Source organism: Sebastes fasciatus, chromosome 21, assembly GCF_043250625.1.
Source record: "Sebastes fasciatus isolate fSebFas1 chromosome 21, fSebFas1.pri, whole genome shotgun sequence".
Classification (NCBI taxonomy): domain Eukaryota; kingdom Metazoa; phylum Chordata; class Actinopteri; order Perciformes; family Sebastidae; genus Sebastes; species Sebastes fasciatus.
Window position 1 is genome coordinate 17287053 of NC_133815.1, and position 52455 is coordinate 17339507.

The 52455-nt window shown below is 38.3% G+C and overlaps 6 protein-coding genes across 6 annotated transcripts; all 6 read left to right on the top strand.

The window, feature by feature from the left end:
* The first annotated feature begins 1302 nt into the window (after window positions 1-1302).
* LOC141759486 (sialic acid-binding Ig-like lectin 9) lies at window positions 1303-2619 on the top strand. The gene is made up of 3 exons (XM_074621598.1): window positions 1303-1375; window positions 1576-1959; window positions 2270-2619. Exons 1-3 carry the CDS (start codon window positions 1303-1305, stop codon window positions 2617-2619), a joined length of 807 nt encoding a protein of 268 aa, XP_074477699.1.
* Window positions 2620-6473: 3854 nt separating this feature from the next.
* LOC141760089 (myeloid cell surface antigen CD33-like) lies at window positions 6474-23611 on the top strand. Its single transcript, XM_074622738.1, has 7 exons — window positions 6474-6544; window positions 6745-7128; window positions 7443-7748; window positions 16583-16846; window positions 17108-17195; window positions 17301-17337; window positions 23372-23611. The coding sequence occupies exons 1-7, from the start codon at window positions 6502-6504 to the stop codon at window positions 23609-23611; spliced, it is 1362 nt and encodes a 453-aa protein (XP_074478839.1). The 5' UTR covers window positions 6474-6501.
* LOC141759485 (myelin-associated glycoprotein-like) lies at window positions 15210-16514 on the top strand. Its single transcript, XM_074621597.1, has 3 exons — window positions 15210-15282; window positions 15486-15869; window positions 16183-16514. Exons 1-3 carry the CDS (start codon window positions 15210-15212, stop codon window positions 16512-16514), a joined length of 789 nt encoding a protein of 262 aa, XP_074477698.1.
* Window positions 23612-25057: 1446 nt separating the features above from the next.
* Window positions 25058-27486, top strand: LOC141759491 (B-cell receptor CD22-like). Its single transcript, XM_074621603.1, has 7 exons — window positions 25058-25128; window positions 25329-25712; window positions 26027-26332; window positions 26423-26698; window positions 26808-26868; window positions 26992-27031; window positions 27221-27486. The coding sequence occupies exons 1-7, from the start codon at window positions 25086-25088 to the stop codon at window positions 27434-27436; spliced, it is 1326 nt and encodes a 441-aa protein (XP_074477704.1). The 5' UTR covers window positions 25058-25085; the 3' UTR covers window positions 27437-27486.
* A 3430-nt stretch (window positions 27487-30916) lies between these two features.
* On the top strand, window positions 30917-32216 carry LOC141759997 (myelin-associated glycoprotein-like). The gene is made up of 3 exons (XM_074622571.1): window positions 30917-30989; window positions 31190-31573; window positions 31885-32216. Exons 1-3 carry the CDS (start codon window positions 30917-30919, stop codon window positions 32214-32216), a joined length of 789 nt encoding a protein of 262 aa, XP_074478672.1.
* Window positions 32217-43340: 11124 nt separating this feature from the next.
* Window positions 43341-47693, top strand: LOC141760090 (myelin-associated glycoprotein-like). Its single transcript, XM_074622739.1, has 7 exons — window positions 43341-43362; window positions 44145-44528; window positions 44843-45148; window positions 45243-45503; window positions 45696-45780; window positions 46078-46108; window positions 47454-47693. The coding sequence occupies exons 1-7, from the start codon at window positions 43341-43343 to the stop codon at window positions 47691-47693; spliced, it is 1329 nt and encodes a 442-aa protein (XP_074478840.1).
* Window positions 47694-52455: the final 4762 nt, after the last annotated feature.

Here is a 52455-nt window from a genome sequence, read left to right on the forward strand (position 1 = left end):
ATTCAGCATGAGTACATCTAGATCTTTATCTAAACTAACTGGATCACTTGATAGTTGACAGTGAACGACATGCAGATCTACATTATAAATCTCTGTTGGCTAACAGTCAAGGTAACAGCAACAACACAGTATACAGCTGCTACGTATTAACTTGTATTATCTGACCTTTCCTACAGAAGAAACAGCTGTTTGTTGTATAATAAATTACTCTTTGGTTATATGATCTGATATGATGAACACTGGCTTTCTGTACTGATGGTCTCAAATCATCCTCCTCAGTAATAACAAAACAGTACCACAACAAATAAACTACTCGTAATTAAACTCCCTCTTTAGGGTGCTCCAGGGATGACGTATTTTTGTAGACAAGCCAGGAAGTTAGCATCTCCCTGGTTACCTTGACAAAAAGCCAATGGGATTTTCACATTGGGTTTTGGATTATTGCAGAAAATAAGCTCCTCGGCAAACAAACGTTTATGATACTTATACGTTTTGTTCAGCAAGATAATCTCCACAAATGAACACCACTTTTATGAAGTAAAAAGTTAACATTAGGATATAAATAAACTACACCACGGTCACATGAGCGCGAGTATAAACAACGAGGCTGTAATGGTGGACGAGTCGGCATGATGACGTTTAGTAGTCTTAGTAGTCTCCAAGAACTACAGGAGAAGATAATATCGACAAAAACAAGAGGGACCAGCAGCATAACTGTTCGGCCCCTAATAAGGCATACAGGCTTGCTGTGAGTCATGTGATAAAAATCATGTTTGAAAATAAATATGTTATTCGCACCCTGATGAGATCAAGTTGTCTCAAAAGATGACTTCCTCATTCACAGGGTGCGAACAGGAGGAGTGAAGACTTCTTCTTCTTTTTCGGCAGTATTTCAGTCATTTCATGTTTGCTTTTATATCACAACGGCTTAGCAGGGAAGTCGGGTAGCTACTGGGTCTGTTGCAGTTCTGCTGACATTCACAAATTGGTAAGATAACATGTTACTGCTTTTATGTTTAACTCAGGGAAGTTTTTTTTATTTTGCTGATTTTCATGAACTCTACTTTTATTTGTTGGGTTTTGTTTTAGCAGAAACATCATAAACTCACACTGGATCGTTTTATATTTAAACTGTTTTTAACTCTGCAGAGATTATTAATCACTATTATAACATAGTAACATCTGCTTGTACATGGAGAGTTCCTGGTTTGAATGTATTAATTTGAGGTGGCTTTAAAATAACATGAATGCTTTGTTTAAAAATATATTTTATGAAAAGTAACTTTTTGCCAAATCCAGGTGATGAGTGTCATTTCAGTCCAGTCTGTGAAAATGGTGACAGCCATCGTGTTACTGAGCTTCTTCTTTGTTTCAGGTGAGCTGTTTGTTAAGTCACTTTTATTTGGAGATGTTACTTTTTCCAACTGTTCATGCTCTGTCTGCAGTGAAATGTTTCATACTGACATTGTTAAAAAGACCAAACATGTTGCTGCTGAATTACAGTTTGTGCATCATGAACTTTCTCTTCATGCAGATTTTGCTCCACAATTTGTTCATCATGAGTCTGTTTCACAGGTGCTTTGGCTGTTTGTCCTGAAAGAACAGCCCTATTCATCACTACACCAAAGCAGATGGAAGCACTGAGTGGATCCTGTCTGCAAATCCCATGTAACTTTACAGTTAAATCAGAAGAGGAATTCAACAGCACAAGATCAACCTTCGGCGTGTGGATTAAAAGTAACCAAGATTTTGCTAAAAATCCACATAATGTGATTTTCAACAGTAGCAGGATGGATAATATCTATCCAATGAGTCTTACTGGAGACCTGAGTCAGAAAAACTGCACCACTTTATTTTCCATTGTGAACACAAGTTACACAGACTGGTACTACTTCAGAATTGAGAACGGATCATTCAGGGCAACAGCTTCTTGTGATCCTCTTCAAATAACAGTCAAAGGTAAGAGAGTTTTGTTTTTTTATCAGTCAGTCTATAACGTTATTGTTTAGAATAAAAAGTGAAAGTTGCAACTTTTTAATTTTGGAGGTTTTTCACTTTGACATGAACTTAAATTTTGATTAAACACTGATTCTGTTGTTACAGTTTGACATTAAAATGGTCACATTTTGGGGATATTAAAAAGCAAACCTTAGACACTTTATGCATTTTCAATACAAGATTGACACCTTTTGTGTCAGCTTTCACAAAAGTGTTCTAATATCATAATCTATTTTTTATTGTACAATCTGTGTTTGACTTGAAACTCCAGATTCTCCTCCGAGGCCCAGCATTGAGATCTCAGGTGATCTGAAGGAGAAGCAGTCTGTCACTATAACCTGCTCAGCTTTCACTCCCTGTCCACACTGCCCTCCTGAACTCACCTGGACTCTCCAACAAGACCCTCACAACAAAATAGAGGAAAACACAGATCGAACCTTCACAACTAAAATCCAGAAGACCTTCACTCTGTCAGACGAACATGATGGATTCAACATCACCTGTTCAGCCAGATATCCTTTAAATGAAGGAAAAGACGTCAAGACAGCAGAGGAGAGAAAAACGCTCAGTGTTTCATGTAAGATAATAAAGTGTTTGTTATTAGATCCTGTCAGCACATGATGATTCATGGAATGATTTTAATGAATAAAGTGAATCTCACGTCTTCCTCAGATGCTCCTAAAGACACCTCAGTGTCCATCAGTCCATCAGGTTTGGTGTCAGCAGGTAGCCGGGTGAACCTGACCTGCTCCAGCAGAGCCAATCCTCCCGTCATCCGCTACACCTGGATTAAGACCAGCAAAGACGGACCGGTCAGTGTATCTGAAGGAGACTTTTACAGCTTCAAGGTGACCTCTGTGACAGATATAGAAGATTATTACTGTGTGGCCACAAATGATCTCGGTAATCAGACGTCGTCACGGATTAATAATGCAGGTAAATGTAGAACTGAACTGAATCTGTTTAATTGAATCTAATCTGCTCTCCTCTCTTTTCTGTTTTTCACTTGTTTTTTTTAGTTCTCTGTGAAGCACTTTTTTTACTGCATTTTTATGAAATGACCTTATACAAATAATGGTTACACCTGTATTGTTACATATCTACATTCATCCTTTGTTTTCTTTTAGTCACCTGGTTTTGTGTTTCTATGAACAGAGAGCTCTGTCAGCTCACTACAGTGGGGTTCAGCTCTTGGAGGGATCCTTGTCATCATACTCATCTGCCTTGCTATCTGTGTTTGGTAAGTAAATTAGTTAAATTAATTCAGTTTCTGGCAATAACGTTTTAACTAAACCGATGTTGGTAACCCCGAGGGCATGGATGAGTATGTGATCTGTCAGTTTTGCTCATTTCTGCACCTGTTCTGCGACTTGACTTTGACAAAACTTAAGTATCAATCTTGATTTTCTTTCCACTGATGCACATTCAATAATGTCTGTCTCCCATCAGTCCTTACTCTCTATTGGCAGCACACTATTTATTTAACCTGAAACAGACAGTACAATAATTATTCTGACAGCTCTCTCATATCTTCCAGGTGGTTTAAGTCGAAACGTCCACAAACTCAGGTGAATATTAAACTTCGTTGTACAGTGTGCGTTGTGAATATTTTAAATCTGCTCACAGTGACTATGTCGAAAGCATCTGTCTTAATACTAAGTTGACAATCTTTGAGAGGTTAAATATTAAGAAGTACAACAAATGTGACAAAACAACCTGTTAGCAACATGCTGTGTTTGGAAACTGTAAGAAATCTAAACTGTTTTAAGTTTAGATCTGAAAATGGCTAAAGTTGGAGCACCCTGTCATGCAATGAGAATTTCAACAAATATAACAAAAAATGTATTTGAACAACACTATCAATCCTACCTTTAAGTATTATTCAATAGCTATGTAAACTGGGAAGATTCAAAATTAAATTTCACAAAAAAAACGAAATATATATCAAATTACCAAAGGTTATGCCATCAGCCTAATCAACTAAAACCAAAATAACATCAGTTTTGTTAGCATAACCTTAATTGTTATTTCCCACTCATTTTAATATGTATGAATACTCTCTGAAACACATTCTCCAAGTCTGCTAAAGTCATACATACATTTACGAAGGTCTGGTAGTTAGTACATTAGGAATGACATGCTCTTGCCTTTAGTCTATATTTTTTAAAGGAAGATGAAATGTTGAAGCGGTTAAGAAACAGGAACATTACCCGCCTCCGCCCACCCCGCCCATGTAAGTGAGAAAAAACAGACAAACCATTAGTGTAGCCTACTCTTCTTCATAGTTTTCTATGTTCATCCTTTTGTACAATTGCTTTGATAAGTATATGAATATAAAATGTTTGCCTTTAGTCTTTATAATGTAACCTGAGTGATAACTTTGAGTCTTTCCTCCTTGTTGCAAAATCAACTTTCTTATCTTGATTTAAATGAAGGAAATAAGTTTTCATCCATATTATTTACTTGGATCTGGAAGTTATTTGGATAGCTATGATAAGCAGTCTTTTTGTCTTTTATGATTTGGCCTAGTGGAAGCACACAGAGGTTGAATAATCGAGGCCCGAGAATCGAACCCTGGGGGACTCCACTCTCTGAATAATGATCACTAAGGGCGACAGCATAGCCCCTACCTTCAAGATATGGCCAGACTCTAGTGAGGGTTGTAATTTAGTATAATTTATCAGCCAGTCTAGAAGTACTTAACAACAATATTAAAGGTTGCACTGTAATCTAGCAGCAACTAATTTAACCTGAATCAGACGTATCATTTAACACCTTTTTTCTCACAGAGTCAAAGAGGTGACGAGCTGACTCTTCAAATGCCAGCCAGCAAAACAGAAGAAGACATCCATTATGGAGAGATCGACTTCTCCAAGCGGAGACCTGAACCGTCCTCGGCCTCGGAGCAGGACAGTGGACAGCAGCAGGATACGCTGTATGCACAGGTCAATGTGTCCGAGACAGTGAGCAGCTTAAGACAGGCTGCTGACGTCCCAGAGGATCTCTACGCTCAAGTGAAGAAAAAATGAGTGTTGTTTTGTGATCATGTTTGGGTCGAATTTGTAATATACCTTTATTTTTTACTTATACAATAAGTTTTATATGTCAGTTAGTGTAGGAAAATACACTTGAGAAGAAAATGCAATCTTCACTGGCCACAGTTAAATAAAGGAGAACTAGCAATCTGTACATCAGATCAGTTCAAGTATAAGTCTGAAAAGGCTCTTAATGGGGAACTATTCTAAATAGCGACATGAGAAGAAGCAGTTCACACATTAACAATGTACTACAAGATCATATTTTCTGGAAAGGTTTGTGTAATTTTGTGATATTTTACAGATCATTTTTAACGAAGCATATTTAATCTCATTTAGTTATCCATTATTTTTCTTTCATATTTTGTGTCCCGCATTTTATTTGTATTTTAATTACTTAAAAAAATAAACATGAGACATTTTCTGCATTTGAAGATATTTATTCATTGCACTGTAATAAAAACCATGAAATACAACTTCTAAAAAATACCTATTAATCTCAGTTGCATTTATTGGTCCAACATTTCACATAATTGTGTGTAAACATCACCTGAAATCAAACAAATTAATCACAAACATTACAAAAGTGGCAAGATGAATTATGCATAGTAATTCCCACTGGAAACCTACTACGGTGTTTTGGAGAAGTTAATGGACTTCTGATATATATATATATATATTTGAATATCAAGCTCAATCAAAAATAAAAGGGCATTTCATGAGACTCAGTCAATGGTGTATTAAAAGATCTGGTACTAAAATTAATTGAAAAACTTTTTATGAGTAAAAATGGTAAAACTTTATCTACTTTTTGTCAGAATTTTGCCAAAAAAAGAAAATCTTTGGGCCTCAGCCTGTAAACATTGTATTGTTTAATGTCTAAAAGGCACCACGAGGCCATGTTGATTGTGCTTTAGTATCATACAGGGTCTTGTGAGTGAATGGAGGTATCGACATTAGCTTCTCTACATAAGTTTGACGTCACAGAAATCTAACCTCCAAACATCCCTCCTACCATTAACCTCACACCAGTCTCCGTCAAGGTTACAGCATTAGTGTGAAGTCGTATCCTAAAAGAAATCTCTTCATAAAAGAGAGAAGCAAGAGTCACCGGCTGTGTTAACATGCAGTCATTTCATGTTACTGCTTTTATGTTTAACTCAGAGAGGTTTTTTTATTTTGCTGCTTTTCATAAACTCTACTTTTTTTGTTGGGTTTTGTTATAGCAGGAACATCATAAACTTACACTGGATCATTTTATATTTAAACTGTTTTTATCTCTGCAGAGATTATTAATCACTATTATAACACAGTAACATCAGGTTGTACATGGAAAGTTCCTGGTATGAATGTATTAGGTTGAGGTGGCTTAAAAATAACATGAATGTTTCGTTTAAAAGATGCTTTATGAAAAGTAACTTTTTGTCAAATCCAGGTGATGAGTGTCATTTCAGTCCAGTCTGTGAAAATGGTGACAGCCATCGTGTTACTGAGCGTCTTCTTAGTTTCAGGTGAGCTGTTTGTTCAGTCACATTTATTTGGAGACGTTACTTTTTCCAACTGTTCATGCTCTGTCTGCAGTGAAATGTTTCATACTGACATTGTTAAAAAGACCAAACATGTTGCTGCTGAATTACAGTTTGTGCATCATGAACTTTCTCTTCATGCAGATTTTGCTCCACAATTTGTTCATCATGAGTCTGTTTCACAGGTGCTTTGGCTTTTTGTCCTGAAAGAACAGCCCTATTCATTACTGCACCAAATAAGATGGAAGCACTGAGTGGATCTTGTCTGCAAATCCCATGTAACTTTAGAGTTAAACCAGAAGAGGAATTCAACAGCACAAGAACAACCTTCGGAGTGTGGCTGAAAAGTAGCCAATATTTTGCCAACAAACCACATAATGTGATTTTCAACAGCAGCAGGATGGATAATATCTATCCAATGAATCTTACTGGAGACCTGAGTCAGAATAACTGCACCACTTTATTTTCCAGTGTAAACACAAGTTACACAGACTGGTACTTCTTCAGAATTAAGAACGGACCATTCAGGGCAACAGCTGAATGTGATCCTCTTCAAATAACAGTCAAAGGTAAGTGAGTTTTGTTTTTTTATCAGTCAGTCTATAACGTTATTGTTTAGAATAAAAAGTGAAAGTTGCAACTTTTTAATTTTGGAGGTTTTTCACTTTGCCATGAATTTAAATTCTGATTAAACACTGATTCTGTTGTTACAGTTTGACATTAAAATTGTCGAATTTTGGGATATTAAAAAGCAAACTTTATATACTTTATGCATTTTCAATACAAGGTTGTCGCCTTCTGTGTCAGCTTTTGCATTTAAAAGAGTTCTATCCATCATAACCCTTTTTTTATTGTACAATTTGCGTTTGATTTGAAACTCCAGATTCTCCTCCGAGGCCCAGCATTGAGATCTCAGGTGATCTAAAGGAGAAGCAGTCTGTCACTATAACCTGCTCAGCTTTCACTCACTGTCCACACTCCCCTCCTGAACTCACCTGGACTCTCCAACAAGACCCTCACAACAAAGTAGAGGAAAACACAGATCGAACCTTCACAACTAAAATCCAGAAGACCTTCACTCTGTCAGACGAACATGATGGATTCAACATCACCTGTTCAGCCAGATATCCTGTAAATGAAGGAAAAGATGTCAAGACAGCAGAGGAGAGAACGACGCTCAATGTTTCATGTAAGACAACCAGTGTTTCCACGATTATTCTCCTTTCTCACGGCTCTGGTGCTACTCTCTTATCTCACATCTCTATCACATTTTCCTCAGATGCTCCCAAAAACACCTCAGTATCCATCAGTCCGCCAGGTTTGGTGTCAGTAGGTAGCCGGGTGAACCTGACCTGCTCCAGCAGAGCCAATCCTCCTGTCAGCCGCTTCACCTGGTTCAAGACCAGCGAGAACGGACCTGTCAATGTATCTGAAGGAGATTTTTACAGCTTTAATGTCACTGATGGAGGAGTTTATATCTGCGTGGCCACAAATGAGCTTGGTAATGGAACATCAAGAGAGATCCATCTGACTATGAAAGGTAAAAAGTGGGACTTCCGCGATGCTGCATCAATATTGTTGCACGTCAACATTCAACACTTTTTTAGTCACTTATATTGGCTTTGTTTTCTTGTCTTAAGGTGAAGTTGGCTCTCTAGAATTGGGGCCGTTTATTGGAGGAATCGTTGGGTTCATCGCACTCATCTGCCTGATTGTATGTGTTTGGTAAGTGTCACAAATCAAAGCAGATGACTCAATAATATCTGTTTCCCACCTGTGTTGACACTTTACTGGCACACTGTATGCTGAACCTAAAGTATACAGTATAATCACTCTAATGTCTTCCAGGCGTTTAAAGTCATCACATGCAACTGCACAACAGACTCAGGTGAGACCATACTAAACTTCCCTCTACAGCAGGCCTGTGTTTTGAATGTTTTACGTTTCTTCACATTGGCTGTGGAGTCTACCTGACGCAGTGTTGGTAATTATTTAACATGGAAGGATCCAGCTGAAGATTCACCTCACAACACTTCCTGTTTGGATTATTTTTTTGCAGAGTCAAACGGGTGAAGAGGCGGCTGCTGAAGAGCAAGCAAGTAAAACAGAAGAAGAAATCATCCATTATGGAGAGATCAACTTCTCCACGAGACCTGAACTGGCCTCGGTGCAGGACGGTGGACAGCAGCAGGATACGCTGTACGCACAGGTCAAAGTGTCCCAGACAGCAAACAGCTTAAGACAGACCGCCGACGGCCCAGAGGATCTCTACGCTCAAGTGAAGAGAAAATGAGTGCTCTTGTTAAAAGACAAAAAATATATTTGTGTAGAATTCATATTTAATGTGCTTTAATGTTGTCTTTGCTGCCTACAGTTCAATGGAGAGAAATTTAAAACATCCACATCCTGCAGATTTTCAATGTCAGTTATCAACATATTCTCCCAATCCTGGATTATGGTGACTTAATCTACAGACTCGCCTCCAAAAATCATCTCAATAAACTGGACGTCATCTACCATACTGCCATTCGCTTTGTCACCGGTGTCCCTTTCAACACTCATCACTGTAACCTGTATTCTCTATAGTCAACTGGCCATCCCTCTATAGCAGGCGTCAGACCAGAAGACTATCATTGGCAAAACCCCTCCATACCTCCGGTCTCTACTCAATATCTACAACAGGAACTGCAATTTACGTTCTAGCAAATTCTTCAGTATGGTCATTCCTCCTTTGGTCGTCACTCATTCCAGTTTGCTGCTCCTAGTGACTGGAATGAGTTGCAAAAGATGCTAAAACTCCACACCGTCATTCTGTTACCCTCCTTTAATGACTCATTACAAGCGATAGTTTCTGATCACTGCACCTGCTTCTGAATTAGCCTCTCTGGAACACAGCGCATATATATATATATATATATATATATATATATACAGTATATATTGTTGTATATACTGTATTTATTGTGATGTTTTAATTTTGTCTGTTTTATTGCAGTAGTCGTATTTATGTTCTATGTTCTAATGCAGGGGTCTCCAACAAGTAGCTCGCTCGCTACCAGTTTCTGAGTGGCTCGCTAACAGTTCTTTGTAAAACTGTTCAAATTACAACCCAATCAAATTCACAGACATCCCACCCCATTCTGAGACCAAATGATTATATGCCTATCGGCTGTCAATTAAACTAGTTAGGCTGCTGTCAGGTTTTTAACGCCATAACATACAGAGACCGGATTTGACAATGACCGCAGGCCAATAAAAGGCAAAAAATACATTATTTTCATGAGGAATCGGTATGTCTCACATTTGCGGTGTGAGCGTGTTAGTCAGTAAAAGATGTATCGTCGAGCGCCAAGTCCACAGCAACTTTTCATGGGACTTTCTGGCTGGTAGCAGTTTATGAACAAAGAAGGTAAAGGAGCCAAAAACAATCCTTAAAAGACGACAGTCTCTGTTTACCAAAGAAGGCCGATGAAGCAAACAGCCATCGTTTAGTGGCGCACATCCTAACGAAACAAAAAAAAACTTCACCTATGAAAGAATTGTAATAGAGGCGATGACTGCGGTGGCTGAAACGTTATTAAAGGACCATAAAAGTAAGACAGACTTGGTGCTTTGAGTAGCTCTCAGCCACTTTCATTTTGTCAAATTAGCTCTCAGAGGGAAACAGGTTGGAGACACCTGTTCTAATGTCTTGCTGCCTCTTGGCCACGTCGTCATTGTAAATGAGAATTGGTTCTCAATTGACTTATGTGGTTAAATAAAGATAAAATAAAATAAAAATAAATAAATATTTGTGTGCTGAACTCACGCAGCTGTTTATGTGTGATTTGTTATTCATATGTCCAGATGTGTGCAAATAAAAGTCTCAAAGCTTTAAATAGGGAGCTAGAGTCAAAAATGATGACATGCAAAGGATAGTGAACATGGCACCAGAAGCAGTTCTGCACACACATTAGTAATGTTATACAAGATTACATTTAGTTTTGATATGTTTATGTGTCATTTTGTTTCATGATATCTTCTGATTATTTCTGAGAAGGCATCGACCTTGTTTTGTTATGTATTGTGTATCCCGTTTTCTCCATACAGTCATTTGAATTACGACAGAAAAGAAGATGAAGATTGTTTCCACTCTGTAAGGTTGGGCTGTTTTTGCCACATTTTTATTATCATTATTTTTCATCCCCTCAATTCTTTGTATGCAAAAATAGGAGCAAAAAGGACGTAAAACTAGAAGCACTGCCTGCAGGTAATGCTAGTAGACGGAGGAGGAGCTGCTTTTTCTCAGCCAGCTGCTTAGTTTATAACCATTTTAAGATATGTGGCAAACTAAGCTAAACAGTTAGACTACATACAGACTGCTTTTGTTTTAGCTTGTGTAGCCGAGGGTTACGTTGCAACTACACTTTATGAAGGTGATAAAATAATAGCATGGAGGCTCCGTATAGTCTGCATCAAGACGGCAACAACTTATTTAACCTTGTCAACAACAGGCATCACCGCTTCACCACTTCCTTATTTGCTAACATTACTGAGAAGTTGCATGTTTAAAATGAAGAAATTCAGCATGAGTACATCTAGACCTTTATGTAAACCAACTGGATCACTTGATAGTTGACAGTGAACGACATGCAGATATACATTATAAATCTCTGTGGCTAACAGTCAGGGTTACAGCAAACCATCCTCCTTTGTAAAAACAAAACGGTACCACAACAACTAAACTACTCATAATAAAACTCCCTCTTTAGAGTGCTCCAGGGATGACATATTTTTGTAAGCCAGCCAGGAAGTTAGCGTCGCCCTGGTTCCCTCGACAAAAATCCAATGGGATTTTTAAATTGGGTTTTGGATTATTGCAGAAAATAAGCTCTTTGGCAAACAAGCGTTTATGATACTTACACATTTTGTTCAGCAAGATAATGTCCACAAATGAACACCACTTTTATGAAGTAGAAAGTTAACATTAGGCTATAAATACGCTGTACGCACAGGTCAAAGTGTCCCAGACAGCAAACAATTTAAGAAAGACCGCCGACGGCCCAGAGGATCTCTACGCTCAAGTGAAGAGAAAATGAGTGCTCTTGTTGAAAGACAAAAAATACATTTGTGTAGAATTCATATTTAATGTGCCTTAATGTTGTCTTTGCTGCCTACAGTTCAATGGAGAGAAATTTAAAACATCCACATCCTGCAGATTTTCAATATCAGTTATCAACATATTCTCCCAATCCTGGATTATGGTGCCTTGATCTATAGACTCGCCTCCAAAAATCATCTCAATAAACTGGACGTCATCTACCATACTGTCATTCGCTTTGTCACCGGTGTCCCTTTCAACACTCATCACTGTAACCTGTATTCTCTATAGTCAACTGGCCATCCCTCCATAGCAGGCGTCAGATCAGAAGACTATCATTGGCAAAATCCCTCCATACCTCCGGTCACTACTCAATATCTACAACAGGAACTGCAATTTACATTCTAGCAAATTCTTCAGTATGGTCATTCCTCCTTTGGTCGTCACTCATTCCAGTTTGCTGCTCCTAGTGACTGGAATGAGTTGCAAAAGATGCTAAAACTCCACACCGTCATTCTGTTACCCTCCTTTAATGACTCATTACAAGCGATAGTTTCTGATCACTGCACCTGCTTCCGAATTTGCCTCTCTGGAACACAGCACATATATATATATATATATATATATATTGTTGTATATACTGTATTTATTGTGATGTTTTAATTTTGTCTGTTTTATTGCAGTAGTCGTATTTATGTTCTATGTTCTAATGCAGGGGTCTCCAACAAGTAGCTCGCAAGCTACCCGTTTCTGAGTGGCTCGCTAACAATTCTTTGTAAAACTGTTTAAATTACAACCCAATCAAATTCACAGACATCCCACCCCATTCTGAGACCAAATGATTATATGCCTATCGGCTGTCAATTAAACTAGTTAGGCTGCTGTCAGGTTTGTAACGCCATAACATACAGAGACCGGATTTGACAATGACCACAGGCCAATAAAAGGCAAAAAATACATTATTTTCATGAGGAATCGGTATGTCTCACATTTGCGGTGTGAGCGTGTTAGTCAGTAAAAGATGTATCGTCGAGCGCCAAGTCCACAGCAACTTTTCATGGGACTCTCCGGCTGGTAGCAGTTTATGAACAAAGAAGGTAAAGGAGCCAAAAACAATCCTTAAAAGACGACAGTCTCTGTTTACCAAAGAAGGCCGATGAAGCAAAGAGCCATCGTTTAGTGGTGCACATCCTAACGAAACAAAAAAGCCCTTCACCTATGAAAGAATTGTAATAGAGGCGATGACTGCGGTGGCTGAAACGTTATTAAAGGACCATAAAAGTAAGAAAGACTTGGTGCTTTGAGTAGCTCTCAGCCACTTTCATTTTGTCAAATTAGCTCTCAGAGGGAAACAGGTTGGAGACCCCTGTTCTAATGTCTTGCTGCCTCTTGGCCACGTCATCATTGTAAATGAGAATTGGTTCTCAATTGACTTATGTGGTTAAATAAAGATAAAATAAAATACATATTTGTGTGCTGAACTCACGCAGCTGTTTATGTGTGATTTGTTATTCATATGTCCAGATGTGTGCAAATAAAAGTCTCAAAGCTTTAAATAGGGAGCTATAGTCAAAAATTATGACATGCAAAGGATAGTGAACATGGCACCAGAAGCAGTTCTGCACACACATTAGTAATGTTGTACGAGATTACATTTAGTTTTGACATGTTTATGTGTCATTTTGTTTCATGATATCTTCTGATTATTTCTGACAAGGCATCGACCTTGTTTTGTTATGTATTGTGTATCCCCTTTTCTCCATACAGTCATTTTAATTACGACAGAAAAGCAGATGAAGATTGTTTCCTCTCTGTAAGGTTGGGCTTTTTTTGCCACATTTTTATTATCATTATTTTTCTTCCCCTCAATTCTTTGTATGCACAAATAGGAGCAAAAAGGACATAAAACTAGAAGCACTGCCTGCAGGTAATGCTAGTAGACGGAGGAGGAGCTGCTTTTTCTCAGCCAGCTGCTTAGTTTATAACCATTTTAAGATATGTGTCAAACTGAGCTAAACAGTTAGACTACATACAGACTGCTTTTGTTTTAGCTTGTGTAGCCGAGGGTTACGTTGCAGATATACTTTATGGAGGTAATAAACTAATAGCAAAGAGGCTCAGTATAGTCTGCATCAAGACGGCAACAACTTCTTTAACCTTGTCAACAACAGGCATCACCGCTTCACCACTTCACCGCTTCCTTATTTGCTAACATTACTGAGAAGTTGCATGTTTAAAATGAAGAAATTCAGCATGAGCACATCTAGACCTTTATGTAAACTAAGTGGATCACTTGATAGTTGACAGTGAACGACATGCAGATATACATTATAAATCTCTGTTGTCTAACAGTCAGGGTAACAGCATTAACACAGTAAACAGTTGCTACATATTAACTTTTATTATCTGAGCTTTCCTACAGAAGAAACAGCTGTTTGTTGTATAATAAATTACTCTTTAGTAATGTGATCTGATATGATGAGTTTCTTGCATATTTGTCTAATTAAACACTGGCTATCTGTACTGATGGTCTCAAATCCTCCTCCTTTGTAAAAACAAAACTGTACCATAACAAAAACCACTAAACCATTCATAATAAAACTCCCTCTACAGAGTGCTCCAGTGATGACGTATTTTTGTAGGCCAGCCAGGAAGTTAGCATCGCCCTGGTTCCCTTGACAAAAAGCCAATGGGATTTTTACATTGGGTTTTGGATTATTGCAGAAAATAAGCTCCTTGGCAAACAAACACTTATGATACTTATACGTTTTGTTCAGGAAGATAATCTCCACAAATGAACACCACTTTTATGAAGTAAAAAGCTAACATTAGGCTATAAATAAACTACACCACGGTCGCATGAGCGCGAGTATAAACAACGAGGCTCTAATGGTGGACGAGTCGGCATGATGACGTTTAGTAGTCTTAGTAGTCTCCAAGAACTACAGGAGAAGATAATATCGACAAAAACAAGAGGGACCAGCAGCATAACTGTTCGGCCCCTAATAAGGCATACAGGCTTGCTGTGAGTCATGTGATAAAAAAGATGACTTCCTCACTCACAGGATGTGAGCAGGAGGAGTCAAGACTTCTTCTTCTTCTTTTTCTGCAGTATTTCAGTCATTTCATATTTGCTTTTATATCACAACGGCTTAGCAGGGAAGTCGGGTAGCTACTAGGTCTGTTGCAGTTCTGCTGACATTCACAAATTGTCTGATTTTAAAACTAATTGTTTCTTCGTTTTATCTGCCGGCTCCTTTGGTAAGGTAACATGTTACTGCTTTTATGTTTAACTCAGAGAGGTTTCTTTATTTTGCTGCTTTTCATGAACTCTACTTTTATTGTTGGGTTTTGTTTTAGCAGAAACATCATAAACTCACACTGGATCATTTTATATTTAAACTGTTTTTAACTCTGCAGAGATTATTAATCACTATTATAACAGTAACATCTGATTGTACACGGAGAGTTCCTGGTTTGAATGTATTAATTTTAGGTGGCTTTAAAAGAACATGAATGCTTCTTTTAAAAGATGTTTCATGAAAAGTAACTTTTTGCCAAATCCAGGTGATGAGTGTCATTTCAGTCCAGTCTGTGAAAATGGTGACAGCCATCGTGTTACTGAGCGTCTTCTTTCTCTCAGGTGAGCTGTTTGTTCAGTCACTTTTATTTGGAGACGTTACTTTTTCAAACTGTTCATGCTTTGTCTGCAAAGTGAAATGTTTCATACTGACATTGTTAAAAAAGACCAAACATGCTGCTGCTGAATTACAGTTTGTGCATCATGAACTTTCTCTTCATGCAGATTTTGCTCCACAATTTGTTCATCGTGAGTCTGTTTCACAGGTGCTTTGGCTTTTTGTCCTGAAAGAACAGCCCTATTCATTACTGCACCAAATAAGATGGAAGCACTGAGTGGATCTTGTCTGCAAATCCCATGTAACTTTAGTGTTAAATCAGAAGAGGAGTTCAACGGCACAAGAACAACCTTCGGAGTGTGGATTAAAAATGACTACAAATTCCGCGAAAATCTAAACAATGTGATTTTCAACAGTAGCGGGGCAGTTTCCACCTATCCAATGAGTCTTACTGGAAACCTGAATCAGAAAAACTGCACCACTTTATTTTCCAGTTTAATCACAAGTTACACAGACACGTATTTCTTCAGAATTGAGAACAGACCATTCGTGTCAACAGCTCCTTGTGATCCTCTTCAAATAACAGTTAAAGGTAAGAGAGCTTAGTTTTTTTTATCTGTCAGTCTATAATGTTATTGTTTAGAATAAAAAGTGAAAGTTGCAACTTTTTAATTTTGGAGGTTTTTCACTTTGCCATGAATTTAAATTCTGATTAAACACTGATTCTGTTGTTACAGTTTGACATTAAAATGGTCACATTTTGGGATATTAAAAGTAAACCTTAGACATTTTATGCATTTTCAATACAAGATTGTCACCTTCTGTGTCAGCTTTGGTTTTTAAAGAGTTCTATCTATAATAAACTATTTTTTATTGTACAATCTTTGTTTGATTTGAAACTCCAGATTCTCCTCCGAGGCCCAGCATTGAGATCTCAGGTGATCTGAAGGAGAAGGAGTCTGTCACTATAACCTGCTCAGCTTTCACTCCCTGTCCACACTCCCCTCCTGAACTCACCTGGACTCTCCAACAAGACCCTCACAACAAAATAGAGGAAAACACAGATCGAACCTTCACAACTAAAATCCAGAAGACCTTCACTCTGTCAGACGAACATGATGGATTCATCATCACCTGTTCAGCCAGATATCCTGTAAATGAAGGAAAAGACGTCAAGACAGCAAAGAACAGAACGACGCTCAGTGTTTCATGTAAGATAATAAGTGTTTGTTATTAGATCCTGTCAGCACATGATGATTCATGGGATGATTTTAATGAATAAAGTGAATCTCACATTTTCCTCAGATGCTCCCAAAGACACCTCAGTGTCCATCAGTCCATCAGGTTTGGTGTCAGCAGGTAGCCTGGTGAACCTGACCTGCTCCAGCAGAGCCAATCCTCCTGTCAGCCGCTTCACCTGGATCAAGACCAGCAAAGACGGACCTGTCAGTGTATCTGAAGGAGACTTTCACAGCTTCAAGGTGACCTCTGTGACAGATATAGAAGATCATTACTGTGTGGCCACAAATGATCTCGGTAGTCAGACGTCATCACGGGTGAATAATGCAGGTAAATGTAGAACTGAACTGAATGTGTTTAATTTAATCTAATCTGCTCTCCTCTCTTTTCTGTTTTTCTCATTTTCTTTATTGCTTTGTTTGTTTGTTTGTTTGTTTGAGTACCCTGTAAAACACTTTTTATTGCATTTGTATGAAATGATGCTATAAACCAGTTTATGTTTGAGGTTAACAGAAGGAATTCAGGTTGATGATGTTTTAGAGCCGTAACTTCTCCCATTAAGGAGAAGGTGACCATGCTGTTTTGTTACAGATAATCCAGAGTTTGGGGCTGTCGTCTACGTTACACTGAAGATCCTGGGAATCGTAGCGCTCTACAGTACAATCATCATCTTTGAGTGGTGAGAAACACTTTTCTATGATATGGTCATTTGCAGCTAAAGACTTATTGGTCTCTTTGAAAAGTTCATTTATTACTTTTATTCCTTCGTTTCCTTTTCGTTCAGGTGGTTTAGATCAAGATGCTGCAACAAACCAGTGAAGGTGAGCAACAGGTACATTATTCTTTCAACAATAAAATGTGCTGCTGGCATTTCTCTTCAAACCACGGTAGACTCACAGAGCACTTAACACCTCTCTCTCTCTCTCTCTCTCTCTCTCTCTCTGTTGTTTCATGTCCACAGGACGCAGTAGAAGCAGACTATGTCAACAGAGTGATTGAGATCCAAGCATCATGAACGAAAAGAAGATGATGTCATGTTCACCATAGATGGAATATTTCTCTATTTCTCATTCAGCTTATTGTTAAATATTTAATGGCTTTACTTTGCAGACGATTGGTAAGATGAACAGAGTGCAAACAGGACATTAGATAACATGAATATAATATATAGCAGCTTCATCATTAGTTTGTGTAAGATTGTGCTGATTTATGGCATTCTTATGGTAATTATTTTTCATTGCCTCAACGGGATTTCTTTGTATGTGAATATATATATGTTTGGTAACAGGACAGTTAAATTCAGGTGATGAGGAAGCAGAAAGTGTTAATTTTTATCAGGTATTTTCTCATTTGTGTTTGTATATACATGTGTATGAGACTGCTGAATTAAAAGCATTTGAAGTGAACAAAGCGTTTTAATCATTGAGGTTCTCTCATCAGCACGGCAATGCAGAGCAGCAGTGATACAGACTGTGCACAAGTCAGCATAAACTCTGTGCTACCTACATGTGTGAAATACACTTTACAATAAGTTGAGGCATGATGTTGGTATTAATAAATATTATTTTCAGTTCTAGAAGGAAACATAGACACCTCACAGCCAAAGAGAAGTGGTGGGATGTAAACTGGTGAAGTCATGAACAGAGCGCTGAGAAAAAGCTGAGAACTGAGTAAAAAGGGGAAGTTGGTTGGCTGGGTTTTATCGACAAGTCCTTCTGCAGGATCGTCATAGCGACAAAACGTCTTCATCAGTCCAGAATTGTGTTTATTATTCACTTATTGACTATTTACTCTTTGACGTGGAACACTTTCTGAGGAACTTGACTTGTTAGTTTGCTCCTCTGGATTTAAGCTGAGTGTAGGCCTGCAGGATACGAGTAAAATCTGAGATGTGTGATAACATTGTTCAGTATTGCGACGACAACATGACTTGTAATAAATAAATAAATATTGAAGTGTTCATATTAGCTCTACATTTCCCACGCCCTGTCAACAACAGCACTTCACCACTTCTGTATTTGCTAACATTACTGAGAAGTTGCATGTTTAAAAATAAGAAATTCAGCATGAGTACATCTAGATCTTTATCTAAACTAACTGGATCACTTGATAGTTGACAGTGAACGACATGCAGATCTACATTATAAATCTCTGTTGGCTAACAGTCAAGGTAACAGCAACAACACAGTATACAGCTGCTACGTATTAACTTGTATTATCTGACCTTTCCTACAGAAGAAACAGCTGTTTGTTGTATAATAAATTACTCTTTGGTTATATGATCTGATATGATGAACACTGGCTTTCTGTACTGATGGTCTCAAATCATCCTCCTCAGTAATAACAAAACAGTACCACAACAAATAAACTACTCGTAATTAAACTCCCTCTTTAGGGTGCTCCAGGGATGACGTATTTTTGTAGACAAGCCAGGAAGTTAGCATCTCCCTGGTTACCTTGACAAAAAGCCAATGGGATTTTCACATTGGGTTTTGGATTATTGCAGAAAATAAGCTCCTCGGCAAACAAACGTTTATGATACTTATACGTTTTGTTCAGCAAGATAATCTCCACAAATGAACACCACTTTTATGAAGTAAAAAGCTAACATTAGGATATAAATAAACTACACCACGGTCACATGAGCGCGAGTATAAACAACGAGGCTGTAATGGTGGACGAGTCGGCATGATGACGTTTAGTAGTCTTAGTAGTCTCCAAGAACTACAGGAGAAGATAATATCGACAAAAACAAGAGGGACCAGCAGCATAACTGTTCGGCCCCTAATAAGGCATACAGGCTTGCTGTGAGTCATGTGATAAAAATCATGTTTGAAAATAAATATGTTATTCGCACCCTGATGAGATCAAGTTGTCTCAAAAGATGACTTCCTCATTCACAGGGTGCGAACAGGAGGAGTGAAGACTTCTTCTTCTTTTTCGGCAGTATTTCAGTCATTTCATGTTTGCTTTTATATCACAACGGCTTAGCAGGGAAGTCGGGTAGCTACTGGGTCTGTTGCAGTTCTGCTGACATTCACAAATTGGTAAGATAACATGTTACTGCTTTTATGTTTAACTCAGGGAAGTTTTTTTTATTTTGCTGATTTTCATGAACTCTACTTTTATTTGTTGGGTTTTGTTTTAGCAGAAACATCATAAACTCACACTGGATCGTTTTATATTTAAACTCTTTTCAATGCTGCAGAGCTTATTGATCACTATTATAACACAGTAATATCTGCTTGTACACGGAGAGTTCCTGGTTTGAATGTATTAATTTGAGGTGGCTTTAAAATAACATGAATGCTTTTTTTAAAAGATGTTTTATCAAAAGTAACTTTTTGTGAAATCCAGGTGATGAGTGTCATTTCAGTCCGGTCTGTGAAAATGGTGACAGCCATCGTGTTACTGAACGTCTTCTTAGTTTCAGGTGAGCTGTTTGTTCAGTCACTTTAATGTGAAGACGTTATTTTTTCCAACTGTTCATGCTCTGTCTGCAAAGTGAAATGTTTCATACTGACATTGTTAAAAAAGACCGAACATGCTGCTGCTGAATTACAGTTTGTGCATCATGAACTTTCTCTTCATGCAGATTTTGCTCCACAATTTGTTCATCAAGAGTCTGTTTTACAGGTGCTTTGGCTGTTTGTCCTAAAAGCCCATCCCTATTCATCACTACACCAAAGCAGATGGAAGCACTGAGTGGATCCTGTCTGCAAATCCCATGTAACTTTACAGTTAAATCAGAAGAGGAATTCAACAGCACAAGATCAACCTTCGGCGTGTGGATTAAAAGTAACCAAGATTTTGCTAAAAATCCACATAATGTGATTTTCAACAGTAGCAGTACGGATAATATCTATCCAATGAGTCTTACTGGAGACCTGAGTCAGAATAACTGCACCACTTTATTTTCCATTGTGAACACAAGTTACACAGACTGGTACTACTTCAGAATTGAGAACGGATCATTCAGGGCAACAGCTTCTTGTGATCCTCTTCAAATAACAGTCAAAGGTAAGAGAGTTTTGTTTTTTTATCAGTCAGTCTATAACGTTATTGTTTAGAATAAAAAGTGAAAGTTGCAACTTTTTAATTTTGGAGGTTTTTCACTTTGACATGAACTTAAATTTTGATTAAACACTGATTCTGTTGTTAAAGTTTGACATTAAAATGATCACATTTTGGGGATATTAAAAAGCAAACCTTAGACACTTTATGCATTTTCAATACAAGATTGACACCTTTTGTGTCAGCTTTCACAAAAGTGTTCTAATATCATAATCTATTTTTTATTGTACAATCTGTGTTTGACTTGAAACTCCAGATTCTCCTCCGAGGCCCAGCATTGAGATCTCAGGTGATCTGAAGGAGAATCAGTCTGTCACTATAACCTGCTCAGCTTTCACTCCCTGTCCACACTGCCCTCCTGAACTCACCTGGACTCTCCAACAAGACCCTCACAACAAAATAGAGGAAAACACAGATCGAACCTTCACAACTAAAATCCAGAAGACCTTCACTCTGTCAGACGAACATGATGGATTCAACATCACCTGTTCAGCCAGATATCCTTTAAATGAAGGAAAAGACGTCAAGACAGCAGAGGAGAGAAAAACGCTCAATGTTTCATGTAAGATAATAAAGTGTTTGTTATTAGATCCTGTCAGCACATGATGATTCATGGAATGATTTTAATGAATAAAGTGAATCTCACGTCTTCCTCAGATGCTCCTAAAGACACCTCAGTGTCCATCAGTCCATCAGGTTTGGTGTCAGCAGGTAGCCGGGTGAACCTGACCTGCTCCAGCAGAGCCAATCCTCCCGTCATCCGCTACACCTGGATTAAGACCAGCAAAGACGGACCGGTCAGTGTATCTGAAGGAGACTTTTACAGCTTCAAGGTGACCTCTGTGACAGATATAGAAGATTATTACTGTGTGGCCACAAATGATCTCGGTAATCAGACGTCGTCACGGATTAATAATGCAGGTAAATGTAGAACTGAACTGAATCTGTTTAATTGAATCTAATCTGCTCTCCTCTCTTTTCTGTTTTTCACTTGTTTTTTTTAGTTCTCTGTGAAGCACTTTTTTTACTGCATTTTTATGAAATGACCCTATACAAATAATGGTTACACCTGTATTGTTACATATCTACATTCATCCTTTGTTTTCTTTTAGTCACCTGGTTTTGTGTTTCTATGAACAGAGAGCTCTGTCAGCTCACTACAGTGGGGTTCAGCTCTTGGAGGGATCCTTGTCATCATACTCATCTGCCTTGCTATCTGTGTTTGGTAAGTAAATTAGTTAAATTAATTCAGTTTCTGGCAATAACGTTTTAACTAAACCGATGTTGGTAACCCCGAGGGCATGGATGAGTATGTGATCTGTCAGTTTTGCTCATTTCTGCACCTGTTCTGCGACTTGACTTTGACAAAACTTAAGTATCAATCTTGATTTTCTTTCCACTGATGCACATTCAATAATGTCTGTCTCCCATCAGTCCTTACTCTCTATTGGCAGCACACTATTTATTTAACCTGAAACAGACAGTACAATAATTATTCTGACAGCTCTCTCATGTCTTCCAGGTGGTTTAAGTCGAAACGTCCACAAACTCAGGTGAATATTAAACTTCGTTGTACAGTGTGCGTTGTGAATATTTTAAATCTGCTCACAGTGACTATGTCGAAAGCATCTGTCTTAATACTAAGTTGACAATCTTTGAGAGGTTAAATATTAAGAAGTACAACAAATGTGACAAAACAACCTGTTAGCAACATGCTGTGTTTGGAAACTGTAAGAAATCTAAACTGTTTTAAGTTTAGATCTGAAAATGGCTAAAGTTGGAGCACCCTGTCATGCAATGAGAATTTCAACAAATATAACAAAAAATGTATTTGAACAACACTATCAATCCTACCTTTAAGTATTATTCAATAGCTATGTAAACTGGGAAGATTCAAAATTAAATTTCACAAAAAAAACGAAATATATATCAAATTACCAAAGGTTATGCCATTAGCCTAATCAACTAAAACCAAAATAACGTCAGTTTTGTTAGCATAACCTTAATTGTTATTTCCCACTCATTTTAATATGTATGAATACTCTCTGAAACACATTCTCCAAGTCTGCTAAAGTCATACATACATTTACGAAGGTCTGGTAGTTAGTACATTAGGAATGACATGCTCTTGCCTTTAGTCTATATTTTTTAAAGGAAGATGAAATGTTGAAGCGGTTAAGAAACAGGAACATTACCCGCCTCCGCCCACCCCGCCCATGTAAGTGAGAAAAAACAGACAAACCATTAGTGTAGCCTACTCTTCTTCATAGTTTTCTATGTTCATCCTTTTGTACAATTGCATTGATAAGTATATGAATATAAAATGTTTGCCTTTAGTCTTTATAATGTAACCTGAGTGATAACTTTGAGTCTTTCCTCCTTGTTGCAAAATCAACTTTCTTATCTTGATTTAACTGAAGGAAATAAGTTTCCATCCATATTATTTATTTGGATTTGGACGTTATTTGGATAGCTATGATAAGCAGTCTTTTTGTCTTTCATGATTTGGCCTAGTGGAAGCACACAGAGGTTGAATAATGGAGGCCCGAGAATCGAACCCTGGGGGACTCCACTCTCTGAATAATGATCACTAAGGGCGACAGCATAGCCCCTACCTTCAAGATATGGCCTGACTCTAGTGAGGGTTGTAATTTAGTATAATTTATCAGCCAGTCTAGAAGTACTGTACAACAATATTAAAGGTTGCACTGTAATCTAGCAGCAACTAATTTAACCTGAATCAGTATTCAGACGTATCATTTAGCACCTTTTTTCTCACAGAGTCAAAGAGGTGACGAGCTGACTCTTCAAATGCCAACCAGCAAAACAGAAGAAGACATCCATTATGGAGAGATCGACTTCTCCAAGCGGAGACCTGAACCGTCCTCGGCCTCGGAGCAGGACAGTGGACAGCAGCAGGATACGCTGTATGCACAGGTCAACGTGTCAGAGACAGCGAGCAGCTTAAGACAGGCTGCTGACGTCCCAGAGGATCTCTACGCTCAAGTGAAGAAAAAATGAGTGTTGTTTTGTGATCATTTTTGGGTCGTATTTGTAATATACCTTTATTTTTTACTTATACAAGAAGTTTTATATGTCAGTTAGTGTAGGAAAATACACTTGAGAAGAAAATGCAATCTTCACTGGCCACAGTTAAATAAAGGAGAACTAGCAATCTGTACATCAGATCAGTTCAAGTATAAGTCTGAAAAGGCTCTTAATGGGGAACTATTCTAAATAGCGACATGAGAAGAAGCAGTTCACACATTAACAAAGTACTACAAGATCATATTTTCTGGAAAGGTTTGTGTAATTTTGTGATATTTTACAGATCATTTTTAACGAAGCATATTTAATCTCATTTAGTTATCCATTATTTTTCTTTCATATTTTGTGTCCCACATTTTATTTGTATTTTAATTACTTAAAAAAATAAACATGAGACATTTTCTGCATTTGAAGATATTTATTCATTGCACTGTAATAAAAACCATGAAATACAACTTCTAAAAAATACCTATTAATCTCAGTTGCATTTATTGGTCCAACATTTCACATAATTGTGTGTAAACATCACCTGAAATCAAACAAATTAATCACAAACATTACAAAAGTGGCAAGATGAATTATGCATAGTAATTCCCACTGGAAACCTGCTACGGTGTTTTGGAGAAGTTAATGGACTTCTGATATATATATATATATATTTGAATATCAAGCTCAATCAAAAATAAAAGGGCATTTCATGAGACTCAGTCAATGGTGTATTAAAAGATCTGGTACTAAAATTAATTGAAAAACTTTTTATGAGTAAAAATGTTAAAACTTTATCTACTTTTTGTCAGAATTTTGCCAAAAAAAGAAAATCTTTGGGCCTCAGCCTGTAAACATTGTATTGTTTAATGTCTAAAAGGCACCACGAGGCCATGTTGATTGTGCTTTAGTATCATACAGGGTCTTGTGAGTGAATGGAGGTATCGACATTAGCTTCTCTACATAAGTTTGACGTCACAGAAATCTAACCTCCAAACATCCCTCCTACCATTAACCTCACACCAGTCTCCGTCAAGGTTACAGCATTAGTGTGAAGTCGTATCCTAAAAGAAATCTCTTCATAAAAGAGAGAAGCAAGAGTCACCGGCTGTGTTAACATGCAGTCATTTCATGTTACTGCTTTTATGTTTAACTCAGAGAGGTTTTTTTATTTTGCTGCTTTTCATAAACTCTACTTTTTTTGTTGGGTTTTGTTATAGCAGGAACATCATAAACTTACACTGGATCATTTTATATTTAAACTGTTTTTATCTCTGCAGAGATTATTAATCACTATTATAACACAGTAACATCAGGTTGTACATGGAAAGTTCCTGGTATGAATGTATTAGGTTGAGGTGGCTTAAAAATAACATGAATGTTTCGTTTAAAAGATGCTTTATGAAAAGTAACTTTTTGTCAAATCCAGGTGATGAGTGTCATTTCAGTCCAGTCTGTGAAAATGGTGACAGCCATCGTGTTACTGAGCGTCTTCTTAGTTTCAGGTGAGCTGTTTGTTCAGTCACATTTATTTGGAGACGTTACTTTTTCCAACTGTTCATGCTCTGTCTGCAGTGAAATGTTTCATACTGACATTGTTAAAAAGACCAAACATGTTGCTGCTGAATTACAGTTTGTGCATCATGAACTTTCTCTTCATGCAGATTTTGCTCCACAATTTGTTCATCACGAGTCTGTTTCACAGGTGCTTTGGCTTTTTGTCCTGAAAGAACAGCCCTATTCATTACTGCACCAAATAAGATGGAAGCACTGAGTGGATCTTGTCTGCAAATCCCATGTAACTTTAGAGTTAAACCAGAAGAGAAATTCAACAGCACAAGAACAACCTTCGGAGTGTGGCTGAAAAGTAGCCAATATTTTGCCAACAAACCACATAATGTGATTTTCAACAGCAGCAGGATGGATAATATCTATCCAATGAATCTTACTGGAGACCTGAGTCAGAATAACTGCACCACTTTATTTTCCAGTGTAAACACAAGTTACACAGACAGGTACTTCTTCAGAATTAAGAACGGACCATTCAGGGCAACAGCTGAATGTGATCCTCTTCAAATAACAGTCAAAGGTAAGTGAGTTTTGTTTTTTTATCAGTCAGTCTGTAACGTTATTGTTAAGAATAAAAAGTGAAAGTTGCAACTTTTTAATTTTGGAGGTTTTTCACTTTGCCATGAATTTAAATTCTGATTAAACACTGATTCTGTTGTTACAGTTTGACATTAAAATTGTCGAATTTTGGGATATTAAAAAGCAAACTTTATATACTTTATGCATTTTCAATACAAGGTTGTCACCTTCTGTGTCAGCTTTTGCATTTAAAAGAGTTCTATCCATCATAACCCTTTTTTTATTGTACAATTTGCGTTTGATTTGAAACTCCAGATTCTCCTCCGAGGCCCAGCATTGAGATCTCAGGTGATCTAAAGGAGAAGCAGTCTGTCACTATAACCTGCTCAGCTTTCACTCACTGTCCACACTCCCCTCCTGAACTCACCTGGACTCTCCAACAAGACCCTCACAACAAAGTAGAGGAAAACACAGATCGAACCTTCACAACTAAAATCCAGAAGACCTTCACTCTGTCAGACGAACATGATGGATTCAACATCACCTGTTCAGCCAGATATCCTGTAAATGAAGGAAAAGATGTCAAGACAGCAGAGGAGAGAACGACGCTCAATGTTTCATGTAAGACAACCAGTGTTTCCACGATTATTCTCCTTTCTCACGGCTCTGGTGCTACTCTCTTATCTCACATCTCTATCACATTTTCCTCAGATGCTCCCAAAAACACCTCAGTATCCATCAGTCCGCCAGGTTTGGTGTCAGTAGGTAGCCGGGTGAACCTGACCTGCTCCAGCAGAGCCAATCCTCCTGTCAGCCGCTTCACCTGGTTCAAGACCAGCGAGAACGGACCTGTCAATGTATCTGAAGGAGATTTTTACAGCTTTAATGTCACTGATGGAGGAGTTTATATCTGCGTGGCCACAAATGAGCTTGGTAATGGAACATCAAGAGAGATCCATCTGACTATGAAAGGTAAAAAGTGGGACTTCCGCGATGCTGCATCAATATTGTTGCACGTCAACATTCAACACTTTTTTAGTCACTTATATTGGCTTTGTTTTCTTGTCTTAAGGTGAAGTTGGCTCTCTAGAATTGGGGCCGTTTATTGGAGGAATCGTTGGGTTCATCGCACTCATCTGCCTGATTGTATGTGTTTGGTAAGTGTCACAAATCAAAGCAGATGACTCAATAATATCTGTTTCCCACCTGTGTTGACACTTTACTGGCACACTGTATGCTGAACCTAAAGTATACAGTATAATCACTCTAATGTCTTCCAGGCGTTTAAAGTCATCACATGCAACTGCACAACAGACTCAGGTGAGACCATACTAAACTTCCCTCTACAGCAGGCCTGTGTTTTGAATGTTTTACGTCTCTTCACATTGGCTGTAGAGTCTACCTGACGCAGTGTTGGTAATTATTTAACATGGAAGGATCCAGCTGAAGCTTCACCTCACAACACTTCCTGTTTGGATTATTTTTTTGCAGAGTCAAACGGGTGAAGAGGCGGCTGCTGAAGAGCCAGCAAGTAAAACAGAAGAAGAAATCATCCATTATGGAGAGATCGACTTCTCCACGAGACCTGAACTGGCCTCGGTGCAGGACGGTGGACAGCAGCAGGATACGCTGTACGCACAGGTCAAAGTGTCCCAGACAGCAAACAGCTTAAGACAGACCGCCGACGGCCCAGAGGATCTCTACGCTCAAGTGAAGAGAAAATGAGTGCTCTTGTTAAAAGACAAAAAATATATTTGTGTAGAATTCATATTTAATGTGCCTTAATGTTGTCTTTGCTGACTACAGTTCAATGGAGAGAAATTTAAAACATCCACATCCTGCAGATTTTCAATGTCAATTATCAACATATTCTCCCAATCCTGGATTATGGTGACTTAATCTACAGACTCGCCTCCAAAAATCATCTCAATAAACTGGACGTCATCTACCATACTGCCATTCGCTTTGTCACCGGTGTCCCTTTCAACACTCATCACTGTAACCTGTATTCTCTATAGTCAACTGGCCATCCCTCTATAGCAGGCGTCAGACCAGAAGACTATCATTGGCAAAACCCCTCCATACCTCCGGTCACTACTCAATATCTACAACAGGAACTGCAATTTACATTCTAGCAAATTCTTCAGTATGGTCATTCCTCCTTTGGTCGTCTCTCATTCCAGTTTGCTGCTCCTAGTGACTGGAATGAGTTGCAAAAGATGCTAAAACTCCACACCCTTATTCTGTTACCCTCCTTTAATGACTCATTACAAGTGATAGTTTCTGATCGCTGCACCTGCTTCTGAATTTGCCTCTCTGCAACACATATATATATATATATATATATATATATATATATATATATATATATATATATTGTTGTATATACTGTATTTATTGTGATGTTTTAATTTTGTCTGTTTTATTGCAGTAGTCGTATTTATGTTCTATGTTCTAATGCAGGGGTCTCCAACAAGTAGCTCGCTCGCTACCAGTTTCTGAGTGGCTCGCTAACAGTTCTTTGTAAAACTGTTCAAATTACAACCCAATCAAATTCACAGACATCCCACCCCATTCTGAGACCAAATGATTATATGCCTATCGGCTGTCAATTAAACTAGTTAGGCTGCTGTCAGCTTTTTAACGCCATAACATACAGAGACCGGATTTGACAATGACCGCAGGCCAATAAAAGGCAAAAAATACATTATTTTCATGAGGAATCGGTATGTCTCACATTTGCAGTGTGAGCGTGTTAGTCAGTAAAAGATGTATCGTCGAGCGCCAAGTCCAAAGCAACTTTTCATGGGACTTTCCGGCTGGTAGCAGTTTATGAACAAAGAAGGTAAAGGAGCCAAAAACAATCCTTAAAAGACGACAGTCTCTGTTTACCAAAGAAGGCCGATGAAGGAAAGAGCCATCGTTTAGTGGCGCACATCCTAACGAAACAAAAAAGCCCTTCACCTATGAAAGAATTGTAAAAGAGGCGATGACTGCGGTGGCTGAAACGTTATTAAAGGACCATAAAAGTAAGACAGACTTGGTGCTTTGAGTAGCTCTCAGCCACATTCATTTTGTCAAATTAGCTCTCAGAGGGAAACAGGTTGGAGACCCTGTTCTAATGTCTTGCTGCCTCTTGTCCACGTCGTCATTGTAAATGAGAATTGGTTCTCAATTGACTTATGTGGTTAAATAAAGATAAAATAAAATAAAAATAAATAAATATTTGTGTGCTGAACTCACGCAGCTGTTTATGTGTGATTTGTTATTCATATGTCCAGATGTGTGCAAATAAAAGTCCCAAAGCTTTAAATAGGGAGCTATAGTAAAAAATGATGACATGCAAAGGATAGTGAACATGGCACCAGAAGAAGTTCTGCACACACATTCGTAATGTTGTACGAGATTACATTTAGTTTTGATATGTTTATGTGTCATTTTGTTTCATGATATCTTCTGATTATTTCTGACAAGGCATCGACCTTGTTTTGTTATGTATTGTGTATCCCCTTTTCACCATACAGTCATTTTAATTACTGCAGAAATGAAGATGAAGATTGTTTCCTCTCTGTAAGGTTGGGCTTTTTTTGCCACATTTTTATCATCATTATTTTTCTTCTCCTAAATTCTTTCTATGCAAAAATCGGAGCCAAAAGGACGTAAAACTAGAAGCACTGCCTGCAGGTAATGCTAGTAGAGGGAGGAGGGGCTGCTTGGTCTCAGCCAGCTGCTTAGGTTACAACCATTTTAAGATATGTGGCAAACTAAGCTAAACAGTTAGACTACATACAGACTGCTTTTGTTTCAGCTTGTGTAGCTGAGGGTTACGTTGCAACTATACTTTATGAAGGTAACAAAATAATAGCACGGAGGCTCCGTATAGTCTGCACCAAGACGGCAACAACTTCTTTAACCTTGTCAACAACAGAGCATCACCGCTTCACCACTTCTGTATTTGCTAACATTACTGAGAAGTTGCATGTTTAAAATGAAGAAATTCAGCATGAGTACATCTAGACCTTTATCTAAACTAACTGGATCACTTGATAGTTGACAGTGAACGACATGCAGATATACATTATAAATCTCTGTGGCTAACAGTCAGGGTTACAGCAAACCATCCTCCTTTGTAATAACAAAACAGTACCACAACAACTAAACTACTCGTAATAAAGCTCCCTCTATAGAGTTCTCCAGTGATGACATATTTTTGTAGGCCAGCCAGGAAGTTAGCATCGCCCTGGTTCCCTCGACAAAAAGCCAATGGGATTTTTACATTGGGTTTTGGATTATTGCAGAAAACAAGCTCTGTGGCAAACAAATGTTTATGATACTTACACGTTTTGTTCAGCAAGATAATCTCCACAACTGAACACCACTTTTATGAAGTAAAAAGCTGACATTAGGCTATAAATAAACTAGACCACGGTCGCATGAGCGCGAGTATAAACAACGAGGCTGTAATGGCGGATGTGTCGGCATGATGACGTTTAGTAGTCGTAGTAGTCTCCAAAAACTACAGGAGAAGATAATATTGACAAAAACAAGAGGGACCAGCAGCATAACTGTTCGGCCCCTAATAAGGCATACAGGCTTGCTGTGAGTCATGTGATAAAAATAATCTTTGAGAATAAATAAGTAATTTGCACCCTGATGAAATCAAGTTGTCTCAAAAGATGACTTCCTCACTCAAAGGGTGTGAGCAGGAGGAGTCAAGACTTCTTCTTCTTTTTCTTCGGCAGTATTTCAGTCATTTCATGTTTGCTTTTATATCACAACGGCTTAGCAGGGAAGTCGGGTAGCTACTGGGTCTGTTGCAGTTCTGCTGACATTCACAAATTGTCTGATTTTAAAACTAACTGTTTCTTCATTTTAGCTGCCGGCTCCTTTGGTAAGGTAACATGTTACTGCTTTTATGTTTATCTCAGGGAAGTTTTTTTTATTTTGCTGATTTTCATGAACTCTACTTTTATTTGTTGAGTTTTGTTTTAGCAGAAACATCATAAACTCACACTGGATCGTTTTATATTTAAACTGTTTTTAACTCTGCAGAGATTATTAATCACTATTATAACATAGTAACATCTGCTTGTACATGGAGAGTTCCTGGTTTGAATGTATTCATTTGAGGTGGCTTTAAAAGAACATGAATGCTTTGTTTAAAAATATATTTTATGAAAAGTAACTTTTTGCCAAATCCAGGTGATGAGTGTCATTTCAGTCCAGTCTGTGAAAATGGTGACAGCCATCGTGTTACTGAGCTTCTTCTTTGTTTCAGGTGAGCTGTTTGTTAAGTCACTTTTATTTGGAGATGTTACTTTTTCCAACTGTTCATGCTCTGTCTGCAGTGAAATGTTTCATACTGACATTGTTAAAAAGACCAAACATGTTGCTGCTGAATTACAGTTTGTGCATCATGAACTTTCTCTTCATGCAGATTTTGCTCCACAATTTGTTCATCATGAGTCTGTTTCACAGGTGCTTTGGCTGTTTGTCCTGAAAGAACAGCCCTATTCATTACTGCACCAAATAAGATGGAAGCACTGAGTGGATCTTGTCTGCAAATCCCATGTAACTTTAGAGTTAAACCAGAAGAGGAATTCAACAGCACAAGAACAACCTTTGGAGTGTGGCTGAAAAATACCACAGATTTTGCAAACAAACCAAATGATGTGATTTTCAACAGTAGCAGGATGAATAATATCTATCCAATGAGTCTTACTGGAGACCTGAGTCAGAAAAACTGCACCACTTTATTTTCCAGTGTAAACACAAGTTACACAGACTGGTACTACTTCAGAATTGAGAATGGACCATTTGTGGCAACAGCTCCTTGTGATCCTCTTCAAATAACAGTCAAAGGTAAGAGAGCTTTGTTTTTTATCAGTGATTCTATAACGTTATTGTTTAGAATAAAAAGTGAAAGTTGCAACTTTTTAATTTTGGAGGTTTTTCACTTTGCCATGAATTTAAATTCTGATTAAACACTGATTCTGTTGTTACAGTTTGACATTAAAATGGTCACATTTTGGGATATTAAAAGTAAACCTTAGACATTTTATGCATTTTCAATACAAGATTGTCACCTTCTGTGTCAGCTTTGGTTTTTAAAGAGTTCTATCTATAATAAACTATTTTTTATTGTACAATCTGTGTTTGATTTGAACCTCCAGATTCTCCTCCGAGGCCCAGCATTGAGATCTCAGGTGATCTGAAGGAGAATCAGTCTGTCACTATAAACTGCTCAGCTTTCACTCCCTGTCCACACTCCCCTCCTGAACTCACCTGGACTCTCCAACAAGACCCTCACAACAAAATAGAGGAAAACACAGATCGAACCTTCACAACTAAAATCCAGAAGACCTTCACTCTGTCAGACGAACATGATGGATTCATCATCACCTGTTCAGCAAGATATCCTGTAAATGAAGGAAAAGACGTCAAGACAGCAGAGGAGAGAACGACGCTCAGTGTTTCATGTAAGATAATAAGTGTTTGTTATTAGATCCTGTCAGCACATGATGATTCATGGGATGATTTTAATGAATAAAGTGAATCTCACATTTTCCTCAGATGCTCCCAAAGACACCTCAGTGTCCATCAGTCCATCAGGTTTGTTGTCAGCAGGAAGCCTGGTGAACCTGACCTGCTCCAGCAGAGCCAATCCTCCCGTCAGCCGCTACACCTGGTTCAAGACCAGCAAAGACGGACCTGTCAGTGTATCTGATGGAGACTTTTACAGCTTCAGCGTGACCTCTGTGACAGATATAGAGGATTATTACTGTGTGGCCACAAATATTCTCGGTAATCAGTCATCACGGATTAATAATGCAGGTAAATGTAGAACTGAACTGAATCTGTTTAATTTAATCTAATCTGCTCTCCTCTTTTTTCAGTTTTCCTCATTTTCTGTATTGCTTTGTTTGTTTGTTTGTTTGTTTGTTTGTTTGTTTGTTTGTTTGTTTGTTTGAGTACCCTGTAAAACACCTTTTATTGCATTTGTATGAAATGATGCTATAAACCAGTTTATGTTTGAGGTAAACAGAAGGAATTCAGGTTGATGATGTTTTAGAGCCGTAACATTTCCCATTAAGGAGAAGGTGACCATGCTGTCTTGTTACAGATAATCCAGAGTTTGGGACTGTCGTCTACGTTACACTGAAGATCCTGGGAATCGTAGCGCTCTACAGTACAATCATCATCTTTGAGTGGTGAGACAAACTTTTGTATGATATGGTCATTTGCAGCTAAAGACTTATTGGTCTCTTTGAAAAGTTCATTTATTACTTTTATTCCTTCGTTTCCTTTTCTTTCAGGTGGTTTAGATCAAGATGCTGCAACAAACCAGTGAAGGTGAGCAACAGGTACATTATTCCTTCAACAATAAAATGTGCTGCTGGCATTTCTCTTCAAACCGCAGTAGACTCACCACAGAGCACTTAACACCTCTCTCTCTCTCTCTCTCTCTCTCTCTCTCTCTCTCTCTCTCTCTCTCTCTCTCTCTCTCTGTTGTTTCATGTCCACAGGACGCAGTAGAAGCAGACTATGTCAACAGAGTGATTGAGATCCAAGGATCATGAAGGAGAAGAAGATGATGTCATGTTCACCATAAATGGAATATTTCTCTATTTCTTATTCAGCTAGTTCATAAATATTAAATGGCTTTACTTTGCAGAAGATTGGTAAGATGAACAGAGTGCAAACAGGGCATTAGATTACATGAACATAATATATAGCAGCTTCATCATTAGTTTGTGTAAGATTGTGCTGATTTATGGCATTATTATGGTAATTATTTTTCATTGCCTCAACGGGATTTCTTTGCATGTGAATATATATATCTTTGACAACAGGACAGTTAAATTCAGGTGATGAGGAAGCAGAGTGTGTTAATTTTTATCAGGTATTTTCTCATTTGTTTTTGTATATACATGTGTATGAGACTGCTGAATTAAAAGCATTTGAAGTGAACAAAGCGTTTTAATCACTGAGGTTGTCTCATCAGCACGGCAATGCAGAGCAGCAGTGATACAGACTGTGCACAAGTCAGCATAAACTCTGTGCTACCTACATGTGTGAAATACACTTTACAATAAGTTGAGGCATGATGTTGGTATTAATAAATGTTCTTTTCAGTTCTACAAGGAAACATAGACACCTCACAGCCAAAGAGAAGAGGTGGGATGTAAACTGGTGAAGTCATGAACAGAGCGCTGAGAAAAAGCTGAGAACTGAGTAAAAAGGGGAAGTTGGTTGGCTGGGTTTTATCGACAAGTCCTTCTGCAGGATCGTCATAGCGACAAAACGTCTTCATCAGTCCAGAATTGTTTTTATTATTCACTTATTGACTATTTACTCTTTGACGTGGAACACTTTCTGAGGAATTTGATTTGTTAGTTTGCTCCTCTGGATTTAAGCTGAGTGTAGGCCTGCAGGATACGAGTAAAATCTGAGATGTGCGATAACATTGTTCAGTATTGCGACGACAAAATGACTTGTAATAAATAGACAAATATTTAAGTGTGCATATTAGCTATATATTTCCCTCGTCAGCCTGGTAGAGGGAGGAGGGGCTGCTTTGTCTCAGCCAGCTTCTTAGTTTACAACTATTTTAAGATATGTGTCAAACTAAGCTAAACAGTTAGACTACATACAGACTGCTTTTGTTTTAGCTTGTGTAGCTGAGGGTTACGTTGCAGCTATACTTTATGAAGGTAATAAAATAATAGCACGGAGGCTCTGTATAGTCTGCACCAAGACGGCAACAACTTCATTAACCTTGTCAACAACAGCGCTTCACCACTTCACCACTTCTGTATTTGCTAACATTAATGAGAAGTTGCATGTTTAAAAATAAGCAATTCAGCATGAGTACATCTAGATCTTTATCTAAACTAACTGGATCACTTGATAGTTGACAGTAAACGACATGCAGATATACATTATAAATCTCTGTTGGCTAACAGTCAAGGTTACAGCAATAACACAGTATACAGCTGCTACGTGTTAACTTGTATTATCTGAGCTTTCCTACAAAAGAAACAGCTGTTTGTTGTATAATAAATTACTCTTTGGTTATAGGATCTGATATGATGAACACTGGCTATCTGTACTGATGATCTCAAACCATCCTCCTCTGTAATAACAAGACAGTACCACAACAACTAAACTACTCGTAGTAAAACTCCCTCTATATAGTACATGTCTATATTTTATATCTACTGACTTGTTCATATTTTTTATACTTGTTTAATGTGTCACTATTGATATTGATGTAACATGAACTACAAGAGAAGATAAGGCATACAGGCTTGCTGTGAGTAATGTGATAAAAAATAATCTTTGAGAATGAATATGTCATTCACACCCTGATGAGATCAGGTTGTCTCAAAAGATGACTTCCTCTCTCACAGGAAGTGAGCAGGAGGAGTTTCAATCATTTCATATTTGCTTTTATATCACAACGGCTTAGCAGGGAAGTCGGGTAGCTACTGGGTCTGTTGCAGTTCTGCTGACATTCACAAATTGTCTGATTTTAAAACTAACTGTTTCTTCATTTTAGCTGCCGGCTCCTTTGGTAAGGTAACATGTTATTGCTTTTATGTTTAACTCAGAGAGGTTTTTTTTATTTTGCTGCTTTTCATGAACTCTACTTTTATTTGATGGGTTTTGTTTTAGCAGAAACATCATAAACTCACACTGGATCATTTTATATTTAAACTGTTTTCAACTTTTTAGAGATAATGAATCACTATTATAACACAGTAATATCTGGTTGTACACGGAGAGTTCCTGGTTTGAACGTATTAAGTTGAGGTGGCTATAAAAGAAGATGAATGCTTTCATTGAAAAGATGTTTTATGAAAACTAACTTTTTATCAAATCCAGGTGATGAGTGTCATTTCAGTCCAGTCTGTGAAAATGGTGACAGCCATCGTGTTACTGAGCGTCTTCTTAGTTTCAGGTGAGCTGTTTGTTCAGTCACTTTTATTTGGAGACGTTACTTTTTCCAACTGTTCATGCTCTGTCTGCAAAGTGAAATGTTTCATACTGACATTGTTAGAAGTAAAAGAACAGAAAATGTTGCTGCTGAATTATAGTTTGTGCATCATGAACTTTCTCTTTCATGCAGATTTTGCTCGACAATTTGTTCATCATGAGTCTGTTTCACAGGTGCTTTGGCTGATTGTCCTAGAACCTCAGGCCTATTCATGACTGCACCAAAGCAGATGGAAGCACTGAGTGGATCTTGCCTGCAAATCCCATGTAACTTTACAGTTAAACGAGGAAAGAAATTCAACAGCACAAGAACAACCTTCGGAGTGTGGATGAAAAGTAGCAAAGATTTTGCCAAATATCAAAACTATGTGATTTTCAACAGTAGCAGGATGGATAATATCTATCCAATGAATCTTACTGGAGACCTGAGTCAGAATAACTGCACCACTTTATTTTCCAGTGTAAACACAAGTTACACAGACAACTACTTCTTCAGAATTGAGAACGGACCATTCAGGGCAACAACTTATTGTGATAGTCTTCAAATAACAGTCAAAGGTAAGAGAGTTTTGTTTCTTATTTATCAGTCAGTCTATAACGTTATTGTTTAGAATAAAAAGTGAAAGTTGCAACTTCTTAATTTTGGAGGTTTTTCACTTTGCCATGAATTTAAATTCTGATTTAACAATGATTCTGTTGTTACAGTTTCACATTAAAATGGTAAAATTTTGGGATATTTAAAAGCAAACTTGATATACTTTATGCATTTCAATACAAGGTCGTCGCCTTCTGTGTCAGCTTTGGCATTTAAAAAGTGTTCTAATATATCATGATCTATTTTTTATTGTACAATCTGTGTTTGATTTGAAACTCCAGATTCTCCTCCGAGGCCCAGCATTGAGGTCTCAGGTGATCTGAAGGAGAAGCAGTCTGTCACTATAACCTGCTCAGCTATCACTCCCTGTCCACACTCCCCTCCTGAACTCACCTGGACTCTCCAACAAGACCCTGACAACAAAATAGAGGAAAACCCGGATCGAACCTTCACAACTAAAATCCAGACGACCTTCACTCTGTCAGACGAACATGATGAACTCAACATCACCTGTTCAGCCAGATATCCTGTAAATGAAGGAAAAGACAGCAGAGGAGAGAACGACGCTCAATGTTTCATGTAAGATAATAAAGTGTTCGTTATTAGATCCTGTCAGCACATGATGATTCATGGGATGATTTTAATGAATAAAGTGAATCTCACATTTTCCTCAGATGCTCCCAAGAACACCTCAGTGTCCATCAGTCCATCAGGTTTGGTGTCAGCAGGTAGCCTGGTGAACCTGACCTGCTCCAGCAGAGCCAATCCTCCCGTCAGCTTCACCTGGTTCAAGACCAGCAAAGACGGACCTGTCAGTGTAGCTGAAGGAGACTTTTACAGCTTCAAGGTGACCTCTGTGACAGATATAGAAGATTATTACTGTGTGGCCACAAATGATCTCGGTAGTCAGACATCACAACGGATGAATAATGGAGGTAAATGTAGAATTGAACTGAATGTTTATTTTAATCTGATCTGCTCTCCTCTCTTTTCTGTTTTTCACTTGTTTTTCTTTTTGTTTTTTTTATGAAATGACCCTATACAAATAATGGTTACACCTGTATTGTTACATGTCTACATTTAACCTGTTTTCTTTTAGTCACCTGGTTTTGTGTTTCTATGAACAGAGAGCTCTGTCAGCTCGCTACAGTGGGGTTCAGCTCTTGGAGGGATCCTTGTCATCATACTCATCTGCCTTGCTATCTGTGTTTGGTAAGTAAATTAATGAAATTATTTCAGTTTCTGGCAATAAAGTTTCAACTAAAACGATGTTGGTAACCCTGAAGGCATGGATGAATATATGATCTGTTAGGTTTGCTAATTTCTGCACCTGTTCTGTGAATTGACTTTGACAAAACCTTAGTTTCAATCTTGATTTTCTTTCCACTGATGCAATTTCAATTATGTCTATCTCCCATCAGTCCTTACTCTCTATTGGCAGCACACTATTTATTTAACCTGAAACAGACAGTACAATAATTATCCTGACAGCTCTCTCATGTCTTCCAGGTGGTTTAAGTCAAAACGTCCACAAACTCAGGTGAATATTAAACTTCTTTGTACTGTTGTGAATATTTTAAATCTGCTTACAGTGAATATGTCGAAAGCATCGGTCTTAATACTAAGTTGACAATCTTTTAGAGGTTAAATAATAAGAAGCATGACAAATGTGATGCAACTGTAAGCAATCATCCTCAAAAAAAAACACACAGATATTAATCTTTAAGCTTTTTTTTAAGTTTAGATCTGAAATTGGCTAAAGTTGGATCACATTCATTATCAACAGGATGCTGGTTCTATCTGTTTACAGCATGATAGCTAAAAGAGTTTGGTTCTGACTCGAGACACTAGCTGCTTCCTAAAAGTCAACATTTGTATTCTTCACACATATCAGAAACACATTTTGACATGATTTATAAACTAGCAGCAGCAGTTTAAAATGTATTTTATAGCTTACTGTAAGCTAGTGTAAAGATTTAAGAACAGGAGGAATATGCACCAGCTGTTATTATACATAAATGGAGATTAATGCCTCACTTCATTAAAACAGTTTCTTACATGGAGATTAGTTGTTAGCTACTATATATTTATAGTAACTCCCAGGTGTAAGTGTTTAGTAACTGAGTTAACTGATTTTAATCTGTATGAATACTCTCTGAAACACATTCTCCAAGTCTGCTAAAGTCATACATACATTTACAAATAATTGGTAGTTAGTACATTAGGAATGGTTTGCTCTTAACTTTAGTCTATATTGTTTTAAAGAAAATAGATGAAACATTGAAGTGGTTAAGAAACAGGAACATTACCCGCCTCCACCATGTATGTGAGAAATACAAAATTAGTGTACCCTACTCTTCTTCATAGTCTTCTATGGTCATCCTTTTGTACAATTGCATTGTGCTTTGATAAGTATATGAATACAAAATGTTGGCCTTTAGTCTTTATAATGTAACCTGAGCGATAACTTTGAGTCTTTCCGCCTTGTTGCAAAATCAACTTTCTTATCTTGATTTAACTGAAGGAAATAAGTTTTCATCCATATCATTTATTTGGATTTTGACGTTATTTGGATATCTATGATAAACAGTCTTTTTGTCTTTTATGATTTGGCCTAGTGGAAGCACACAGAGGTTGAATAATCGAGGCCCGAGAATCGAACCCTGGGGCACTCCACTCTGAATAATGATCACTAAGGGCGACAGCATAGCCCCTACCTTCAAGATATGGCCTGACTCTAGTGAGGGTTGTAATTTAGTGTAATCTTTCAGTCAGTCTAGAAGTACTTTACAACAATATTAAAGGTTGCACTGTAATCTAGCAGCATCAACAAATTTAACCTGAATCAGTATTCAGACGTATCATTTAACACCTTTTTTCTGACAGACTCAAAGAGGTGACGAGCTGACTCTTCAAATGCCAGCCAGCAAAACAGAAGAAGACATCCATTATGGAGAGATCGACTTCTCCAAGCGGAGACCTGAACCGTCCTCGGCCTCGGAGCAGGACGGTGGACAGCAGCAGGATACACTGTATGCACAGGTCAACGTGTCCGAGACAGCTAACAGCTTAAGAAAGGCTGCTGACGTCCCAGAGGATCTCTACGCTCAAGTGAAGAAAAAATGAGTGTTGTTTTGTGATCATGTTTGGATAGTATTTGTAATATACCTTTATTCTTTACTAATACAAGAAGTTTTATATGTCATGTAAAACTAGAAGCACTGCCTGCAGGTAATGCTAGTAGACGGATGAGGAGCTGCTTTTTCTCAGCCAGCTGCTTAGTTTATAACCATTTTAAGATATGTGTCAAACTGAGCTAAACAGTTAGACTACATACAGACTACTTTTGTTTTAGCTTGTGTAGCCGAGGGTTACGTTGCAACTACACTTTATGAAGGTAATAAAATAATAACAAAGAGGCTCTGTATCGTCTGCACCAAGACGGCAACAACTTCTTTAACCTTGTCAACAACAAGCATCACCGCTTCACCACTTCTGTATTTGCTAACATTACTGAGAAGTTGCATGTTTAAAATGAAGAAATTCAGCCTGAGTACATCTAGACCTTTATGTAAACCAACTGGATCACTTGATAGTTGACAGTGAACGACATGCAGATATACATTATAAATCTCTGTGGCTAACAGTCAGGGTTACAGCAAACCATCCTCCTTTGTAAAAACAAAACGGTACCACAACAACTAAACTACTCATAATAAAACTCCCTCTTTAGAGTGCTCCAGTGATGACATATTTTTGTAAGCCAGCCAGGAAGTTAGCGTCGCCCTGGTTCCCTCGACAAAAATCCAATGGGATTTTTAAATTGGGTTTTGGATTTTTGCAGGAAATAAGCTCCTTGGCAAACAAGCGTTTATGATACTTACACGTTTTGTTCAGCAAGATAATGTCCACAAATGAACACTACTTTTATGAAGTAAAAAGTTAACATTAGGCTATAAATACGCTGTACGCACAGGTCAAAGTGTCCCACACAGCAAACAGTTTAAGAAAGACCGCCGACGGCCCAGAGGATCTCTACGCTCAAGTGAAGAGAAACTGAGTGCTCTTGTTGAAAGACAAAAAATACATTTGTGTAGAATTCATATTTAATGTGCCTTAATGTTTTCTTTGCTGCCTACAGTTCAATTGAGAGAAATTTAAAACATCCACATCCTGCAGATTTTCAATGTCAGTTATCAACATATTCTCCCAATCCTGGATTATGGTGACTTAATCTACAGACTCGCCTCCAAAAATCATCTCAATAAACTGGACGTCATCTACCATACTGCCATTCGCTTTGTCACCGGTGTCCCTTTCAACACTCATCACTGTAACCTGTATTCTCTATAGTCAACTGGCCATCCCTCTATAGCAGGCGTCAGACCAGAATACTATCATTGGCAAAACCCCTCCATACCTCCGGTCACTACTCAATATCTACAACAGGAACTGCAATTTACATTCTAGCAAATTCTTCAGTATGGTCATTCCTCCTTTGGTCGTCTCTCATTCCAGTTTGCTGCTCCTAGTGACTGGAATGAGTTGCAAAAGATGCTAAAACTCCACACCGTCATTCTGTTACCCTCCTTTAATGACTCATTACAAGTGATAGTTTCTGATCGCTGCACCTGCTTCTGAATTTGCCTCTCTGGAACACAGCACATATATATATATATATATATATATATATATATATATATATATATATATATATATATATTGTTGTATATACTGTATTTATTGTGATGTTTTAATTTTGTCTGTTTTATTGCACTAGTCGTATTTATGTTCTATGTTCTAATGCAGGGGTCTCCAACAAGTAGCTCGCTCGCTACCCGTTTCTGAGTGGCTCGCTAACAGTTCTTTGTAAAACTGTTCAAATTACAACCCAATCAAATTCACAGACATCCCACCCCATTCTGAGACCAAATGATTATATGCCTATCGGCTGTCAATTAAACTAGTTAGGCTGCTGTCAGGTTTGTAACGCCATAACATACAGAGACCGGATTTGACAATGACCGCAGGCCAATAAAAGGCAAAAAATACATTATTTTCATGAGGAATCGGTATGTGTCACATTTGCGGTGTGAGCGTGTTAGTCAGTAAAAAATGTAACATCGAGCGCCAAGTCCAAAGCAACTTTTCATGGGACTTTCCGGCTGGTAGCAGTTTATGAACAAAGAAGGTAAAGGAGCCAAAAACAATCCTTAAAAGACGACAGTCTCTGTTTACCAAAGAAGGCCGATGAAGGAAAGAGCCATCGTTTAGTGGCGCACATTCTAACGAAACAAAAAAGCCCTTCACCTATGAAAGAATTGTAAAAGAGGCGATGACTGCGGTGGCAGAAACGTTATTAAAGGACCATAAAAGTAAGACAGACTTGGTGCTTTGAGTAGCTCTCAGCCACATTCATTTTGTCAAATTAGCTCTCAGAGTGAAACAGGTTGGAGACCCCTGTTCTTATGTCTTGCTGCCTCTTGTCCACGTCGTCATTGTAAATGAGAATTGGTTCTCAATTGACTTATGTGGTTAAATAAAGATAAAATAAAATAAAAATAAATAAATATTTGTGTGCTGAACTCACGCAGCTGTTTATGTGTGATTTGTTATTCATATGTCCAGATGTGTGCAAATAAAAGTCCCAAAGCTTTAAATAGGGAGCTATAGTAAAAAATGATGACATGAAAAGGATAGTGAACATGGCACCAGAAGAAGTTCTGCACACACATTCGTAATGTTGTACAAGATTACATTTAGTTTTGACATGTTTATGTGTCATTTTGTTTCATGATATCTTCTGATTATTTCTGAGAAGGCATCGACCTTGTTTTGTTATGTATTGTGTATCCCTTTTCTCCATACAGTCATTTTAATTACTGCAGAAATGAAGATGAAAATTGTTTCCTCTCTGTAAGGTTGGGCTGTTTTTGCCACATTTTTATTATCATTATTTTTCTTCCCCTCAATTCTTTGTATGCACAAATAGGAGCAAAAAGGACGTAAAACTAGAAGCACTGCCTGCAGGTAATGCTAGTAGACGGAGTAGGAGCTGCTTTTTCTCAGCCAGCTGCTTAGTTTATAACCATTTTAAGATATGTGTCAAACTGAGCTTAACAGTTAGACTACATACAGACTGCTTTTGTTTTAGCTTGTGTAGCCGAGGGTTACGTTGCAACTACACTTTATGAAGGTGATAAAATAATAGCATGGAGGCTCCGTATAGTCTGCATCAAGACGGCAACAACTTCTTTAACCTTGTCAACAACAGGCATCACCGCTTCACCACTTCACCGCTTCACCACTTCCTTATTTGCTAACATTACTGAGAAGTTGCATGTTTAAAATGAAGAAATTCAGCATGAGTACATCTAGACCTTTATGTAAACCAACTGGATCACTTGATAGTTGACAGTGAATAACATGCAGATATACATTATAAATCTCTGTTGGCTAACAGTCAGGGTTACAGCAAACCATCCTCCTTTGTAATAACAAAACAGTACCACAACAACTAAACTACTCGTAATAAAACTCTCAATAGAGTGCTCCAGTGATGACATATTTTTGTAGGCCAGCCAGGAAGTTAGCATCGCCCTGGTTCCCTCGACAAAAAGCCAATGGGATTTTTACATTGGGTTTTGGATTATTGCAGAAAACAAGCTCGGTGGCAAACAAATGTTTATGATACTTATACGTTTTGTTCAGCAAGATAATCTCCACAAATGAACACCACTTTTATGAAGTAAAAAGCTAACATTAGGCTATAAATAAACTACACCACGGTCGCATGAGCACGAGTATAAACAACGAGGCTCTAATAGTGGATGAGTTGGCATGATGACGTTTAGTAGTCTTAGTAGTCTCCAAGAACTACAGGAGAAGATAATATCGACAAAAACAAGAGGGACCAGCAGCATAACTGTTCGGCCCCTAATAAGGCATACAGGCTTGCTGTGAGTCATGTGATAAAAATAATCTTTGAGAATAAAAAAGTAATTTGCATCCTAATGGGTCAAGTTGTCTCAAAAGATGACTTCCTCACTCAAAGGGTGTGAGCAGGAGGAGTCAAGACTTCTTCTTCTTCTTTTTCTGCAGTATTTCAGTCATTTCATATTTGCTTTTATATCACAACGGCTTAGCAGGGAAGTCGGGTAGCTACTGGGTCTGTTGCAGTTCTGCTGACATTCACAAATTGTCTGATTTTAAAACTAATTGTTTCTTCGTTTTAGCTGCGGGCTCCTTTGGTAAGGTAACATGTTACTGCTTTTATGTTTAACTCTGAGTTTTATTTTTATTTTGCTGCTTTTCATGAACTCTATTTTTATTTGTTGGGTTTTGTTTTAGCAGAAACATCATAAACTCACACTGGATCATTTTATATTGAAACTGTTTTTAACTCTGCAGAGATTATTAATCACTATTATAACACAGTAATATCTGATTGTACATGGAGAGTTCCTGATTTGAATGTATTAATTTGAGATGGCTTTAAAAGAACATGAATGCTTTCATTTAAAAAGATTTTTTATGAAATGTAACTTTTTGTCAAATCCAGGTGATGAGTGTCATTTCAGTCCAGTCTGTGAAAATGGTGACAGCCATCGTGTTACTGAGCGACTTCTTAGTTTCAGGTGAGCAGTTTGTTCAGTCACTTTTATTTGGAGACGTTATTTTTTCCAACTGTTCATGCTCTGTCTGCAAAGTGAAATGTTTCATATTGACATTGTTAAAAAGACCAAACATGTTGCTGCTGAATTACAGTTTGTGCATCATGAACTTTCTCTTCATGCAGATTTTGCTTCACAATTTGTTCATCAAGAGTCTGTTTCACAGGTGCTGTGGCTGATTGTCATGGAGACTCAAGCCTATTCATTACTACACCAAAGGAGATGGAAGCACTGAGTGGATCCTGTCTGCAAATCCCATGTAACTTTACAGTTAAACCAGGAGAGGCATTCAACAGCACAAGACCAACCATCGGAATTTGGATTAAAACTGACAAACATTTTGCTGACAAACCACATAATGTGATTTTAAACAGTAGCAGGACGGATAATATCTATCCAATGAGTCTTATTGGAGACCTGAGTCAGAAAAACTGCAACACTTTATTTTCCAGTTTAATCACAAGTTACACAGACTGGTACTACTTCAGAATTGAGAATGGACCATTTGTGGCAACAACTCCTTGTGATCCTCTTCAAATAACAGTCAAAGGTAAGAGAGCTTTGTTTTTTATCAGTGATTCTATAACGTTATTGTTTAGAATAAAAAGTGAAAGTTGCAACTTTTAATTTTGGAGGTTTTTCACTTTGCCATGAATTTAAATTCTGATTAAACACTGATTCTGTTGTTACAGTTTCACATTAAAATGGTCAAATTTTGAGATATTAAAAAGCAAACCTTAGACACTTTATGCATTTTCAATACAAGATTGTCACCTTCTGTGTCAGCTTTGGCATTTAAAAAGTTTTCTAATCTATCATGATCTATTTTTTATTGTACAATCTGTGCTTGATTTGAAACTCCAGATTCTCCTCCGAGGCCCAGCATTGAGATCTCAGGTGATCTGAAGGAGAAGCAGTCTGTCACTATAACCTGCTCAGCTTTCACTCCCTGTCCACACTCCCCTCCTAAACTCACCTGGACTCTCCAACAAGACCCTCACAACAAAATAGAGGAAAACACAGATCGAACCTTCACAACTAAAATCCAGACGACCTTCACTCTGTCAGACGAACATGATGGATTCATCATCACCTGTTCAGCCAGATATCCTGTAAATGAAGGAAAAGACGTCAAGACAGCAGAGAAGAGAACGACGCTCAGTGTTTCATGTAAGATAATAAGTGTTTGTTATTAGATCCTGTCAGCACATGATGATTCATGGGATGATTTTAATGAATAAAGTGAATCTCACATTTTCCTCAGATGCTCCCAAGAACACCTCAGTGTCCATCAGTCCATCAGGTTTGGTGTCAGCAGGTAGCCTGGTGAACCTGACCTGCTCCAGCAGAGCCAATCCTCCCGTCAGCTTCACCTGGTTCAAGACCAGCAAAGACGGACCTGTCAGTGTAGCTGAAGGAGACTTTTACAGCTTCAAGGTGACCTCTGTGACAGATATAGAAGATTATTACTGTGTGGCCACAAATGATCTCGGTAGTCAGACATCACAACGGATGAATAATGGAGGTAAATGTAGAATTGAACTGAATGTTTATTTTAATCTGATCTGCTCTCCTCTCTTTTCTGTTTTTCACTTGTTTTTCTTTTTGTTTTTTTTATGAAATGACCCTATACAAATAATGGTTACACCTGTATTGTTACATGTCTACATTTAACCTGTTTTCTTTTAGTCACCTGGTTTTGTGTTTCTATGAACAGAGAGCTCTGTCAGCTCGCTACAGTGGGGTTCAGCTCTTGGAGGGATCCTTGTCATCATACTCATCTGCCTTGCTATCTGTGTTTGGTAAGTAAATTAATGAAATTATTTCAGTTTCTGGCAATAAAGTTTCAACTAAAACGATGTTGGTAACCCTGAGGGCATGGATGAATATATGATCTGTTAGGTTTGCTAATTTCTGCACCTGTTCTGTGAATTGACTTTGACAAAACCTTAGTTTCAATCTTGATTTTCTTTCCACTGATGCAATTTCAATTATGTCTATCTCCCATCAGTCCTTACTCTCTATTGGCAGCACACTATTTATTTAACCTGAAACAGACAGTACAATAATTATCCTGACAGCTCTCTCATGTCTTCCAGGTGGTTTAAGTCAAAACGTCCACAAACTCAGGTGAATATTAAACTTCTTTGTACTGTTGTGAATATTTTAAATCTGCTTACAGTGAATATGTCGAAAGCATCGGTCTTAATACTAAGTTGACAATCTTTTAGAGGTTAAATAATAAGAAGCATGACAAATGTGATGCAACTGTAAGCAATCATCCTCAAAAAAAAACACACAGATATTAATCTTTTAGCTTTTTTTTAAGTTTAGATCTGAAATTGGCTAAAGTTGGATCACATTCATTATCAACAGGATGCTGGTTCTATCTGTTTACAGCATGATAGCTAAAAGAGTTTGGTTCTGACTCGAGACACTAGCTGCTTCCTAAAAGTCAACATTTGTATTCTTCACACATATCAGAAACACATTTTGACATGATTTATAAACTAGCAGCAGCAGTTTAAAATGTATTTTATAGCTTACTGTAAGCTAGTGTAAAGATTTAAGAACAGGAGGAATATGCACCAGCTGTTATTATACATAAATGGAGATTAATGCCTCACTACATTAAAACAGTTTCTTACATGGAGATTAGTTCTTAGCTACTATATATTTATAGTAACTCCAAGGTGTAAGTGTTCAGTAACTGAGTTAACTGATTTTAATCTGTATGAATACTCTCTGAAACACACATTCTCTAAGTCTGCTAAAGTCATACATTTACAAATAATTGGTAGTTAGTACATTAGGAATGGTTTGCTCTTAACTTTAGTCTATATTGTTTTAAAGAAAATAGATGAAACATTGAAGTGGTTAAGAAACAGGAACATTACCCGCCTCCACCATGTAAGTGAGAAAAAAAAAATTAGTGTAGCCTACTCTTCTTCATAGTTTTCTACGGTCATCCTTTTGTACAATTGCATTGTGTTTTGATAAGTATATGAATACAAAATGTTTGCCTTTAGTATTTATAATGTAACCTGAGCGATAACTTTGAGTCTTTCCTCCTTGTTGCAAAATCAACTTTCTTATCTTGATTAAACTGAAAGTAATAAGTTTCCATCTATATTATTTACTTGGATCTGGACGTTATTTGGATAGCTATGATAAGCAGTCTTTTTTACTTTTATGATTTGGCCTAGTGGAAGCACACAGAGGTTGAATAATCGAGGCCCAAGAATCGAACCCTGAGGGACTCCACTCTGAATAATGATCATCAGCATATCCCCTACTTTTCAAGATATGGCCTGACTCTAGTGAGGGTTGTAATTTAGTGTAATTTTTCAGCCAGTCTAGAAGTACTTTACAACAATATTAAAGGTTGCACTGTAATCTAGCAGCATCAACTAATTTAACCTGAATTACTATTTAGACATATCATTTAACACCTTTAATACCTTTTTTCTCACAGAGTCAAAGAGGTGACGAGCTGACTCTTCAAATGCCAGCCAGCAAAACAGAAGGAGACATCCATTATGGAGAGATCGACTTCTCCAAGCGGAGACCTGAACCGTCCTCGGCCTCGGAGCAGGACGGTGGACAGCAGCAGGATACGCTGTATGCACAGGTCAACGTGTCCCAGACAGCGAGCAGCTTAAGACAGGCTGCTGACGTCCCAGAGGATCTCTACGCTCAAGTGAAGAAGAAATGAGTGTTGTTTTGTGATCATGTTTGGGTGGGATTTGTAATATACAAATCCTTTATATACCTTTATTTTTTACTTATACAAAATGTTTTATATGTCAGTTATTGTAGTAAAAGACACTGGAGAGGAAAATGCAATCTTCACTGGCCACAGTTAAATAAAGGGGAACTCAAATCCTCCACACACTGCAGCTCAAATAGTTTTGCCATCAAGATATAATAAATCATATGTGTGAACTGACCTCATATGACTGTTGCTGTGCGATGAGCAATCTGTACATCAGATCAGTGCAAGTATAAGTCCGAAAAAGGCTCTTAATAGGGAACTATTCTAAATAGTGACACGAGAAGAAGCAGTTCACACATTAACAATGTACTACAAGATTATATTGTAGTATTATATATCATGTTTTTGTATATACGTGTGTATAAGCCTGCTGAATTAAAAGCACTAAAAGCATTTGAAGTGAACAAAGCGTTTTAATCACTGAGGTTCTCTCATCAGCACGGCAATGCAGAGCAGCAGTGATACAGACTGTGCACAAGTCATCATAAACTCTGTGCTACCTACATGTGTGAAATACACTTTACAATAAGTTGAGGCATGATGTTGGTGTTAATAAATATTATTTTCAGTTCTACAAGGAAACATAGACACCTCACAGCCAAAGTGAAGTGGTGAGATGTAAACTGGTCAAGTCATGAACAGAGTGCTGAGAAAAAGCTGAGAACTGAGTAAAAAGGGGAAGTTGGTTGGCTGGGTTTTATCGACAAGTCCTTCTGCAGGATCGTCATAGCGACAAAACGTCTTCCTCAGTCCAGAAGTGTGTTTATTTTTCACTTATTGACTATTTACTCTTTGACGTGGCACACTTTCTGAGGAACTTGACTTGTCAGTTTGCTCCTCTGGATTTAAGCTGAGTGTAGGCCTGCAGGATACGAGTAAAATCTGAGATGTGCGATAACATTGTTCAGTATTGCGACGACAAAATGACTTGTAATAAATAAACAAATATTGAAGTGTGCATTTTAGCTTCACATTTCCCACGTCAGCCTTGTAATAATAAATAATAATATATTAGATTTATATAGCGCTTTTTAGTGATCTCAAAGACGCTTTAACATAGTCAGGGGGAAAACGGTGTGAGACAGACAGGAGACGAACGACAAAAAGCGACATACACAGGCACAATCACATACATACACACGGACTGATGGGTAGTGGGAGGGGGGAGGCTATGGGTAAGCAGATGAGAAAAGATGTGTTTTGAGGCGGGACTGGAATGTGGTGAGGGAATCGGAGTCTCTGATGAGATTGGGGAGTGAGTTCCAGAGCTTGGGAGCTGCCCTGGAGAATGCTCTGTCCCCAAAGCTGCGGAGTTTGGACTTGGGGGTGGAGAGTAAACCAGCTGAGGTGGATCTGAGGGACCGTTGAGGTTGGTAGGGGGATAGGAGTTCAGAGAGACAGGGGGGCGCAAGTTGGTGGAGGGCTTTGTAGGTGAGGGTCAGGATTTTGTAGGAGATCCGGTGGGAGACGGGGAGCCAGTGAAGGTCTTTCAGGACTGGGGTGATATGATGCCATGATTTGGTGTGGGTGATGAGTCAGGCAGCTGCATTCTGGACCAGTTGTAGTTGGAGGTGTTGCTGATGCCATAGAGGAGTGAGTTGCAATAGTCAAGGCGGGAGGAGATGAAGGCGTGGATGAGTGTCTCTGCTGTAGGGGGTGTGAGGGAGGGACGGATTGTTGCGATATTGCGGAGGTGGAAGAAGGATATTTTGACCAGTTGGCGGATGTGGGGCTCGAGGGAGAGGGTGGAGTCAAAGATCACGCCAAGGTTGCGTGCCTGGGGGGAGGGGGAAACAGAAGTGCCATCGATGTTGAGTGTGAGGTTGTTGGTTTTGGTGAGGGTGGATTTGGAGCCGATGAGAAGGAGTTGTGTTTTGTCGCTGTTGAGTTTTAGAAAGTTCTGTTGCATCCAGGCTTTAATTGCAGAGAGGCAGGAGTTGATGTGGGAGAGCGGTGGGTTGTGGGGGGTGTTGGTGCTGAGGTAGATCTGAGTGTCGTCAGCATAGCAGTGGAAGTCCAGGTTGAAGTGGCGTAGGATCTGACCGAGGGGGAATAAGTAGATTATGAACAGGGGGAGGAGGAGCTGCTTTGTCTCAGCCAGGTGCTTAGTTTACAAGCATTTTAAGATATGTGGCAAACTAAGCTAAATAGTTAGACTACATACAGACTGCTTTTGTTTTAGCTGTAGCCTAGGGTTACGTTGCAGCTATACTTTATAAAGGTAATAAAATATTAACAAAGAGGCTCCGTATAGTCTGCACCAAGACGGCAACAAACTTCTTTAACCTTCTCAACAACAGGCATCACCGCTTCACCACTTCACCACTTCACCACTTCTGTATTTGCTAACATTACTGAGAAGTTGCATGTTTAAAATGAAGAAATTCAGCATGAGTACATCTAGACCTTTATCTAAACTAACTGGATCACTCGATAGTTGATAGTAAACGACATGCAGATCTACATTATAAATCTCTGTTGGCTAACAGTCAAGGTTACAGCATTAACACAGTAAACAGCTGCTACGTATTGACTTGTATTATCTGATTTTTCCAACAGAAGAAACAGCTGTTTGTTGTATAATAAATTACTCTTTGGTTATATGATCTGATATGATGAACACTGGCTATCTGTACTGATGGACTCAAATCCTCCTCCTTTGTAATAACAAAACAGTACCAAACAAATAAACTACTCGTAATAAAGCTCCCTCTATAGAGTGCTCCAGTGATGACGTATTTTTGTAGGCCAGCCAGGAAGTTAGCATCGCCCTGGTTCCCTCGACAAAAAGCCAATGGGATTTTTACATTGGGTTTTGGATTATTGCAGAAAATAAGCTCGGTGGCAAACAAATGTTTATGATTCTTTACGTTTTGTTCAGCAAGATAATCTCCACAAATGAACACCACTTTTATGAAGTAAAAAGTTAACATTAGGCTATAAATAAACTACACCACGGTCGCATGAGCGTAAGTATAAACAACGAGACTGTAATGGCGGACGAGTCTGCATGATGACGTTTAGTAGTCTTAGTAGTCTCCAAGAACTACAGGAGAAGATAATATCGACAGAAACAAGAGGGACCAGCAGCATAACTGTTCGGCCCCTAATAAGGCATACAGGCTTGCTGTGAGTCATGTGATAAAAATAATCTTTGAAAATAAAAAAGTAATTTGCACCCTGATAAGATCAAGTTGTCTCAAAAGATGACTTCCTCACTCACAGGATGTGAGCAGGAGGAGTGAAGTCTTCTTCTTTTTCTGCAGTATTTCAGTCATTTCATATTTGCTTTTATATCACAACGGCTTAGCAGGGAAGTCAGGTAGCTACTGGGTCTGTTGCAGTTCTGCTGACATCCACAAATTGTCTGATTTTAAAACCAATTGTTTCTTCATTTTAGCTGCCGGCTCCTTTGGTAAGGTAACATGTTACTGCTTTTATGTTTAACTCTGAGAGTTTCCTTTTATTTTGCTGCTTTTCATGAACTGTACTTTTATTTGTTGGGTTTAGTTTTAGCAGAAACATCATAAACTCACACTGGATCGTTTTATATTTAAACTGTTTTCAACTCTGCAGAGCTTATTGATCACTATTATAACACAGTAACACCTGGTTGTACACGGAGAGTTCCTGGTTTGAATGTATTAATTTGAGGTGGCTTTAAAAGAACATGAATGCTTCGTTTAAAGGGACTGTTTGTAACTTCTTAAACGTATAAATCACCCGGGTCGGTGTCCCATGTGCGCTCGTGTGTGGCTACGCTGTTCAGACTCAGACTCCAACACAAACTACACGGAAGCACCAAAACCGCAAAGTTATATCTAGTGAAGCACGTCTTGCAAAACAGTGTTGGCCGCGGTCGTAGTACGCGGGGGAGACCCTAGCTTTGGTCTCCAGGTCCGGAGACTTTTCTCCTCTGCTCCTCTGCCTGCTTGCCTTCACTCAGCTCTCTCTAATCTCACGTGCATGCGCGCACAGTACACACTGCAGAAGACTTCGTAGCTCTGAGAATATCTAGCGAATGTACAGTGGACGTTTGTGCAGAAACAAATGCTGGAGCTCCTCCAGACCAACAGAAGTTTCCCGTGTCTTGTGAAGTGACGGGGCTCCACAGCGAGTTACGTTATCGTCTCTGACCGGGTGCCGGTGTCTCCCCTGTTCCCTCCGGCCGCGGTCGGGAGGCTGAGGTAGGAAAAGCCAACATTAGAATCAGCATTGATTCATGGAGAAACTTTCGTCAGCTAACATTACTGCCAAGCAGGTGAAAGATAGAGTGATATTGTGGTTTTAGCTGACGCGTGTCGCCTCACTGTTTTGAGCGATGCTCGTTTATGTCTATTTAGAGCGAGCACAAGCGCGAATACAAGCAAGAGCACAAGCACAAGCCCGACGCTGACTTTCTTTGACTTAGCGGCCACAGGTGTCGCTGTTAACAAGCATTTCTGAAAGTTACAAACAGTCCCTTTAAAAGATGTTTTATGAAAAGTAACTTTTTATCAAATCCAGGTGATGAGTGTCATTTCAGTCCTGTCTGTGAAAATGGTGACAGCCATCGTGTTACTGAGCGTCTTCTTAGTTTCAGGTGAGCTGTTTGTTCAATCACTTTTATTTGGAGACGTTATTTTTTTCAACTGTTCATGCTCTGTCTGCAAAGTGAAATGTTTCAGACTGACATTGTTAAAAGGGCCAATCATGTTGCTGC

Coding starts and splice junctions, on each gene's coding strand:
- LOC141759486 (XM_074621598.1), top strand. CDS start 1,303: ATGAGTGTCATTTCAGTCCAGTCTGTGAAAATGGTGACAGCCATCGTG. Junction 1,376..1,575: donor GAGCTTCTTCTTTGTTTCAG/GTGAGCTGTTTG, acceptor TCTGTTTCACAG/GTGCTTTGGCTGTTTGTCCT. Junction 1,960..2,269: donor TCTTCAAATAACAGTCAAAG/GTAAGAGAGTTT, acceptor TTGAAACTCCAG/ATTCTCCTCCGAGGCCCAGC.
- LOC141760089 (XM_074622738.1), top strand. CDS start 6,502: ATGGTGACAGCCATCGTGTTACTGAGCGTCTTCTTAGTTTCAG. Junction 17,196..17,300: donor ACAATCATCATCTTTGAGTG/GTGAGAAACACT, acceptor CTTTTCGTTCAG/GTGGTTTAGATCAAGATGCT. Junction 17,338..23,371: donor GCTGCAACAAACCAGTGAAG/GTGAGCAACAGG, acceptor TTTTTCTCACAG/AGTCAAAGAGGTGACGAGCT.
- LOC141759485 (XM_074621597.1), top strand. CDS start 15,210: ATGAGTGTCATTTCAGTCCAGTCTGTGAAAATGGTGACAGCCATCGTG. Junction 15,283..15,485: donor GAGCGTCTTCTTTCTCTCAG/GTGAGCTGTTTG, acceptor TCTGTTTCACAG/GTGCTTTGGCTTTTTGTCCT. Junction 15,870..16,182: donor TCTTCAAATAACAGTTAAAG/GTAAGAGAGCTT, acceptor TTGAAACTCCAG/ATTCTCCTCCGAGGCCCAGC.
- LOC141759491 (XM_074621603.1), top strand. CDS start 25,086: ATGGTGACAGCCATCGTGTTACTGAGCGTCTTCTTAGTTTCAG. Junction 26,333..26,422: donor AACGACGCTCAATGTTTCAT/GTAAGACAACCA, acceptor CATTTTCCTCAG/ATGCTCCCAAAAACACCTCA. Junction 27,032..27,220: donor CAACTGCACAACAGACTCAG/GTGAGACCATAC, acceptor ACGGGTGAAGAG/GCGGCTGCTGAAGAGCCAGC.
- LOC141759997 (XM_074622571.1), top strand. CDS start 30,917: ATGAGTGTCATTTCAGTCCAGTCTGTGAAAATGGTGACAGCCATCGTG. Junction 30,990..31,189: donor GAGCTTCTTCTTTGTTTCAG/GTGAGCTGTTTG, acceptor TCTGTTTCACAG/GTGCTTTGGCTGTTTGTCCT. Junction 31,574..31,884: donor TCTTCAAATAACAGTCAAAG/GTAAGAGAGCTT, acceptor TTGAACCTCCAG/ATTCTCCTCCGAGGCCCAGC.
- LOC141760090 (XM_074622739.1), top strand. CDS start 43,341: ATGACTTCCTCACTCAAAGGGT. Junction 43,363..44,144: donor GACTTCCTCACTCAAAGGGT/GTGAGCAGGAGG, acceptor TCTGTTTCACAG/GTGCTGTGGCTGATTGTCAT. Junction 45,149..45,242: donor AACGACGCTCAGTGTTTCAT/GTAAGATAATAA, acceptor CATTTTCCTCAG/ATGCTCCCAAGAACACCTCA.